Source organism: Odontesthes bonariensis, chromosome 3, assembly GCF_027942865.1.
Source record: "Odontesthes bonariensis isolate fOdoBon6 chromosome 3, fOdoBon6.hap1, whole genome shotgun sequence".
In the NCBI taxonomy this organism is placed as follows: Eukaryota; Metazoa; Chordata; class Actinopteri; order Atheriniformes; family Atherinopsidae; genus Odontesthes; species Odontesthes bonariensis.
In genome coordinates this window covers 33874414-33935361 of record NC_134508.1, presented here as the reverse complement: position 1 = coordinate 33935361, position 60948 = coordinate 33874414, and the positions used below count along the sequence as shown (strand labels likewise).

The following is a 60948-nucleotide window of genomic DNA, read 5'->3' as shown; positions in this document are numbered from 1 at the left end:
GACTCACACTCCATTTCAATAGGTGGCGGTAATGCTTCCAAAAGTTGTTTGCCAACCGCCAACAAAATAGAAGAAGAAGAAGAAGGGCGAGGTGAGACCATAGACATCATATATGATCTCCATGGTAAGAAAAGAGCTGCTGGAGCCACCGGAGCTTTTACTTACTCACTGGCTCATTAACGTCCTTGTGATAAGTGGTAAGCCCTCAAAGCAAACTAATGTAATATTTTTATCACTTAAGTAGTTGATCAATGGCTCCATAGATGAGTCTCACATACATAGTCAACAAGTAATTCATCTAATCTGCAGAAAAAACGTTTATTTGTTTTTTGGACAACATTAAAAAGTAATACAGTTGTTTATTATTTGATGTCACAGATCAGAGCAACCCCACGTAAGATCCAGTGGTCTGGTGACTGGACAGTAGGTAGCACCACTGCTGTGATGTAATTGAGGTCTGTGCGCCTTGGTTTCTTGTAGATGGGGCAGGCGTACAGCTTCGGATCCACAGGAGCATTGGATTTGATGGCAAACATGTGGATGACAGGCATGGGTGTGAAGAGTACTTTGGGTGAGGACTCGATGAGAGTGATGTTCTTTCTGTTCCAACCAGCCCCTTCCAGGAACAAACCATAGACATAAACCCCTTCCTGTAGAGGAAAGGCATTCAATAACAAAATAGCACACGGTTAAATTCCTTTCACATTTCCAGTGAGCAGAAAACACCCACTCACCGTTGGCGAGGCTGTGATCTCCTCCATTGACTTCTTCAGGACCTTGTTGTTCAGTGTGACTGTGTCCAGAGCCCAGCCTTTGTTCGCCCTGGTTACTTCTTGTCTCATGGCTGTTAAAAAACCTGCAAACATTCAAGTAAACATTAGGTCTAATAACGTGTAACTTTAGCTGCTGGAAGTCTTTAAGACGTGTCAGCTCCATCATGCTCAAAACTTCAAGGTCTTAACCAGTAATGCAGCCAACTCAGTGTTTGACATTGTAAAAGGCCTCATTCCATCAAAACCACAAACTCACCCTGAGGGTTAAAGAAACCCGTCATCCAAAACGCTTTGGGCCTTCCTTGAAACACCCAACTGTAGAACTGTTTGTTTCTCTGGATAAGCTCGGTGTACCAAAAGCCCAGAGTGGAAGACTCCCAGGAGATCTTCCTCCACAGGCTGGGCACACGAGCGTCAAAAATATTGTCCAGAGCATCACGAAGGTTCTAGGAACAAAGTACATACCAGGAGTTCGAAAGCATTTTAAAGCCTCCTGAAAATCTAATCTAACTCTAACAGACAATCGTTGATGAAAAAACTGAGTAACAAACATACAGAGAAGTGCGTATCTTAAGAAGCAAATATGAAGCGATGTGCTGAGGAATCAGAAATCTTACATCACTCATTATTATTGTGCCATCAATGGCCAGCTTCAGGTCAGTCAGACTCGAGCGCACCACAGAGATGATCCTTTGCATTCGATCCACTTCCTGACGTAGGAAGATGTTCATTGGGTTAAGAGCTCCCATTGTCAACAGTCTGGCTCTGACCTGAACCCATCAAAGTTACAGAGTTTAGATTAAGAGAACGTGTACATTGGCCTGTAAAAAGCCTAATGATCCTACCAACTGACCTCATGTGGAATGTAATTAGCGGGCAGTTTGTCCAACATGTCCTCTGCCATTTTGTGGACGATGGACTCCCGAGTCTCTCCAGATCCCCCTCCACTTTCCTTGGGCTGAATATTTGTGATTGTGTCTAACACCTCAGCAGATGTGTTTGTCTGGTATCTGGTCAACATTCATTATAGAAGAGAAATGCAATAACCTCAAGAAAACCTAAGTATAGTAAATACAACAAGACCGCTTTTAAAGCTGCAGTCGGCAGGTTTTCAAAATTCCGAGTCTAAAGTCGGAAAATTCAAACTGATACACTCTCAGGTCCCTCCCCCAACCTCTAACAAGCTCCGAATCGCCCCCCAAACCCCTCCCCCTCTGTGGACGAGGTTGTGCACGTGAGTTCACACCAGTGTGAGCGCACACAAGCTGGGGCAGACTCACGCTCAGCAGCGTGTGCACAAGCTGTGATGGACAGGTAGGATTCCTCCGCCCTAACTTGATTGGTTAAAAACAGCCGGGAGCGCTCGGTTTTTGCAAGCATGATTACAGGCTTCAGAGGGAGCTACAGATTTCGTTATTTTTCCTAAACAGCCTATTTAATATTCTCCTTCCAGAATCCCATGACAGTTCAAGCTAATATGACTAAAAAAAAGTTGCCGGCCGCAGCTTTAATGCCTCATCATGACGACACTCTCCTTACGTGATATCAGCATTAGCGTGCAGCCCCAGTGCTTGGGGTGAATCCTCAGTGGGTAAACTCTGAATGTTATCCATGTACTCTTCTATTGTCTTACACACCGCAATTTTGTAGCCCGTGTAAAAGCAAAATGTTGGGTCAAACATCTTCTTACTGAACCACACCTGTAATTAAGAACATTGAGCTTCACGTGTCGTATCAAATGTAATACAATGCAACATAAAACACCGGGAGTTGTAACACACGAATCAACAAAAAAACTGGGATTATTACACGAGCAAAACACTTCAACAGGCGTTTGTCATAGTCATCTGTGACCCTTCCTCCATATTGCACCTCAGCGAGCATGTATCGCAAGGTTATCCATGACACATCCTGTGGGGGGGGACACAAAGTAGTGAGTGAGGGAGGGAGGATGACATACAAATATTAAACCAGGGCTGCAAAACGCTCACCTTCTTGGGGCCGCAATCATCCAAGTGTCTTTCAACAAATTCAACACTTGCAGAGAAATCGGCCGAATTGAACTCGTAAGGTATGTTCCAACCTAAGGGTCCAAATTTACGTCGTTCCTTACAAAGCCAAAAAAAAAGAAAAGGTTACCATGTAAAATCAGAAAATCCCTGTGTTATTATGACGAACAGCCTTCCTTCTACTGGAGGAAAAAAGTCACAGACACGAGTTGATTTGTGCTACACTGGAAAATACAAACCACTCAAACTTCAAAAGGCTATAAAATAAACTAAAGCCAACACATTCTCAATATGGTAATGAGGTGGAAAATTTGCCTAATGCATTATTAAAATGGCACAAATGATTTCATTATCAATTATGAAATTAATAAGAAAAAAAAGGCTACCAAATTAAGTAGTGCCATTGTCAAGGTTACGGTACTTCTAAATATGGTTAGTTCACTCTGTTTCTCATATAACCTGTGCCAGGAGCAAAGCATGTATTCTTTTTTAATATTTCCTTTAAATAAAGTTCCACTATGACACGCGTGAACTTAGAATGCGCAGTACCTGCACAGCAGTGTGTAAAAAGGCCACACCGTACAGCAAAGGCTTCCACATGGGCAGGTTGCTGACTTCCAACTGGTTCTGTGAAATTCCTGCAAATGTTCGTTTCAAACCAGCACGTATTCCCTGGGGGGGGTCGTTGGTGAACTTGATGGAAGACTTAAAAGGTAAAGAGTGAGAGACAGTCTGTGCGTGTACAAAAACTTTTAACACCTTCCTTTTTATGACGATGTTGTCAAGTCTCACCTGTAGGAGTGTGATGGAGAACAGATCGTGTGGCTCTGTGGTGATCCACACCCTGAACGTGTCATGCATGCTCTCTGTAACTGTGATAGTTTCTAGCAGCTCATCCATAAACTGCAACCCCAGGTGACAGTTCTGCAGAAGGACCCAACCTCCCTGTACACATCCAGACACAAAAGCCACGAATCAGGTAAAACAGTCAGCCATTGCTGTTCTAAGCCCTGGCTGCAATGCTATTTATAAACTCTGATTTCCATTACAAATCCCACTCAGACATGGTCAATTCTGTGTGTATGGCCATTTGCAAACCACAACTGGCAATATTAACACTATCTAAAACATCAGATGAAAAATGACATCATTAGCTTTTCGATGCTATATCGATTTTACGTCTAAATGTTCCCCTTGCTCAGTATTCATTTATTTATCTTTTTAATGGCGGTCAAACTGTTAGCTGGTCTCAGAGTTCACAGGTTCCCTCCAGACCCTGAATTGAGGGGTTCTTGGTCAAAGAACTGGTACCAATCCTGGAACTGCCTCAGTTGGAAAGGCTTAACTCATGCATTATACTTCTTCAGTAACTTCTAAAAGCACCTCTGTCATTGATGTCTTGACCAGCTTCCTTGCATGCACCTCTTGTCCTTGTCCCATAGATATTGCTCTGCATTCTGTAAACCGAAACAGTGGGAGTATTTACATAGACATGAACATATAGAGTGCATTTAAATAGTGCTTTCCCCCCTGGTCTAATCCACCACTCAGGACTTTGCAGTACAAGCCACAGGCCTTTAACTATACTGTACATACAAAACATAATTATCTTTCTAACACAACATAACACACACACTTACACAAGGATGAAACATTACGGGGAATTAAGGGCCACGGATCAAACCACAGACCTTTCAATTAGTGGAATTTTAACAGCCACAATCAAATGAATTTATGCTCAGGAAAACAAATACATGAGCTGGATTGCCCAGTGAACACCCAAGGTGCCACTGCAAAGAGCACACAGCAACCAACATCCAGGATACAGTTGGTTACCACGGTCACAGGGACATCAATCACAAAATTTGGGTTTCATACCATTCTAACTGAATCAAAAGTAGATAGCGTCGCAAGTTGGGAACTGGTCTGAATGTAAACACAATCAGACGTCAGGAGATTTTGGCATTACATCTTCAGCAGAAAATAAAAAAGTTCAGTAAAATAAAATAAAAAATGGGGCAGGACAGGGCAAACTCACCGAGATTAAGTTTCTTGGCAAGTGCTTCGATTTGTTCGGTGGGATCTGAGCCCATAGAAAGGAAGCAAATGAGGGGGGTGCGAGGATCACTTTCCTGCCAGGTGCTGTGAAGGTTCAAGAGGACAGGCTCAACGAATCTCATGCCCAAAGAGTCTCCCACATACTTTCTGGCCTGAGACAAGGTGCGATCAGGGCACCAAGACCTGTGAGAAAAAAAGCTTGTGAGGTGATTGCATTTTATAATATGGTGTATTCAAACATGTAATCAACATTCAAGTAGGAGGACCCAACCTTATCAGCAAAAGCTTATGGAAAACATCAAGAGAGTTGTATCCATCTGGAGTGACGCCTTCCTCTGGGGCATCAAGATTGAGCCATGCTTTCCAGTTTTTCCCATTTTGGGACACCTACAAACCATGTCAATACCAAAACTGATGCCACTACAAGCAGATGAAGAATTCAGATGTCCAGATCATTCGTGGATCTATGGCTTACCTGGTTTATAATGTTAGTGAACTGTGGCAGCTTGCTGAGTTCTACCAAGTTCAGCCACACCATATCCAGGATCCAGCTGAATGGCTTTGATGGACAGGTCTTCAGGTCAAGAGCTGCGCCACCTATTGTTTCATCAATTATGTTCAGAGATGTCAAGTCCAAAAGGCAATTCAACTTTTCCTGGGAATGATGCACACCTTACCTTTAATAAGAATCTGAAATTTGTTGTGTTGTATTCTGTTATTCTGTAAGTCAATCTTGAGGGCCAGCAGGAGTGTGAAGATGAACTTGTGGTTTTCATAAAGGCTTCTGACTGTGTATCGGAAAACCTCAAACGTCAGATATTCAATAATATTTGCAATCCGCTTCTGAGTTTTGGAGGCCTTCTCAGACCTGCAAAAGCGCATTAATTAAAAACAAAAAATCAGCATAAAAAAACGAGGGAGACAAAGACACAGAGAACAAAGCATATTTGAAGAATACGACCACACCACAGCGTGGTTAAAGAAACATCTTTGTCAACCTATTGTTCTTTCCAGACAAATTTGTTGGTCATTAGAGGAAGTAATGGTTGGAATAGTTTCCGAGCTTTAATCTCAAACATCTTATGATAAGACTGTGCAGACATACTTCTTAAATCACGATAAAGCCATACCTTGCGAGTGACAGATCAAAGATTTTGAGGAACTGACCCAAGGAGGTCTGGTACATGATATTGACCATGCTCATCTCCGTGATGAGGAAGTACAATGTGCTTCCTCGAGAGGCAACTGGATGGTATTCTTCTTGAGCGACATTGATCTTTACTTCTGCTTCAGCTGCAACACTGAGCTTTGCACTAACTTCCGCAGCAGTTTGCTTAGTCGTGGTCAGAATGCCAATCATGGAGTCATCATCAACCAAAGAACCTTTAACCAGACAAACAGACACACTTTCACTTTAGGAAAAAGAACAGGTATGACTGGAGAAACTGGCATTAGTCTACAACAGTAACTATAGGACCTTTAGTGCTGCTGAGTTTGTACAGCAAATTGTCTTCCAACTCCTGCATCTTTCTTTTATTAGCAGTTACATCCTCAATTAGTTTCAATCTTTCTGCTTCTAGCTCCTGTTGAGATGAGTGGAAAAAAACCAAGAGCCAGTCAATATCATATTCTTACACTGGAAAAACAGTTATCTAAAACAATCACAGATAAAGTTATATTTTTAAACCAAATGGGGAAAGCAAGCTGCGTTTCTGGAACAAATGGCACACTCACGTATTTTTCTTTGAGGATGACTCGGCCGAGCAGCTGGTTCTCCAGGCCCTTCATGTTTACAGTGAAATCAATAATGGATGTTTTTGCGCTGACCTCTGGAGTGTATGCTGGATTAGGCAGTTTGGTAGTTATATAGAGCTGGAACCCATCCATTACGTTTACCTCTTTGTCTCCTACTTTGACCTATAAAAAAACATTGAAGACAATTTTAAGAGTGTACACATTTTAAAGTTGTATTGGTAAATTTGAATGGACATGAAGGTTAAAAATACCTTGAAACTGGTCCCAGATTTGATAAAGTTTTTCTCGAGCACGTTGTCCAGGGCAGGGTCGAGCTCCTCAAATATATCCTCAATGAGCATTGGGCGTCCCATGGAAATACAATCTTCCAAATGTGTGCGAAAGAATTTGTGGTTGAGGGACGTGACCTGAACATGAAATCAGTTTACTTCTACGACATGCTTTACTTAAGCGTGTAATTAGGGTAAAAATGACACAAGTGAAAATCATTTGGCTATATACTTGAAGTTCGTTGGCCTCTTCCTTTTTCTTAATCCAAGCTTTTCCCTGAGTCTGTGGATCGATGAGGAGGGGATATCTTGTTGCTTTTGTGACGATGATGCCATTCTGAACTGACAAGTCATCTCCCGGGAGTCCCTGAAGGTTCCACTCACTTATCTTAAATATTAAAAATGATAGTCAATGGTTCAAATGATTTTTTTTTACTTTTCACAGGACTAGTATCAAATAAAAATAGGCTGGCATTGTTCTCACATTGGGAGCATCCACCAGGGCAGAAATGATGTTGAGATTTTCTGTAAAAGGGATTTTGTGCTTCCGGAGCTCCGCCTCCCAGATGTCCTTCAACAACATATCACGGAAACTCTGGTTGAATGGACCGCAGTACGACAAGAAGCCGGTGAGCTGGAGTACGTCACCCACAAGTCTGAAAACAAAGGTAGAAGCAGCTGGACTCATATAAAAGCCATTATCAAAACCTTTTAAATCTGTCCTTGAAGAACCAATCCTTAATTCTAGTAATGAACCTCTTTAAAGACTAACCCCCCTTGGAATATAACATTTTGATATTCAATTGCATTTCCTTTGTAACCTGCCTGTTTATTTGTGACTTAAATTCTTTGCGTTGCTCGATCCAGCGAGCTTTCTCTCCACTAAGTCCGTCAATAAGTGCAGATGCAGCCTGCATTTTATTCCTACACATCTCAGCATCATCCACCAATTCCTGAAAGACAAGACGCCTGTGTCAGCTACAATCTCTAGATTTAAGTCAACGCAGTCGTGACATTTTTCAAAAGGGTGCGTCACACCTGTTTCTCTTTCATTGCAGCGTCGCATTTGGCCTTGACTTTGTCAAACTCTGCTTGCTTTTCAGCCAGCTGAGTCTCTGCCGCGCACAGCTCGTTATTAGCCACAGTTAGACGGTTCTCTTGAATGGCAAGGTTGGCCTGGAAACAAACAATGCAGTTATACTGTAGCATAAAAAGGCTTTGGGCTAAAAATGAGGTTTAATCACCTATTTACCTAAAATGGATTCAAACAGGCTGAGAATAGAGAGTTTTAAATGGCATTATTGGAGAAGAATAGCCGCCTACGACAAATCTAAAATGAAAAAGAAAAAAAAAAAAAACAGTCGCCAACATGATGAACTTTAACTTTACCTTGAGTGGCAACACTTCTTTGTTGATGGCAAAGAATGAGGCCATAGCACGAGTCCATGCGAGCAGACCAGCTACACTACCACACACTTTCTTGGCATTTTCCATGGTGTAATCCTCCATGTCAAAGTAAGGCTGCAGTAGTTCCACAGTTTCCTCGTTAATGCTGTCCTTTGGGAACTGCTGGAGGCTTGTCAAGAAACCAGAGCCACTCATAAGCTGAAAAGGACAAAACAAATGAATTCATGCAAATGCCATTTGTGAGGAAGAACACGCCGCTCAGTTTTGCACTCAGAGCAGAATTATCCAGCTGCCATCTTTTCATCCCCATCCAACTTCAACTTTAAATCGTGCTGCATTCGCTTTAACCCAAAAGCCAGATGTCAAGACTAATTTGTTCTTGCTTTTTGTTTAGTTAAGTTTACTTAAGAAATCAATTTGATAATAATCCAACTTCTTACAGGCCTTCTTTCATTTCATGAGCTTTCAGGCTACCTACTGTACCTTCTCACATATTAATGCACTTTAAGGGTTTTTAGGTGTGAATTGTGTCCAAATTTACATTTGCATGGAAGCATCAAAGCTGTAGAACAAATCTCAAAAAAGGCACACCCTGCAGAAGAGAGGAGCAGAGTTGAGTCCGCTGGCTCACTCCACCTCCTAAAACTAATACTGAAAAAAAGGCCTGCAAATGTGGGCTTGAAAAGAGCTGCTGTGTTATATCTCTGTAGTATTTCAACCAAACATGACACATTTAAGACCTCAGGGCACAATGTGTCTCCTTTAATATATGAGTGGAATTCATATATTTATCATTTGCAACAACTGAATTTTTAGAAAAAGGAAATTTGTTACCTTCAGTGCTTCTGACCATGATGGTTGAAGACAGCTTCGTTCTGGATCACATGTAACAGGGTCTAACTTTTTGTTAAATAAAATCAGACAGCAGTCCATGATCCTCATGACCAGGTGTGGAGGCTTGGCCAATTTTCTCACTGTGGCAATGTCAGCTGGCTTGATGGTCTGTGGAGTTTTTAAGTATATCATGTAACATATCGTAGAATGCACGGTGTAAATATCTTCAAATAAGTCAGAGATATCTCACATTCAGTGCAGCTGTAGCTTCTTCTAAAGCTGGCCTGGCAGCCTCCAGCTTTTCCTCAGCTATAGCTTTCTCATACTCTATTCCATCCACAATTTTCTGGGCTCTGTCCTTCACAACTTGGACCTCATTCTTCACAATGGTTGCAGCTTTAGCACTGACTGTCACCTCTGCCAGCACCTTGGTGAATGCAAAAATAAACATCTCATGCCTTCAAATGCATCATACGCGTGCGTCCATGGTGTTGACCTTTCAAACAGCTTTTCAGAAATGACAAAACCTCTGTCAGCTATTCACATCAAACCAGAAGCTAATTTCCACAATGAACCTATGAATAAACTGATTCTGCTACCTCACTATGTACAGAACTCAAATTGTTCTTAATTTTATGGTTTTACATTACTGTGGAAGTACTGATTGGAGGAAAGTTGCTCATAAACATCCATCCATCATCAATCTTATCTGCAGGTCACAGGAGCTTGGACGTATCTGATTTACCTTGTCAGCTTTGGCAGATGCAATAGCGAGCTCTTTTTCCTTTACTTCAAGATCTTTTGATAATTGAGCCACCGACTTACTGGCCTCCATCAGTTTGTCCAACCCTGGAAATCAGTAACATCTGGTGTAATCTTTTACAGGAGTAGACCATACAAAATCCTCCATAAAGTACACAATCTTTATAAAGACACAACTGCCTTCCTGTTCAAATTCCTTACCAACATTCATGCGCTCTGCCAAAGTGTTGATATAGTTGTGCTTTTCGGCATAAAATGTTTTGTAACCATTTATAAAAGAAAGGTAAGATTTAGGGGTGACGTGAGCTCGTCTTCGAAACCTGAGAGATGAACAACATACAGCGTTAGGACTGTGTTTGATAGCGTATGTTTCTGAACAAATTGGATTTGTGTAAATGTGATACCTTTCAAAGTAACTTTCACATGTTTCAGATACTTTGTGATGATAAGTTCCCATGGTGGTCATCAATGAAGTCTTCACATCAGCTGGACAAACCATGTGAAACTTAGATAAGAAATAGGTGGACACAGCAACCAGAGCCTCATTGGGCCAAGGGGTGAACCAGTCCATTGTGCAGCCGGAAATCAAGCCCGGAAACTTCAGACATCTGGAGCGAAACTTCTGCCCCACCTTTAAACAAGAGTAGAGTAAAACTCCAATGAAAAGGTTCATTTATGGAGGTAGTTATGGGTGTAAGTGTATATATAATGTCACTGTTGAGCATCTAAACATGCTGTGAATAAAAAGAGATTTGGAATAAAAGTAGCAAAAGTTTGGGCGGTTGCTTTTGGGTATAAACAGAAAATATACAAAGTTTCAACTTACCGGTGAGAAGCACAGAACAACGTGTAAATTCTTCCTAAACCGAGATATAAAGTAGTCATAAAGATTGTCAAAAGTTGGTGGAATTCGAGGAAACTCCTTTTTCATAACTGGGATCAGGTTCTGGGTGATCTCTTGCATCTCATCTTTTGCAAAAAGATTGGAGACCTGAAACGATTACAACATGGTCAGGACCAGCGAAGCTTTTCCTTTGAGACGTTACATTCTGCCCCACCTCTTTGTTTCAGTCATACAGGACCAATTCCAGTCCGTTTCAATTAGACTGAAGATTCCAGTGTTCAGTTACACAATCAGCAGATATTCAGATACGCCTTTATACCTTTATGAGATCTCACCTCTCCAGAAGAGAGAATATTGTTGAGGTACTCGAGGAAAGCCTCATCCTTGATTTCGTTGTCTGTAAAGACGAAGGTGATGCCTTTGCCCTCAGCCCCCGCTGTGTTATACAACAGTTTCAGGTCATCCATGAAATTACTCATGTTGTATGTTCTAAGTAAGGAAAAATAAACACCACATAATTGGAAAGAAGGCCCAGCATTTCACTTTCAGTGCAAATGCAACTACAAACAGCTCGTGGCTTCATAGGACACTCATTCTTGTATTTTAAAGGTAGGGTAGGAGATCCTGGATTTTGGGTCCAGCGAAGCTGCATTTTGAAAATACACAGGTAAAAAGTCCCAACCCTTTTCTTCACTTTCCCCCCGAAGGCACGCCTCTAGAGTACATGAACGCGCACGAGCAAGAAGGTGCACGAGCGCTGTTCTGACAGCAAGCATCGATTGTTGCCGTATTTAGTATTTAGTATTTAGTTTATGCTAACTATACGTTTAATAATGCTAGGTGCTAGCCAAGCTGGCTCTAGTTTAGCTTCCTGCCAAGCTTCTAGACGTATAATTCGTTCACGGAGCAGGGTACGCGCACAGGGGGGGGGGGGGGGGGGGAAGCAGATTGCAGGTGATAGACGGCATCAGAATCCAATCATTGTGAACGGTCCGTTCACAATGATTGCATACTGTTTTTCCTAGATTGTACGTTCTAGAGGCCACTAAAAAATTTCATATTTGTGTCAAAACTTTTAATTAATTGGTTGCAATGGGGGTGTGAAGAGTATTTCAAGCAATATGTAAAAAAATGTTCCAGAAAAAGATCCCCTACCCCGCCTTTAATAGGTACGTTTATCGAATTGAACTTTTTATTTGTTTCCTACTTTTAAGGATAAAATTAATTGCAGTTAATTAGAGCTGATCTTAGTACTGTATTCATGTGCTTGACCAATCACCCGAGACCCTGGAAGAACGTCTATAGTAGGAGCTCACAGTTTATAGAACTCCTTCTGTGGCGTCTTTAATTTCTACTTTGGAGCGGGAGCTTTCCCAGCATAACGGAGACATGAAGGTGACGTGATAGGTCCAGATGAGGTAAGTGTACAGTGACTGGTTGAAGGTATGAACACACCACTGGAACCACTACTATCAAAGGGAAGTAAAAAAAACTAAAACAAACAAACCTATTTAAAACATTGCCTATAAGCAATATATAATAAGAAATTATTGTATTATTATTATTTTTTTGAAACAGAGGAATGGACTTAAAGTGACACCTAGGGCCGACTGAGACAGGTTTGCAGGTTATATCACTTGAATGCAAGCAGAAAAAAAGCCCCTGATGGTTCATTGTCCTTTGGGGAGCGCCTCTAACCCTCAGAGAGCCCCAAGAACAGTTTGATCAGTGTGATTAAAGTCCCTACAAACAGAGCTCTCACAACTATGACTCATCTCACTTGGTTAATGTGATCTGGAAGATGCTGTATCCAGCTATGTATGAGGCCAGGCGCGTCAGACTCTGTTTTCCTGATCCTCCCACTCCCACAAGCAGGGCATTTCCATTGTCAGTGCGAATGATTCGTGAGACCTAAAGAGGAGCAAATCTAAAAAGAATCAGTATTATATCTAGCCTAGTCTACAAGAAATGCATCAGCTATACTCGCTTCAGGTGTCACCTTGACAAGATGAGTCATTGCGTCTTTGAAGAAAACCAGATCCAGGGTGGAGCCCCTTACTACCTCATTGTGCTGAGCTTGATACATCACAAGCTTATCTGACAAGAACTGAAAATCTGGCACCTGAAACAAGTTGTTCATACAGATTATGGTGACAGTTTCCTCCATCAACTTACTACCATGAAACTATCAAGCGCTGATGTACGAATTCAGATTTCACACCAGTTCATAGATCTTAGGGGCATCAAAACAGGCATCATCGTCTTCCTCTCCAGTTGGCTCAGGTGCATCTCGGAGGAAGTCCACAAAATACGGCTCAGAATGAAGCTCTTGAACGAGGTTTGGGTCAACGTGCTCTTGGATGACACGACATACAGCCTTCTCAAACCAATCTCTGTCCTCAGAGCAAATAAACCTGCAACAAAGCAAAGTCTTAGAGTAATGCTTTCTTCCAACTTTTTGTTTTTTAACTTAAAAAAGGATTTTACCTGTCTGCTATCACCCTTGTACATTCACACTTGAAAAGAGCCAATAGGGTGGAGATGTCACCACACTCCTCTGCCTTAACGTTTAACATTCCCTGCCAGATCCTGGACAAGTCCCTCAAATTGAAAATGTAGTGGAACTTTGATGGTGTTGGAAGCATTTTGACCTTCAATGTGGTGTCATAAAACAAGTTAACAAACTTATCAATACCATATACCTATAATCAATTCCTATTATAAACTTCTCATCATATTCCAGGTAAGTACCTTTGTCCACTGCCAAACGATCCTCCCAGCAGACACTAGACATTTAACCATTGCTGATATGCTTGGCTGGAATGCCCTGCATTCATGGAAATATCCAGAGCCAATCACACCTGCACAAAAAGAACATGAAGAAACCGTTAACTGTAAAATGAAAACTACAGTAATGGAAGCAGAACAAATGGGATTATTTTAGACCAACCTACCAAAGATCTTATCAATGGAGGTGTTGGCTGGCAGAGTGCAGTTGAAGACTGTAAAGTGTCTCTTCAGTCTTTGTGGGATGTCATTTCTACCCCCACCAGGGTGGATCATGGCAGCCAGAATCTGTGCATCCTCAATCGTGGTGAAATCTCCTGGTTTATCCAGATTGTACATGCCAGTCATTTCCATCATCTGGCGGACTATCTCATTTGTGATCTGGTTGGATAGCCACATAAAGTAACTCATCAGATTAAAGCGACAGATAGACAGACAGATGTTCATTAAAAAAAAAAAAGAAAGCAACACCTGATCTCCCCATTCGTTGACAATAGGCATATTTATGTCATCGATGAAGATGGTCATCCTGCGTCCTCCTGGGGGTCCATAGGTGCTGCCAATCCTTTTCTCAATGTAACTTTCCACTGATCGCTGTGTACGAAGAAAGTTTTTGCAAACATGAACCAATGTAGGACTGTAAAAATTCAAGCACAAAAAGCATTTTAAAATATCTTTTACCTGATACATCAAGGGCTCTGTGGCAGATGAGAAGTTCAGTGATTTGAACAGATCCGTCTCAGGATCGTATTTCTTTGCATAGCCTTTGATCATCACTGTCTTCGCTGTCCCTTGTTCACCAATAAGCAGTACGGCCTGTACATATAAAACATTTAGAGTTTAGACAAAAAGTAACATATTTTTAAGTATAAACATTATCTAAATATTCTTTTAAAAACCACAAGATCACCTTGTGTTGTTTGGCAATAGTCTCCAGCAAGAAAGAGGTTCTTGTGTTATCCACATTTGGAACAAGAATGGAGGTGTAGTCAGGCACATGGTCAGTTGGATAGACATATTCCTCCACAAGATTGTTCCAGTGACACCATTCACCTAAAACAAAAGTCGCCATTCTTTTTAGTCACATATAAACCCATTCTCATCCCATCGTTGTCAAAGCTGGCGATGTGCTGAACGTATGCACAATGGGTCCTTTCATGTCTGTGCTGTGGCGCACCACTCGAGGCAGTATCAGACATCTAAAGCAAATATTTCTAATACATCTTATTTCACAACAATTAACAACGTATAACTGATACTAAAGATTACTCTCAGGTGGGTATATGCAGTGCGAAGGGGTCTTAACAAAATCTCCGAATCTGATGCCTCTGGAATGAGACCAGATTCTGTAAACCCTGTTGAGGGTAGCAGGAGGCTGAAGCCTTTAACAGCTGCTATTGGTTAAGAAGGCAGGGACGCTAGAGCGTCCAACACAAGACTAATACAGAGACGGACAATCAGACACTCGCAACTACAGTGTAAGCCATGCAGATACAGGGAGGGCACACAAACCCCGCAATAATACCCTTTTTGCTGTGAAGTGCTAACTTAACCACCATGCCACCACATTCAAATGCTTGTTCACTTTAAACTATACAAAAAAAAACATCAAATTGATGCTCTTTTACGTGTCAAATAACTGTACCGTTTGTGTTGACCATGTACTCAAATATAGTCTCTCCCGGCTTGGTTTGAGGCACATCAATTTCGCTTTCATGACCTCTCATGAAGACCTCCAGCTTGTCTCTGTCCTCTAATTCTAAAAGAGCTCCCAGACTCCACATCAGGCAAAAGACAAAGAGGCGCTCAAGGTGCTTGCTTCCAGCAAAGCCCTCTGTCTCCTTGGTTGGGAGGAGGCCCTCCAGCAGATTGACGGACTGAAGAAGGAACATAGTCAAACAATTCAGGCTTCGAGGCATCATCTGATTCTGTTTTTATTCTCAGTCTTTTTTTTTTTTTAAATACACACCTGTATTATGTAGTTACACTCCAAAAGCTCCATTTTGGGTTTAAGGTTTTGCCTCATATACATGTAAACATCCTCAAATGTCTTTTCATATAAACCGATGATGCTCTCTGCCTCTCTAGCAGGGCGCTTCTTGGCCCATCCCTGCAATACAAAAGCCAAGTTCTATCTAAGCACTGCTTACAAAGCATTGTTCTTTTTCAGGAAAAAAAAAGTCTTCAACACTTAGATATCACAAAAGTACCTGGAGGATGGGTAGCCAGCTGAGAGCTGAGGAGCTTATAAAAACCATTCCCACACGGGACACAGTAGCAGGGGAGGCATTATCCATGTTGTGCACCTCAAACACCAACTTGCAGGATGGTGACATGACGATGCGGTCACCATTAGCCAGGGTCAGTGTTTTGTTATCATCCAGGACTGAGTTGAGGTTCTCGATCCATATTGCATCAACGGGACCATCCAGCACAATCCAGATGACTTCCCCTGAAGAGTAAACCCGTCGAAGCAATTAAATGTTTGAGTTCTCCGGCAGCCTCTGGCACTTTGTCAGTCACTAATGAGCCGCTGTCCCACTACTGGATCAAAAGTGGGCGAGCCAGTGTGTGCCAAGGACAACAGCATCTCCACTGTCATTCCCAGAACTTAAAAGGGGCCTGTTTTGGGGTCCCGTAGGAACAGGAGCCTGGGATTTGCCCCAGCTGCTACCCTCGGACCAGACAAGGCTAAGTGTAGTTCCGTATGCGGTGGTGTCAATCTGAAAGGTGGGATTACATGTCAGGGACGAGGTGCTTACGACCAAGGCACCATTTTGTTTTGTTGTGTTTTGGTTACAACGCACTGTGCAGTAAACCATACTGGCTGTCTCATGTGACGTCTCATATTTTAGCTCTAAATATGCATGAACTGGCATCTATAGCTTAAGAAAAGTGCTCAGCTTCTGAGCTGACATTTTCATTGTCTTGTTGAAGCTGGGCAGTAATATCGTGCAGATGCAGTATTTAGCATCACATTAAAATTGCAACAACCTTTATATTGTGTTATACTGAATGTAATATGATAAAAATGTCTAAAGTACAATACTATGTATTGCTTAGATATTATTTAATACAATACCGTTTTCATTTGGACAGTTTTATATTTTTTCTTAGGATCTCATCTGTATTAATCACAAGCACTTTCTTAGCTTAGATGTTGACAAAATGTTGGAATTACCCTTCTTAGCTTTGAGTGACCTCCGCCACAGTGTGGAAAAGATTCCATCAGTCCAATCATTAGTTGCTGCATCCAGACGACCAAACATCTGCGGAGCAGTGATTGCTTTGGGGTTCATGCGCATCTCTCTGTGTGGGGTTCCACATTCACTCAGTGATCTCATAAGAACGTTGATAACCGAGGTCTTCCCGGCCCCACTTGGGCCTAAAGTCATCAGCCCATGGCGCACTCGAGAAGACTCATAAAGCTGACCCAGACAGCAACAGTGATATACCAGTAAGAAAAGTACTTTCCAAAAGCTAACTTTATAATAATTATGCTAAACAACAATTTTAAGGCACCTGAACAAGCTTGAGGTTCCACGGTGGGTGGTTAACGAGACCGGCAAGCTCAACTTGATTAGCAACAGCAGCTTGAAGTTCAGTATATGTGCTGTTGTCCTGCTGGATACCAGGGAACAGGTCATTGATAAGACTAAGGAAGAGGGGCTCATCCTCATCCACCTGAAACACACAGATGGATTTTTTTATTCACAGCACTGTATCCAGTGTACAGAGTATACTTTCACACCCACAATTCAATACAATTCAATATATCACAGCTGTTGGTAAGAACTAAGTTTGTGTGATACCAGTTTGGACAGATTCATGTCACGAAGCACTCTCATGACAGTGCTGGACTCAGTGTCATCAGGTCGAGCTCTTTTACACGCCCCAAGTGTTCTCAACACAGACAGGATGTTCCTTAGTCCAAAGTCATAGTGGACCTGTCAAATAGCAGAGGTTATATGTCAGTAGTTCAATAACCAAACAAAATAGGACTTATGAAATGCTAACAAGATTCTCACCTGTTTTGTGAGTTGCTCCTCACAAAGTTTGTAAAGAACAAAGAATTTCTGTGCTAAGTTAACATTCTCATTGAATCCACAACTGGCTAGTTTGACTCTCATTATAATCTGTCGGAGACAAAAGTGTAGAGGGATGTGTTAGGACCACAGCAAAAAGAAAAACGTTTCTCTCCACAGAAAGAAGCCTTGACCCACCTGCCTGTCTGGCACCATCATGGACACTGTCCTGAACTGCACTTTTAGATTTTCAGGAAGTTCCTGACGGCCTGCATATCCTGGATTCTAGATACAGAGGCATGACATATCTTTGTATATACTGTATATCTAATGTTTTCCATCTAGTTTCAAGGAGTTTCTTTTAATAGGACTGTGTGTTTCCATGTCTTACCATGGTGATAAACACGCCGAACTCTGGATTCAAGTTCACGCAGTCTCCGTCCGTAAAAATGAAAGTGCTTCTGTGTTTCTTTCGTGATGTCAGAACAATTGAGATCTGCTGAGCAGCAACGGAAAGCACTGGCAGGTCGATTCTGTTGAACTCATCGAAGCAGCCCCAGGACCCTGACTGTGCAAGGCCTGGAAAATAAAAACACAATAGGACATCACATAAATGAAACTGTACACCACTGCTCGATGACTTGTTTCATTGCCTAATGTACCTTTATATATCCTGCCGAGTCCTCTGAAGTCCATTTGGTCCGAGCAGTTGAAGACCACAACGTACTTGCCAAGGCAACGACCCATGTCTTTGGTGGTTTCAGTCTTACCGGTGCCGGCTGGCCCAGCAGGAGCTCCTCCCATACTCATGCCCAGAGCCTGGGCCAGTGTGATATAACACCTTTGTAGAAAAAAAAAACTGTTCTTGAATGCAACATAGGAATTAAAACCTACAAGCAAAGTTGACTTATTACAGCAAGTTGCTTATAAAAATCAATTTTCTCTTTTCTTGCCTGTCAGTCAGAGGGGTGATGACCAGCCGATCAGTACAGCCTAAGAACTCGTTCTGATAGATGAAGTCGACATTAGTTATGGATACAATGACTTTGTCCAGATCCTCCTTGAAGTAAAATCTGCTCTGCTTCAGCCATTCAAAGTCGCTGATACATTTCACACGCTTCTTTACCTGCAAACAAAGCGGAGCTTAACTCAAGTGTTTTACAGAAAGAAAAGAACAGACATTTACTGAAGAAAAAAACCTTACCAGGTCATTAAAAATGTCACTCTGGTGCACATGAATTGTGACAAGTGTTTCATATTTGACTCTGTCGAATTTGCTCAGGTCACAGGTGGTTTGTTTAATGAGCATGCTGAGTAGGTTGTGAAACCTCTTTTTCGTAAGAGGCATGATCTCCTTCTTATCGGCAGCGATTCTTAGGGCCTCTTCAGAATCTCTTGTCCAAAGCATCTGGATTCCTAACAAGCCCACCTTAAAACAGACAAGGCAGAATAAAATGAATCTTGGGAACTCTATGAATATAGAAATCAATTATGATACCATCGTATCTCTCAAAACTACGGAAGCCCAGAGCGGACGTGGTACGTATAAACTTTTTTTTTGATGGTTTTCTCCAGATAACGAGATAATTATCTCGTTATCTGGAGAAAACGATTATTGTTTTCTGGAAATGATCGAAAACCATCAAACAAAAGTTTATACGTACCACGTCCGCTCTGGGCTTCCGTACAAAACTCCAAAGATATTCACACTTGTTATTTAAAAAACTTTTTTCCACAAAGGAGGAAAGTTGTGTCATAGATTTAGTACAAGACTGAAGCTGTGGAGAAAATCTATAACAAAAGCAAATATCACACAGTACAACCTGCTGGAGGTGCAAGCCATGGCGACCTGATAGATACTGGCTTGCATTAGAAATCAACCTGCTAAATGTATTTCCAAGCGGCCACAATGTTGTCTACTCACCTGTGCTTGATATTTGTCAAGGAAAGTGAGAAGGTCAAAGTCTTCATCGTTTATCTCTAGATCTGAAGCTCTGATGATGGAGTGTAAGGAGGCTTGCTGTTGCAGCAACAGCTCTCCAAGCCAGAGCTCCACAGCTCCCTGCGCCATGACACATTTGTCCAGCTGAAAGCAGAAATACACGTTTATCAAACTGCAATTATCAAAGATTTCTAAAAACCGAAGAATTGATACACCCAAGCAATGTTACAGATTAAACTACCAAAGATTAGAAATCTTTTTTTTTTTTTTTCCATTTACACGAACTGTAAAAGGGATTTACAGCCCCAATTTCAATATAGTCGGGACACTCTGTTGAAATTAGGTCAAAGAAAACATAAAATGTTGAAAGTGAGACATTTTACTGTTTAATGAAATATTTTGAACTTGATGGTAGCAAAATGTCTCAAATAAGTTGGGAAGGGATCTGCAATAGGCTGGAAAAGCAAGTGCTACTAAAAGGAAACAGCTGGAGGAACGTGTAGCAGCTGGATATGACTGGGTATTGGAAAAGCCCCTTAAAGTAGCAGGGAGCAGGGGCTCAGCAACCTGCAAAAAAACTATGTCAACAAATGTTGGAGCAATTTCAGAACACTGTTCCTCAAAGTAACACAATATTTCATTGTCTACTGCAGTGTTTTTCAAACCTGGTCCTCGGGGACCACTGCCCCGCATGTTTTAGAGGTTTCCTGCTCCAACACACCTGATTGAAATGATCAGCTCGTTATCAGGCAACTGCAGAGCTTGTACTGGTCTACAGTACAAAATATCATTCAAAGATTGATAGAATCTATCTATGTAGAATCTCTGTCGTCGTTGGGCCCTCAGGCAGCTCTGTATTACAAACTTTTTACAATAATTTTGTCATGGAAATCACTACATGTGCTCAGGAACACTTCCAGAAACCACTGTCTGTGAGAACAGCTTGCCTTGCCATGCACAAATGCAAGTAAGAAGCTCTATCATGCAAAGAAGAAACCTATGTGAATGCCATCCAGAAACGCTGCCATCTTCTCTGGACCATGGTTCATTTAGAGTGAACTGAGGAAAAGTGTAGAATTGTTTTGTCATTAGACAAATCAAAATTTAAAATTCTTTTTAGAAATCACAGACGCTGCGTCCTCCGGACAAAGAAGGAGTGGGACCATCCATGAGATTTGTAAATCACTGCATTCCGTTTTTAATTATACATTAAACAGTGGTCAAACCTTTTAGGAATTGGGGCTGTACAATGGAATATTTTTACATGTTGAGAAAACCAAAATGAATCAGTTAAACTCTTTAAAAGCACACGACATACCGGTAATTTCTCCCCTTCCTGTGAGAGAACGGCCAAAATCTTGTTATATTTCGTTGGATGAAACTCTGCTTCGTTGACATTGTCAAACACTCCAAGGAGATGAGACTGAAACACAATTGTATCAAAATTGACTTTTGTCAAGTGATAAAATGTCAACTTGAAAGTTATCCAAGTAAAACTTAAAGAGGTCATAGTGATTATTTGAATTTTCATTTTAAGACATCATGCAAACATTCAGATGTATGGCTGTAATTTATATTAATTACTTAACTGAATATATAAATAAATGAATTTAAAAATGATATATATCTATATATAGGTATATGTATATCCATATATTCATAGTGACAACAATGTTCAAACTCATTCTAACCTGAATTGTATGAGAGTCGCTGGCTTGTCCAAGGATTTCCAAAAGAGATGGATCGGATACAAAGAAGAATCTTGGAAAAAGGAGCCTCTTCTTCTCAAGGTAACTGTTAAATTAGAAATACGTAACATCAACACCCACTGCACTGGTATAACAACAATCTATTTAATTCTGCACATCTTATTTTTTGAGTCAATCTAAAGTATTTGGACTAATGTTGTTCGTAAAGAATTACCCCGCAAGAGATTTCTGACAGAGCTCTAGCTGTTTCTGAAGCTCGGGTAGGTGATGCCCTAACATTGGGTCACCCACACAGCAGTCCACCACTTTTGGCACCTTCTGAGCACGCTGCATGACCTTAATCCAGGACTTGTCGATATCTTGAAAGCGTTTTGCCTCCTGTAATAGAAAAAAAAAGGGCGGTTTGAATTTTACTTAAGGAAGCATTCTAAGGTGTAGTTTTCCTCAGGATAGAAAGCATGAACTGCACCTGTGGGAGGTCTTTGGCGATGTCACCCCCAACAAACACAGCTTCCAAGTAGATCCACAAGTTTTGCACAATAACCCACTGTTCAATGACTTCCGATGATGTTGAAAGATTGGAGAGCCAATCCTGGATCTCTGTTTTGTAGTATGCACTGTACCTGTACGAAGCAGATAAGGACACAAGCTACTTAAAACTTTAAAGGTGTTGTAAAATGCTGTTGGTAAATGTCAAATCTGTTAAGAACAAGATAAGTTTATTTCTACTTCTTCCTCTTTAACTAAGTGCGTACATTCACTTTAGTTTAACAGACTTTCATTATATTGTTCCGGAGTTCAAGGCTCCTTAGGAACTGATTTAATCAGTGGAATGTAAATCTGAAGCTGTTGTTAACTTGTATTACCTGTTGCTTAGCAGTGAGCCCAGTACCATCAAGCTATCCTCCAGGATGGTAAGAATCTCTGCTGTCTCTGCCCCCTTCAGCATTAGTTCTCCTCTATCCTTGAATGTCATCAAACTAAGGGTCTGACCAGACCACAAGTCTTTTACCTGTGACAATTTGGCCTCAATATCCTTCTCTTTTACAGCAGATATGGAGATGTCCTATGAATGAAGAAAGCCAGGCTAAGGAGGTTAGACACATACAAAAAGAAGAAATATTGTTGCTAGAACTGTGGAATTAAATGTATTCAAACTTCCAGCGAACCTCAATATCATCCTTGTACTTCAGCAAAGGGGCTTCCATGATGTTCTTCAGCATAAAGGTTTTGGACTCCACCTCAAATTGGTGTCCAGTTAAGTCTCCAATCCGGTCCCAGTGTCTCCGCATCATGGATTTGTTTGCCATCAATTCCAGCAGCGGGCACGACTCATTGAAATCATCAATGGTCCTCTTTAGGTCAAGGAAGGCTTGCCAGTCCTTTAGTGCTTTGGGCAGCTTCCGGCACCTACAAATAGAGATGATAAACAATATATCTATCACAGGAATACAAAAGAAATCAAAAATACAATGCTGGCACAAAGCAGGTTGTAATGGCTCAGAAATACTCCACCTATTCTGAAATTCCACAAGTTCTGCATTGATCTTTTCAATGTCCACGTCTGTCCACAGGATTTTATAGTACCCACTGATCTTACTCATCACTGTATCATACAGGCCGTAGAGTTTCCGAAGCAGCTCAAGCTCTTTTCTAAAAAAAAAAAAGGAAAAATCCTTAAAAGATATTACAATCTTTGTTAGTTAATATTAATGGAATTTTCATTGATGGCTCTGATAGAAAGCTTTGTCAGGATAGTAACAAACTTCTTCTGGTGTAGAAAGTTATTCTCCGTAACAGGTAAGCCGAGAAGTTGCTCCCCAGAAGTATATGTGGTGAAATTTCTCCACAGTTCATCAAATCTAGCCTGAGTAAAAAGAACATTTTTTGGCAATAAAATTAGATTCAGCAAACGAGAAGAAAACTGCCATGTTTATAAAACCAAAACCAAAATTCAAATTAAATGTAATTTCACATTTTTGTACTGCTGTTTCATGTAGTTTGTAGTCTTTTGATTTGAATTTCTTTTCAATTTGTCTTTATAAGTCTCTATCAAAATAGATAATCTTCCACTCAAAATAAAGCTAAAGGCTTTTCTTCTTCTTCCTCACATGTTTTAAGCGTAAAACATTAACTGGAATATAGAACGGTGAGAGTGAGCAGTAATGGTACCTGAAAGGCTTGCAGCTGCCTGCTGGCTACTTGTGGAGGAATTCCTTCAACCATTGGGCCTTCCTGAAATGCAGGATCATATGAGCTGATAAGAACGTCTACATTTTTCCAAACACCCATAGAAACAAGGTCATTCACAGATTACTTACAGAGTCGTATTCTTCCTTAAAAGAGTAAACATCCTTCTCGAAAACAGCAACACATTCCACAAGGTTTCGTTTGAACTTGGGCTGCATGCAAACCAGCTCATCTTGCACTGATCTCTGAGAAAATCCGAGTTCAAAATTCATTATCGAAGCTTTGTTACAGAGGAACACATCATGAAAAAAATCATTTAAAGAAAAAAGCCTGAATGTCTTGATAGTACTAACAGCTTTAGACTGAAGTTGTGTGAAGAGATGCCTCAGATTGTACACTCCTTCTGCTTCTCTTTTGGTCACTTCTGCTTCATTTTTGGTCAATATTTCAAAGGCTTCCTGTAAACAACATTATTTCATGTTTCTTATCAGTCTGCAATGTTTGCAACTGTAAAGGTCAAAGAGGGAGCTCTGCTTAAGGTACTGTATATGTCTAAAAAAATGAATGACCGTCCTAGTCATACCTCAATAGAAATTAATGTCATATCAGTCTGAATTTCAGCATCTCGAAGCTTTGACAGGGTGCCCATGGCATGACGCACATCTTCCAGATTAGAAACAGAATGCGATACTTGTACAAGGTATTTGTTGATGTGTAAACTGATGTTAATCATTTTCTTCTTGTAATCCTCCTTCAAGTATCTGCAGATCAGTTTCTTCCAGGCTTTGGTCTCAGCCATCAATGCCTTCTTTAATAAACCTAAAAAAAGGAAAGAGAAAGAATTTCCCATGTAAAGCTTGAATCACTCCTTTAAAACACCAAATTAAAAAAAAAAACTAGCAAAGGCTAACATGTGACGGTACAACCAATATCATGGGTTTTCCAATCAGCATTTACCCTGAAAAAGATTGTACACCCTCCTTCAGTTTTAAGGTTTAACAGATCATAATGGATAAATCCTCTGATCCTTACCAGGCCGTAGATACAGTGCCTTGTGAAAGTATTCGGCCCCCTTGAACATTTCAACCTTTTGCCACATTTCAGGCTTCAAACATAAAGATATAACATTTTATTTTTTTGTGAAGAATCAACAACAAGTGGGACACAATCGTGAAGTGGAATGAAATTTATTGGATGTGTCAAACTTTTTTAACAAATAAATAACTGAAAAGTGGGGCGTGCAATATTATTCGGCCCCTTTACTTTCAGTGCAGCAAACTCAGGCCACAGTTACACATAGCCGGGTATTTAGAGAAACGAATATTTCCCCCCCTCCGTTTTCAATAATAACATCGTGCACACAACATCGTTTTCAAAAAACTTGTCATTTACATCAACCCGCATAAAAGCGCGAATAAAGCCATGCAAGCCAATCAAAATCCTCAGAATCGAGGACTTTCCTCATGTGAAGGAGGAGGTAACGCGAGCAAATATCACAACAAAACTGAAGGCAATAAGAGGGAAATATAGACAGTCAGTGGATACTGGACGCAGGAGAGCCACGGAAAAGTGATGCTCCTCTATTTTGAACTGTGCGAGCAGGTTTGGGGTGGCAAATGCAATAAGGCCAGAATCGTTTGCACAAACGTAAAAATTAGTAGAACTTTAACATCATCCATGATAATCCTGATCAGTAGCCAAACAAACTGTAAACATAAGGCGCTCGCATGACGTTAAGCATTTTCTGGCGCATAATGTGACGTTTAAGAACCTAGAACGCCGTTTCTCCCAGTTGACACGGCAACACATAACCGGCGTTATCAGACATCTCCACTTTGGCCGGAGGTTTTAGAAATAATCGTTTTCTGTGATAAAAACGGGGTTTTGGTGTAAATGAGAGGCCAAACCGCAGGAAAATATCTGCGTCTTCCTATTGTGTAAACGGGGCCTCTCTCCAGAAGTTCAGTGAGGATCTCTGAATGATCCAATGTTGTCCCAAATGACTGATGATGATAAACAGAATCCACCTGTGTGTAATCAAGTCTCCGTAGAAATGCAGCTGCTCTGTGATAGTCTCAGGGTTCTGTTCAAAGCGCAGAGAGCATCATGAACAACAAGGAACACACCAGGCAGGTCCGAGATACTGTTGTGGAGAAGTTTAAAGCCGGATTTGGATACAAAAAGTAGGGATGGCCGGTGAAGCCTCATGAAGCTTCCACAGAGTTCATCTGATTGTGCCAGGAAATGAACCAAAGTTTCGGGGCTTTGAAACCACACAGAACAGTGGAATCTGGTGGTGCACCGCAAGTATCATCTGCTTCAACCAGCCTCATTGTCCTTGTTATACTTTAATATGTACAAAATAAAAAGCGTAAAAGAAAGAAAATTGTGATTTTATATGACAAGTGCTTGTGTTACATTGAAAGTGGCTAGTAGTTCTACTAGAACTACTAGCCACCGTACCTTGAAACCTTTATCTTCCACAATAGAAAATGGTTGCACATCCATAACAATCATATCCACCCACACAGAATCAAGCTTTTGCTTCCTTGACACTACAAAAATAAAATTCTGCATATCAAGAAAATAAACGCAGGGCAAACTTGTAAAATGCTGGGTTCAAACTCATAACCTTTGGATGCAAAAGCCACTAAGCTAATCACTGAGCTATCAGTTAAGTGACTGCGTCAACCCACCATCTACATGATGTCTAGTTAAAGACATCATCCATAGCTAAGAATAATAGTACACTTTAGTTGTTTTAAATAATTCAGAAACACTTTGCGTAATTAACACACCTTTCTGTCAGAACACAGACAGAGAGGCGTTTGGTACACGGGACACAGCTGTGTAATAATGGCCGCAAGCGCTTTGTTTGTGATATGTGCTAAATAAACAAGTCCAAAATGAATGTATTGTCCTACATAACTTAGATTCTTAAATGTGCTGCCCCCTTATTTTAAGAAGAGAACTATATTAGCATGCATACCCATAATAATAATAAAGCTTATATTTACACTTGAAAAACAAAAACTAGCAAACATCTTACATCACACAATAGTATATTGTACAATAGTAGGGGTGGGCGGTATGGCCTAAAATGTATACCCCGGTAAAATTTGAGCCACTGACGGTATACGGTATATACCGCGGTATGGTACTTTTGTATATAAATTACAACAGAACAGTTTCTCAGTGGTTACCATAGCACCAAATAAACACTTTCAATCAGGATTTTTGCAGCAATATTAAATTAAATTTATTGTGCAAAACAGAAAACACAGGAAATATAAAAAATATATACGTTATATTTATATTTAAAAAACAAGAAAAGGTACATTTCCTCGAATAAACTCTGTGAGAGAAAAGCCGCTGCCTCTTGGATAACGGAACTTTCATAGGCGCCTTCCACTTATTCAACATGCTCAAATATGCGTCATGTTTCAGACACCCCATTTGTGCATGTTAAACTGCTTGTTAATACGATGAGTGTTTTATTACTTTCCATGTCTTCCAAAAGAGAAAATAATCAGGATTTTGAGGATGTTACCGTTACACACCAGCTGAGACGCAGGGTAGCAAAACATTATGGGCGTGAAAACGAAACTTAGAAAATCGGCTCGGCGCATGCGCAAAACCACAAAGTAGCAAATCTCGACAAGTAGGAGAAATCGACAGAACACCGGCTTTGACTCGTTTCATATTCCGGAGCATGGTTACCCCGCAGGTGGTAAAACAAATTACTCGTGTTACCTTGTCTTGCAATTACTGTCGCACGGCATATCCAAGCGGATGTTCAAAACTTTGCATTACTGCCATCTACAGGACTCATGAGCTATTGCGGTATAAGGTATGGCAAAAAAATCTCTACCATTGGTGAAAAATACCGCATAAGGTATGATACCGTGCATACCGCCTACCCCTATACAATAGTATCACCTTATTAGGAGAAACCAAGGTGAAGTGATCCCAAGCCACAAAACGTTTCTTGCCAGAAGCCATGGAAAAGAGCAATGAATTGAATTCAATTCTGACAGGGCAACAGAACTGGTTGGGAAACCAGTTTGGGATTCATTCTCCTTTTATAGAGAATAGCGCGCCCAAGTGTTCAAACGATGAGAGACCTCTGAACCGTGGTTCCACCAAACAATGCATTCGGCGCTTCGGACGTCATCAATCACGTGATTAGCGCCATTTCATACACGCCCCGGAACATTGTGCCGAACCACTTTGCTTCACGAAGATGAAACGAGCGCCGAAGCGTCCGTGTCAAACGAGCCATCCCTAACAAAAAGATTTCCCAAGCTTCCCAAGGAGCACTGTGCAAGCAATCATACTGAAATGAAAGGAGTATCAGACCACTGCAAATCTACCAAGACCCGGCCGTCCCTCCAAACTTTCATCTGGAACAAGGAGAAGACTGATCAGAGATGCAGCCAAGAGGCCCATGATCACTCTGGATGAACTGCAGAGATCTACAGCTGAGGTGGGAGAGTCTGTCCATAGGACAACAATCACACGTACACTGCACAAATCTGGCCTTTATGGAAGAGTGGTAAGAAGAAAGCCATTTCACAAAGATATCCATAAAAAGTGTTGTTTAAAGTTTGCCACAAGCCACCTGGGAGACACACCAAACATGTGGAAGAAGGTGCTCTGGTCAGATGAAACCAAAATCCAACTGTTTGGCCACAATGCAAAACGATATGTTTGGCGTAAAAGCAACACAGCTCATCACCCTGAACACACCATCCCCACTGTCAAACATGGTGGTGGCAGCATCATGGTTTGGGCCGGCTTTTTGTCAGCAGGGACAGGGAGGATGGTCAAAATTGATGGGAAGATGGATGGGGCCAAATACAGGACCATTCTGGAAGAAAACCTGTTGGAGTTTGCAAGAGACCTGAGACTGGGACGGAGATTTATCTTCCAACAAGACAATGATCCAAAACATAAAGCCAAATCTACAATGGAATGGTTCACAAATAAACGTATCTAGGTGTTGGAATGGCCAAGTCAAAGTCCAGACCTGAATCCAATCGAGAATCTGTGGAAAGAGCTGAAGACTGCTGTTCACAAACGCTCTCCATCCAACCTCACTGAGTTCGAGCTGTTTTGCAAGGAAGAATGGGCAAGAATTTCAGTCTCTCAATGTGCAAAACTGATAGAGACATACCCCAAGCAACTTGCAGCTGTAATTGCAGCTAAAGGCGGTGCAGTTTTTTATTTGTTAAAAACGTTTGACACATTGAAATTAGTTTCATTCCACTTCACGATTGTGTCCCACTTGTTGTTTTCTTCACAAAAAAAATACATTTTCTATCTTTGTGTGAAGCCTGAAATGTGGCAAAAGGTTGAAAAGTTCAAGGGACCGAATACTTTCGCAAGGCAGCATAGAAGTAAAAAAGAAAAAAAAAAACAACAGCTTACCTGTTGAAAGTTCAGTAGACCCAAAAACAATCTCAGGCTTGATAGCATCAATGTCTTGCTCAACTGAGTCGTAGTACTGGATTTCAGATTTAATCTGAATCAGGGATGGATTGCTACCCATAAATTCCTGTAAAAAAAAAAAAATGAAGACAATTAAACCGTTATCATTATAGGGGAAAAAACAGCCAACATGTCTTCTAGGGAAAACAAACCTGGACTTTGAGGTTCCTGTCCACATTCCAAATCACCCTGAAAGGATCGAAATGCTTCAAAACGTCACTTGCTTGTTCCTTCTGGGAGCTGATTGCAGTTTTCAGATCGACCACAACTTTTTTAATGTCCCTGTGTTCAAAAACACTCTGGAAGAAATTGTTGCCTTTTGTGATGAAAATAGGACAAAAAAAAGGGAAAATAAATTAATTTAAACACAGTTTTAACCAAACGTTGATCTTGACAATTTCATGAACAAAACCAATCCTGTTCAAATGATTGTTTTACTTATCAGACACCTGATTGTCAGATGAAAACAGTAAGCTATTTTGACAATGTCTGTTGTGGGATTTCATTTTTAAAGCAGTATTTGTGCAGCCATTGTATTGTTAAAAGTTACATTTTACGCAGGATAACAGCTTTTTGGGGGATTTAGGTTGCTTGTTGACTGCTGATAAGCTGCATCTTTATACGGTCATTTTCTGGTGGAAACTATAGCAATTGACCTTGTTATCCCATGGAAAGTAGTTTTGTTATCCTCAGATAAAAGTAGAATAAACTCATGATCTCGTGATAATGTCGTCACAATAACTAATTGCAGCCAAGGCCCCTCGCTCCTGTTTACACACACAAGTCAGTGCACTTGAAACATCTTCACAGACTTCTGCATGCTCGTGTCTAACAACTTAAAAAATGTATGATATTAAAACTAATATAATACATGAAAGTTTAAATGAAATAATCCTAATTATAACTGATCAAATGACAATTTATGGGAGATCCCCATTTGCGGACTTGTTTTATCAGGTGTCTGCTGTCATGTATGTGCATGCTGACAGTTAGTAACCTTTGTTCTGTGTGTCATCTTGACTGTACTCCTTCTGCCAAGCAACACCCTTGCTAACCTCCAACACACAGTCAACAAGTTGATTTATGGCCTGTTGGATCTCATCTACATTGGGAATCATTACCTGAGGACAAATATCAGACATAGTAGCAACATTGTAGTGCTTGACAAGACAGGCAAAGAATTAAAGATAATGTATTTCCCCTGACCATAAACCATTGTAGCGAATGAAAATCATCCAACCATGAGTAGAAAGAAAAAAATAACTCACCATATTGGGTTTGTCCAGTTGGGCTTCAGACTGAATCAGTGGGACCACCTTCGGCTTAATCTTTGCCCTCTGGTAAGTGCTAAAATACACATTTATTGATTTTACTCTTTCAGAGGTTATTTCCTTTCTTTGTGATACTGTTCTTCTTATTTAAACCCAGAAATACTCACTTGGTGCCACAAATTCTCCTTTTAAGGATCTCCAGGGATAACTTGGTGCTTTTGACAAGTGCATCGAATACCTTTGTACTGAAGAGTTCATAAAGCTTCTTAAACTCCTGAAATGAGGATTTTTTATTTGAGGCATTAATGCCTGTGTTGGCACACAACAGTTTATAGAAAAGACATGTTTTGCAGTTGGTATCCAATCATACCTTTTCGAACTTGATCTGTTTATCTTTCAATGGACCCTCTAAAAGCCTCTTGCTCTCTCTTGAGAAGGTCACACTCCTCCCTGAAATTTATATATATATGTATAAAAAAAGCTGAGATGCTAATTATACGAAAAGAAAAGTCATTTACATTTGTGCTACACACCTTGAACAGGTTCCTCCACAATCTTGGTGCCTTTTGGTTCATAAATAGCACTTAACACATTACCCAACTCCATAACAGCTCCTTTAACATAACTGCATTTGTAATCCAGTGTCTTTGCCCACTCCTTACAACGGTTCTGAAAAACAAAAGAGGAATAGTTGCACTACGAGCGTTTCAATGAAACAGAATTCAGAGTTCATTGGAAAACTCAAAAGTTTACTCAAACCACGACATCGAGCCTTTGCTCTTTGACAAAGTAATGATTGTTTCAAACTCACGTAATGGATGAAAAACACTTTAACTTCCCTTAATGGATATGGAGAATAAAAATAAGATGGTCATGCCTTATTGTGGTCAACCAGCTGCTGCAGCAAAGATGCACGGCCTTCTGGGAGCTCTATCAGAACAGTCTCAGACATGTCTTTGAGGACATCATCAATTTGTATCTTACAAATATCCTGCACCTGAAAAAGAAAGTGGCATCTAGAAGCGTGGCTTTTGTCCAAGAGAGCTGTCACACCAACCCAAACATATCTGAACAATGTGACATTTAACCTGATGTTGATACTTTTCAGTATCAGTAGAATTTTTATTCATCAACAAACCTTTTTTACAAGATTTTGGAGCTCAGACAGAGCAGTTTCAACATTTTGAAAGAACTTGTCCAGGAGGAGGGAAGACCAGGTCAGCAGCACCGAACCGTGTCGAAGTGCAGATTCCACCTGGACATTTTAAGGATGTAGAATTACAATCAAAAGCTCTTCAGGACACGTCTGCTCGAGACATTTCTCAAATCGGCAAAACCCCTTCCCACTGCCTACAGCAGGGTTCACATTCATCAAGTAACAATGTCCCACTAAAGAAGACGGACCACCTGCCGTACACACGGTATGAAAAGCTTACGTTTTTTATTTTTGAAGCCATCAAACTGTTGAAGTCTGCGGGTATGCTCTCACAAGTGGATTCAAAATCTTCCAGAATGGTCTATAAAAAGGCATACAGGTCAAATTCTCTTAAGTTAAACAATCCCGTAAAAAAAATGTAAATCCCGGTTTACCTTTAGTCTGAGGTGATGGGCATTTATTTTGCTTTCCATCTTGATAAGAAGCGAAGCCTGCGTTGGAACCTTATGCCCCATTTTCAACAAACACTTAGCCTCCCGAATGACTTCGGTTATTTTAGGGTCAAAGTTGACGACTAATTTTCCAGTATTTGGGTGGCGAACCAGCAGGGTAATGTTCAAGACTGTTATACGGAACAGAGAAAGCTCGTTTTAACAGTGTGCAATAATGGAATCGACAGGGGCTGTTTTCTGCCATTAGTGTCAAATTATGACATCAGAACAAGAGAACCAACCGTGATCTAGTTTGGAAACTTTCTCCATCCACGTTTCGTGTTGAAGAAGCTCAAAGTCGACCAACATAGCTGCAGTCCCATTGTACATTCTGACCACATCTTGTCCCACGGGACTACATAGGATGTCCGAGTTTTCCTGCAAAGGAAGGGAGATTTGATCGTCGTTAAAATGTCACTGTGAAGTATAACTGTAAAGTTGTTTTGCTGATAGAAACTGTGTCTCACTTTCATGTACAATATCGGCTCCTCTATCTTCTTATAGAGGTGTCTGACCCAACCAATCCTGCCAGCCACTGGTGGCATATTTCTGGATAATGGAATGTCATCCTTCTGATTGTCAAAGACCTGCAATTGAAGTTTACAAAACATACTGAAATCATTAACAGTTTTCTTCCATTTTCAATTCAAAATGTTTCACTCATCTGAAGATTTCTTTCAGCTTAATACGTTTAATAAGGTTTATTGTTTGGTATCTAAGCCCAAGCAAACTGAATACCTTTTTCACAAACTCCACCTCTGAAGCAAAGTGCTGAAGAATAACACCCAAAATGTTGGAAATGTGAGTTGCAAGACAGGGAAGGTTCAGCTTCTGAAAACTATCAAAACAAATTTCATAGATTGCTTATATTTTTTCCTTTTAATGCCACAGTTAGAATAGAGTCTTCATGTCATACTTCCAAATTCTGCAAATTGTACTGACCGCTGTAGCAGGCAAAGAGCTTGCTGAGATGAGATGATGTTTGAGAAGTACGAACACATAAATGCCTGGAGCTGACTCTGTGGAAAAGGACAAGATTGTGGGGATACTCTGAGAATACAACGTCAATATTATTTTCTTTTTTCAGCTTCAAGCTGTGTCGATACAAGCAGTAGATCCTCATTCCTCAGAGATTCTACAATCTTACTAGTCCTTCTTTCTGTTCCTAAACGTGTAATTCTTTTAAGTGTGGCCATGTGTGAATGCAACGGCTGTTTGGAGTAAATGAGTGTTGCTGTGATGTTGCACGTATGAACCTGTTCCCAACTTTCACTAAAGATCTTCATCTGGTTGAGGCTTCCTGAAAAAATGAGCTTGAACCAACATTTGGGTACAAGCTGTAGATTACACTTACCTCAATGTGGCTCATTTGAGCCATGAACTTCACAAAATCAGTTTCAAATTCAGTCGTCCTCGGGGACAACATGTCATACTTCTTCCTTTTCAGATTCATGGACACAGTGTGGAATTGTCTGGCTGATTTCTCAATGCCTTCAATGTTTGACTTTTCAAGAGATTCAAATGTCTTGAACACTGTGATTATTTTCTTGATCTACAAAAGACAATATTCGTCGTCACATTGCAAGGCCTCATGATAGAAGTGGGATGGAGATTTAAGAGAATGAACAAAGACAACACCTTTTCAAGTTGCTTGCAGAAGCTCTCAAACTTGCAAAAAATCTGCATCTCTGAAACCTCAAGGAATGTTTTCCCAGTTTCTTCCATTACTTGTACCTTTTTTTTCTGGAAACAGGTCTGATACTCCTGATATAAGCATGTACAGACCTGCCAAAGATAAAAGAAACATGATGACAGCTACAGTCTACTGATGTCAAAATGTGTAATCTTAAGCCTTGGTAATAATAACCCAAATGTTTAGTAATATCAGCTTCAGTCACCTGCATTTTTCTGATGAGTTTTTCAGCATCTTGATCCCATATAAGACAACTGCCATCGTCAGTAATGTAGGATCTGCATGCTGTGACCATCTGATTTGTGATCTGGAAAAGTGGTCAGTTGTGTGGCTACAGTTTTACAAAGGGAGCTGGATCCTTGCACTGCGTCTTCTCATGAAAGTTACGTTTTCCGGTGACAACTTAAATATTTCAGAAACTGAACACACTTCACTTACTTTGACAAGCAGCGCAGACATCTTTTCGCTTGTATTGTAATATAGTGAAACACGGTAAATCATGTGAATGGCACTGATGACCTTCGGCACATTTTCTGTCATGGAAACCTGAAATCACATTTCAGGATTTAGGAGGGTCAATGAAGATGAATTATCATCTATTTCTACACTTAAGTTTGCCAAACTTCCAAACTTTTTACTAATTCTTTGTTAAAAAAAATGTATATAAGTTGTCTAAATAATGGCTGCCTGGATAGTACAAAACAATGTAATAAGGACATATTAATTCAGTGTTACCAAACACAAACTATTCATTAGAATCAAACTGTTAAATGTACATACGGGGTCACTGTTGTACAGAGGATGTAAGACTTTCTCAAGTGTTGACAAGAATTTGAAATTGTCTTTTGCCTCATTGACACGATATGTTATCCTCGTGTCGAGATCCCGCCACACCTGCACGGGTACAAGACTGCGTTAATAGGAATCCATTGATTGATTTAATAAATCTAGTCATTCACAAATGATCTTAGCATAGGATTTTATCAGAATACATGAAATAATTCAGGACTAGGCTCAGATGTGACACCAACACTTTCCAGTGAAATGAAACAGTGCCTACTCAGCATCATCTTAATGCAGAACGGCTACATACTGTACTGTGTTAACAAATAATCATTTCCAAAAACTATTTTTTTCATACATCTGTGAAGATCACCTACATGCAGTGAACACTGAATCCATGATCATTGCAAGCTATCCAACGTCGATATCTTCTACATTGCAATTTTCAGGCATTTGTCATGATTTATGTATCACAGACTGTTTTTAATTTCTCTTTACATGCAGCAAACCTTAACTACATACACTAAAACTGATACAAAGTGAAAATGTTCAATAGCTTTGGTATTACTCTGTGTACATTGAACACTTGTGTCAGTACCTTCATTATTTTGGAATGGTTGAGATGGAGCACCATCACCACCGCCTTACACTCTGGGCTTTTGATGTGATCGATGATAGAGTTGTACTGTAAAGACATTCGTTTCCAGTGTTCTAACTCACTCAGTGGTCCGGCAGAATCATCCTCTTTCCTCAACAAATCACTCTCCATCAGGACCTGATGACAATGGATACATCACCAACATCACCATTAAGCTTTGCTGTCTGAGCAATCCTATCATATTCCCAATCTTCCATAACTATCTAATCCATCTTGGCCTGATGTCACCATCTCTAACCAATGAGCTTTGTGCCTATCACAGTCATCGCAAATTCATTTTTAGCATTTAACAGCACAAATTAAGGTTGTTGGATCAAATATAAACTCTGAAATCTACCAACCTGCTCGATTTGTTTGCACCATTGCATCAGAATTTCTTCCAGCCGTTGCACCATGTCAAAGTTGGCAGCCGCAGCTTTCATATCATCCAGACAGGCCAGTTTAGACAAGTCAATATCTGTGACTGTTTTCAGATGAACGACGCTCTCATTGCTCCTCTGGATATCTGAAGTATAAATAAGACAAAGTACAAAATCATCAGTACTGGTTACAAACCATCTTTTGGTTACAGTATTGCTTGTTATTGTGTACTTCAACATAAGATGGTTTTAAATCAGTTGAGTAAGATTTGCCCGAGAGATGGAGCTTAAAGTTACAATCTTTCTAAAGAGCCACCCTCCAATAACTTATTCACATTCAGTTGGCAATAAATGTGAAACATTCTTACCATCTAAAGAGTTCAAAAAATGTTTAAAGGAATAGAAGAAGTTCTTTTTAAGTTTTGCTCCATGTCTAGACTTGTCTACAGCTCCCCAGTTCTGTCCTGTAGTAAGGGCTGGAAGCAGTGCATCGTAGGAATCCCTTATTCCTTTCAGGAGGCCATCCCTGGCATCAATCATTGAGAAAAAGATTTCCTGCAAGGCATCAAGAAAAGACAACCCATCACTTAATGAAATCCGAAGCAGAAAACATTTCAACTGTGAGGGAGAAACATGATTTGGTTTGAGATGTTAGGGTTCTCATGAAAATGTGCTCTTGCTTCGAACTACTGACTGACATTACATCAGCTGTGCCAAACTTTGGTACCTGATAATGCATCTGGTTGAGATAGCAGAGTACACAAATATAGAGAGCGTGATTTCTGTAAATCACGTAAAGAACATAAACCACTTCATTTGAAAAAATAACAAGCAATCAGCTCTGTAAATTCATATGAATTGACCCCACAGAGGTTGAAAAAAGAAACGTTCAGATTATAAACCAGCGGCCAAAACGCACAGCAGCTCACACCTCACATCTGGGCAACAGGAAAAACCAGAGCAGACTAAAAATGAATGTAAACGTGTCAGTCCAAGGGAATGAAATCAAACTTCTCAAAGCCAGACTAATATACGCAGATAATGCAGTTGGGAGTCGAATCCATCCTGCATGTATACACTCAACTAGACTTAATATATTCTCAGCGCTTCACAGATCTTATCCAGGAAAAAGGTAGAGAAGAGGAGGGCAACAAAAAAGAAGAATCACAAGGAGATGCATGCATTTGTAAAAACAAGTAGACCGTCCACATCAAAGTCCGCCATCTTTTTACATAAGACGCCCCCTCCCACGCTCAAGACGAGAAACAAGTTTGAAGCCAACACAGCACACCATGTCGGTGAGTCGTTACTCTGTAAACGGTGTTTCCGTAGATCAAAGGCTCCTCAGTAAACAGCCATTTTTTGTACGGTGGGGTGTTTGTCTGTGGAGGTTTTACTGCTCGCGTTAGTTTAACATAGTCATCAAATAACGTTGTGGAGCACATAACATTAGCTAACTGCTAATAATGCATTAAACTCCTAACATAACCTTAGTAAAGTAAAATATGTTTGGTTTTAATCCTTAGGTTAAAAAGACCAACAAATGAATAACTTTAAAGGGGAACTCCGGGGCATTTGAAGCGTGTTTCCATTGCTAGAGTTTGTCAAATAATGATAGTATGACACAGAGAGGTGCGTATCTGCGCTCCCTGTGTGGAGATTGCTCTGTCCGCACAGCATGTCATGCGAGGCTAATACGTGGTGGCTAAGGGGCAAGCGCTAACCCTTCCACGTAAAACAACAACTTGCACACTGCAGAAACGTCACACCTCTTTATAACCCATCCGACAATAAAGTCACAAGCCTTACCATCAAAACCATATGCATGGTTCTCACATTACTGGCATGGGGACGTTACAAAAAAACTTTATAAACAGCATGTAACTCACCGGCTGGTTGTAGGCTCGCGCATGTGAAAGCCCAAAAGAGTCGATGGAGAATAATCCCATATACAAAACAATTATATTCTCTAGAAAAACTGCGTTCAAGTATTTAAAACATTACAACAATACATGCCCAGTAATATTGTTGTAATGTTTTAAATACTTGAACGCAGTTTTTCTAGAGAATATAATTGTTTTGTATATGGGATTATCCTCCATCGACTCTTCTGGGCTTTCACATGCGCGAGCCTACAACCAGCCGGTGAGTTACATGCTGTTTATACAGTTGTTTTGTAACCTCCCCATGCCAGTAATGTGAGAACCATGCATATGGTTTTGATGGTAAGGCTTGTGACTTTATTGTCGGATGGGTTATAAAGAGGTGTGACGTTTCTGCAGTGTGCAAGTTGTTGTTTTACGTGGAAGGGTTAGCGCTTGCCCCTTAGCCACCACGTATTAGCCTCGCATGACATGCTGTGCGGACAGAGCAATCTCCACACAGGGAGCGCAGATACGCACCTCTCTGTGTCATACTATCATTATTTGACAACCTCTAGCAATGGAAACACGCTTCAAATGCCCCGGAGTTCCCCTTTAAGAACATTGTGCATTATCAAAGATCACTTCGCCATCCTAAATGGCTTGTGTATAAACAGTGTTTATTAGTGAATTAACTTTTTTATTAGAGATTCTCTTTGTATGACAATAACTGGACGTGACAGCTGTAACAATGTTATTATTGTGATGTAATACGTTGCTACACACACTGCCATGAGGTGAGCTGCTCAGGGAGGGAACCCGGAGGTTTAAGGAAGATGCTAAGCTAAGACGTAGCTGTGCCATTTTTATCTTTTGTCTTGTTCAATAAAGTTTCCAGAAGCAAGGGTAACACTTTAATCATCAAGTTTGTATAGAGTAGTGATAAAGAATAAGCTGAAACAAAAGCTTTTCTATAAAGTGATTACATCTTTTGATATGACACATAACACAAGAATAAATACTTAACAATTACTGAGACACGCCACCTTTGACCTTACCTCGTGTATGTTTTCTGGGTTCACAGGAATGTCCACTCTGGTCCGTGTGAAGGAGCAGCAGATCCCTGTGAGGCACGTTTTTGCTAAATTGGCTAAAAACAGCCTCATTGCTTTGCCCCCTTTGCTTGGTCCAGGATATACGCGCCCACATTCTGAAATCAAATCCAAATGGTTTTGTAAGAGATGAAAAAACATTCCAGTTCATAATGTTGTGTGGAATATCTGGGTCTTTATCATGCAAGATAATCAATCAAATTTGATTAGAAGACTTTCCCTAAAATTGTATCATCTATCGGTATTTCAGTTTTTCGAAAATAGGACGTTTTTCCTATTTTACTTCAAAAAAAATACTAGTATATAAAACCCGGCATAACAGCTGTCAAACGGAAAAAATTTCAATTAAAATAAGCATGGACAGTCTTTCCAATTGAAGACTTTCCAGATTTCTTCATACCTATTCCTGGGACTTCGGACTCCTGATACACAAACGAAATGGTTTTGCTGCCCCCCGAGGCGAAGAAATGATCAAAAGCGAGCAGCTAGTCAGCAAGAAAAAAGGAAGAACACAAAAACATTATTAATCATTGCATCATATTACGATGCAAGTATAAAACAACCAAAAACAAAACATAACCTTGGAACGAAACGTTTAGAAAGCATCACACCAAACTGAAGAAAAAGCCACAAAAATAACGCGTTATGAATCAATCCCACAAAACCTCAGCTGATCACCTGACTTCTGATTTGTGTTGGTGAGATATTTCTGCTTTTGATAGCATTAGTACCAGTTTGGAGTCACACTGAGGAGGAACTTACTGAAGGAGAATCCAAAACAAATTCCTCCACCTCTGTTGGTGCCAAAGACAGCCGGTCAGCCAGGATGTCAATCATGTACTTGTGTGCAGGGGTGAGCAGCTTTTTCCTCTCTTCTCTTGCCTGCTTATGTTTGGCCTGAAGGAAGACAAGAGTCGTAAATAGTGTAGAAGTGTATTTGCTCTACGTAACTAGAGCTGTATCTCAACGAATAAGCTGAATCAAATGGGCTGCTTTAATTCTAAAAAGAAACAACTGAAACTTACCTGAGACACACACTTGTTTGCTTTTGGATTGGGTGTGTCCATCATAACGATGTCTGGAAGGGAGAATCACCCCTTAAGCCGTAATACTCAACGGTTCCCTTTATTCCCTCTGAGAAAACACTATTAGCCACTAATGTTGTTGATTTATCAACTTTTTCCTGTAATTCAGTAAATAAAATGCATACAGTGACATCAACAGTCTCCTCAGTTCCTAAGCGCTGGATGTGCAACATCTGATCCATGTTTCAAACATTTTTAAAAGTAATTCCTTCAAATTCAAAGGAGCAGGTAATTACAAACAAATGTTTTTATTGTGTTTCTATATTATTTAAACTTACTTTGGTGAGGTTCCTGATCAATTTGAGCATGAATAAACGCTAATTATTTTTCTTTCTAGCTGATAAGGTATGTTAGCTCAACCGTTACGTCTCAGTTTATGTTGTTTGTTCATTCACTTTTTCAAGTTTGATATTCTGCTCTTACCGAAACTTTATCATCCGACGTATTTGTAGCTTCCAATGTTCAGCTTTTCTTCTTGTGTCGTTTCTGAGTTTCTGAATTATTGGACCATGGAAATATTTTTCTCCAGCCGTTGAGAACTGCTACTGATTCCAAACGTTTATTTAACCGTTTTTTTGGTTTTGTTTTTTTTAACTTCCTTTTAAACGTTGAGATGTCACGACCGTTGGCGCGTGGATGACGTAGGACTGTTGGATGAGCTAACGTTTTAATAATTAGCTCTCACACTCTGTTTTTAATGGGTTGCTTAAGAATTACAAGTATATGTCCAAGATTTTTTTTTTTTCCTGAGCCATTACCCAAATTTTGTTCACAGTAAAGTTTTGTTTTGATTGTCAAGAGCTACCACACGCAGTGTGGTGTACAGTAATGGGACAAAAACATTTATTTGAATGTCAGCTGATGAAATTTTTATTGTCACAGTCAAAACAATAAATAGATAAATGTGATGATAAAGAATGAATAAAGGGTTGTTTTAAGTTAAAGTTGTAGACAAGAATGACCTCTAGTATCTGTCATTATGGCTGTGAACCTGAAGAACCCTCTGGCTGAAGTCCTTCCATTGTCAGTGTAAAGCAGGGGTAGGCAATTAGTGGCCCGCCATCAATTATATCTGGCCCGCAAGATGGAATTTTTGAAATATGATTTTTGAAAGATATTTTTCAAACCTCATGTTTTATCGCCTGTTTCATGAGAGATGCCAGGAGATGCAACATTCAGCCTAATAACAGTGTATAGAAGAAAAAAATGTTTTAAATTAAAAAAAATGAAATGCATTTATGTAAATCCACAATAGAAAAACATGGCCATGGCCCGTAATACCATTGTCAGAAAAAAATTGGCCCAGGTCCAAACTTAATTGCCGACCCCTGGTGTAAAGTGTGTGTATTTATTGGACGGGGGGGGGGGGCAACTAGTGCATAGCCTTTGAGGACAAAGAGATACATATTTCTAGGTACCAAACTCGACAAAATGTCTTCCGTCACAATTTGACCTTCTCCTTACACAGGCCTGTGACTGGCCAAGTTTTAAGAGGTATTATCAAATCCCACATAGCCTGTCCCTTATTCTTGAATGGATAGACTCTATGGTTTAGCGCAACTGCTCTGCAGAAAAATCAACAACAACTTTGTAGTCTTGTTTCAAAATAGACATAAGAATCAGCACCCTCAAAGCAGCGTTCCCAGAGCCTTCATACTCTTAAGGCTGTTCAAGGGCACACAGCCTCGTGTCTTTTGGTCATATTCCCATCCACACAACCAGCAACCTCAAACTGAAAGTTATTTTGATGTGAAAAATAATTCTAAAATCAATCTTTAATGAGCTTTCGGTCTTGATAAAAATGATGGTGCACTTGCACTCAGTGTACATTGAAAGATAGCCCATATTAAAGCTTTGTGTGTTGTTTCATTCACTTGAGGATTTACTAAGTTGATTCAGTGTCACAAAAGGTTGTGTGTAACTGTTGTTGGAATCTATGGCCAGGAGGGGGGAGCAGAGAGCAGAAAAGCAAGACTGAGATATACAAGGAACTGACTCTGGAAGACAAGAAGAACATGAAAACAAAAACAAATAAGCATAAAACAAAGACAAACTTAACAAAACCTAACACAGAACTTGCTTGTTTGCTTGGGCACATCTATTCAAATAGTTGAGTCATTCTGCTGAGTGTATTTATACAGTGGCAGTATACAAAAATGAATTTCTAATTTTCAGTGAGTATGACTCTCAGTGACTATTGTGTTGCCTGCAATATGAGGAGAGAGAGCCTACAAATACTGAATAATTCATCATTCTATTACTAACTCGGTCGGCCCCTGAGTTAATTATCTGCTGTTTGATAGCTCCCTCGATACCTTGCTCACAGCATTAGTAGGAACAAAGAATCGTTCCAGTAACACTGTTAATCCATGAAAGACATGTCACGGGCTGACAGCCAGTCACTCTAATGTGTGAGATTAATGTTGAAGCAAAGGTAACATTGAACTCAAACACTGCCCTGCTGATCTGGAACACAGCCTCCAAGCGATGCTTGCACAGAATCATGGGCCAGATGTGATAATATGCTTTTCTTTTCCATAAAGTATCATTTTTCTTCACTAAAGATGCACAGTGTGCAGATCAGTGGAAGCTTTAAAGGTGATTCACTATCACAAATCAATTCAAACCAAGCTATTCACACTCCTGCATGACTTTCTTTCTTTCTTTTGACCAGATATTTTACGGAGAGAAATATCTTAAACAAAAACAACAGACAAGTACATTTTGAATGTCTTTTACCAGATCAGACTAAACAAAAAAATTCTATGTAGCTTTAACTAACACAGAGAATGCAGAACCTTTTCATGTCTAAAACTGTTTGAAATCATATCAAAAACTTGCTTTTTCTCACTTTAGTAAATGTTGAGCACTATGTTTAACACTTTTTTTCATGTCTTATGTAGATCCTGGTTGTAAATAGAACACATTATGTATATCAGGTTTTAAATTGCTCAGATATGAATAGCTTAGAAAGCCTGACATGCAGTTTATAGAAATTTCAGTGTCTGAGGAAGCAAACAGACAATAGGTTACCGAGGTTGAGTTAACAGGTAATCAACATTGTCTAAAATGGCTCTTCTAACTTTGCGCAAATGTTTAAACAGAGCTGTCATAAAGTGATGAAAGACACAGCTTCCCATAACAGTTTAGTTGTCTTTTTATTACTCTGGTTATTCAATAATCAATTGCTTGCGTGCACTGCATGTGTGCTCAGAATTGTTTGGGAATGAAAATATCTGAAAAACGCGCAGGCATGAAGGGCCCTTGTGAAAAACTCTTTGCTGAAGTTCTATGTTTACTGTTGAACCGTGGATTAGATCAGTAACAAAGGGACATTTTAGGAAGTCCCACGTCAAAGCAAACGTTACTAAAGGGTGGGGGCTGTTTTCATTTAGCCATAAAGGATGTTTCACAGGTGTGGTGGTTAGCACCGTTGCCTCACAGCAAGAAGGTTCCAGGTTCAACTCCCAGCTGGGGCCTTTCTGTGTGGAGTTTGCATGTTCTCCCCGTGTAAGCGTGGGTTCTCTCCGGGTACTCCGGCTTCCTCCCACTGTCCAAAAACATGCATGTTAGGTTAATTGGTGTCTCTAAAATTGTCCTTAGGAGTGAGTGTGAGCGTGTATGGTTGTTTGCCTCATTTGTCTCTGTGTGGCACTGTGATGGACTGGCGGCCTGTCCAGGGTGTACCCCGCCTCTCGCCCATTGACCGCTGGGATAGGCTCCAGCCCCCCCGCGACCCGACCGACGGATTCAGCGGTATAGAAAATGGATGGATGGATGTTTCACACTATGTTGAATGTTATTAGTTTAATTTGTCTATATTCATGTCACTACTCGCAATTTGGTATCATGACAAGGTGTGAAATCTTCAAATAAATATAATCCATTTATTGTGTCAACAGACAAATTTTGCTGCTTTTTCTTTATGTGCTACAGCACATGAAAATAACTGTCAACGCATTGTCACAGCCTTGGTGTAATTGTGACATATGGACTGTTGCATCACATATGTAAGGACAATGTGCTCATTGAGAAATTGAGAAATTTCAGTCTTTCCTTGCATTTTCCCCCACTGTTTCATCTCCTTTTTACACATTACAAACTTCTTGGTACTGAAAATGATGTGATTAAGGTTGGGTGTTAAAAATGACTTGACCAAGCTGAGGTTATAAAAACAGGATGACAAGAGCCAAGAGCTCTCCTCACACCACTCCAGTTTTAGTCACTCCTAACATTTGTCATGTTTGTTGGCCTTACAAGGCGAGGAGGGGCCTTGTCTTAGGATTCCTACATTAAAAACATTGCGAGTAAAAGAAATAAAAGTTTGCTTGAACACATGCAGACCCTGTGTTACAAACTGAACTGCTACCTGGAGACAAAGACCAAAATGAACAGGCACCAACACAGGTTTGGGTGAAAATGAACAGAGAGAGTTAGTAAGTAAAGTCACATGACCTGGCCTCAATCAAGGTTGTCAATTGAGAGCACACTCAGATAGTTAAGGCCCTCAACAAGCATCAATCAACACCCCCACTTGTTCTCACATTTACAACAAGAAAAACAAAAACATTGCAAAGAGCAAAATCACATTTTGGTTCGGCAATCACCTAAATAGAAACCTAGAAAAGGCAAGAAGCTTCCCTTTTGTAGCTGGTTTTGTCATTTGGTCAGCAACCATTTGATCTGTTGGGCAATACTCCAAAAACACATCACCATTTTTTACAGTAGATCTTACAAAATGATATTTGATGTCAATGTGTTTGCATCTCTGTCGGCTAAAGGGATTCTTTGCCAATGCAATTGCCCCCTGGTCATCTTCATAAATTACAGGTACATCATAATGAGAGTCAAGATGTTTAAGCATTTGAGACAGGTACAAACATTCTTGTGTAGTGACAGCTAACGCCATGTACTCAGCCTCACATGTTGACAGTGCTACAGTTGGCTGCTTTTTGGTCTTCCAAGAAATCAGAGGACCATTCTTACATAGGCTAACACAATAACCAGATGTACTACGTCGGTCAGTTGCATCTCCTGCCCAATCCGAGTTACCCAGGCTCCGCCCTCGCAGTGACGCAACACCTTCGGCTCTGCTACACTTACTCAGGCAAACTGCTCATTCAGGTGGATTCGAGTTCCCGAAAAAATGGGAACTCCACCCACTTTGTCGGGAAGCAATCGACTTTGAGCAGCGCCAACGGCCCAGGGTAGAGGCGTGTTCAAGGTAGTGACGTGATTGAACTGCCACTCAACCCATGGATTGTACACGGAAGCGCTTCATTCAATATCAACATGGAGCAGCGTCAAGCTTTTGACACTGCTGTAGATGCTGTAAGAAAAGTGTTCGACGGGAGATTCTCGTTAAAAATCGAGCAAAGAACAGCCCTTGAATCATTTCTTGACAGGAAAGACGTTTTCGCCTTGCTCCCTACTGGCTTTGGTAAGAGTTTAATCTACCAGTTAGCCCCGCTGGTAGTTAAATCATACGTCAGAGGAAAGAGTGGTGTAATTGACTTAAGCTTAGGCACAGCCTTTTCTGGCCACAACCAGTAGCAACCCGAGGGAGGCGGGTTGACCAGGCCATTTCGAATCGTATTCGTTATGGTCTTGGTCAGACCAGAATCTCGAAGAGATTTGAAAGTCTATGTTAATCAGGCTAAATCCGAGTCACTATAAGGCTACGGCTACACGAAAACGAAACGAGGTTTTTTTTGAAAACGGGTACGAAAATTCTTGCGACCACACGGAAACGCGCTGCTGTCCAGACGAGAACGATGAAACGATGCAGTACACACGCCGCTGTGTCACGCCACGCTGTGAGACAATAGAGAAGTGTTAAAATTGGCTCCCAGCGTCAACGTGTGACTGACGCAAAAACGTTTTAGCTGTAACAATGGAAACGAAACGAGGCCGTTTTCAAACTTTCCCACTCTGGAACCCGTTTTCAAAAACTATCGTTTTGGGGTAGTGGGAACGCCGGCTCCGTGTGGCCGCGACAGCGAAACGATAAGAAAAAGTATCGTTTACAGTGAAAAACGTTTTCGTGTAGCCGCAGCCTTAAGCTTAGGCACAGCCTTTTCTGGCAACAACCAGTAGCAACCCGAGGGAGGCGGGTTGACCAGGCCATTTCGAATCGTATTCGTTATGGTCTTGGTCAGACCAGAATCTCGAAGAGATTTGAAAGTCTATGTTAATCAGGCTAAATCCGAGTCACTATAAGCCACCAACTGTAACCCATCATCACATTTCCTGTAACACAGCATCTTGTCAATTGTGCCTTTCAGATATTTCAGTACATGTTTTACAGTCGTCCACTGCTCTTCTGTTGGCGCACTGAAATATTGTGAAAGTTTACTTACGACACAACTCAAATCTGGTCTAGTGCATGAACTAAGATAGATTAGGCTACCCACTGCTTCTCTGTATTTCCTGAGGTCACTCATCTTTTCATCGTCATCAACTCATTAAGAATGATCTTAAATTCTAAATGACAAAACAGTAACATACAAACTATCAACACAAAATTAAATGAGCCTTGAAAATTCACTAAACATGAGCCCTTTTAAACAGCCAGTCATGTACTGCCCTAAGGGGTTAAACACATTAACTGGGTGGGTCAAACTATGAGTGCCCCCTATTATTTGGTGAAGAAGGCCTACATTCAATCCCACAGGGTGGATGAAGGCTCTGCCAGCCAGACTCATTCATTTTTTTGGTCAGAGTTCAAACTGGTTAAAATGGGTTTTAACCAGTAAAACTTTAATCAAGTGACATACTTTAGTCAGCCTCCTTCAGATATGTTCTACAACAACTTTTGAAACATCGATACGCGTAACCTGCATGAAGATGTAATGTTGAGATAACCTGTTAAACCCTAAAGTGAGCATCATTTCCTTAGAGAACTCTTTAGTGCTGCTGGGATTATCCCCCCTGCAGATTGTCCATGGGCCTTGTCCGAACAGAGTAAGCAGGGCAGGGCCTTTGTTAGAGCCTTTCAGACAGAGATACCCCTCCCCGATTCCCCCTGATCCCGAGGCGAGATTGGTCGGGTATCCGTAATTGAGTCATCTGACTCGGTCGGACCTTGCCTTCCACAGCTGAGTAAACCAGCACAAAGAGACTCTGGCTACTTTCCAGGTTAAGTGTGCCGCGTGTGTGCACAATTCCAGCACATTAGCCCCATGCTGTTAAGATGCAAAACACTTTTACTTGACCTCTGAGATGCCCGTGGCTTCTTTCTGTTAGCCTCATTCAGACAGAGCTAAGCCCATAAGAGACAAAATGCTGCTAAAGATGAGTTGAACCAAAAAGCATGGAGATTGAGAGACTGGAGAGACTGCAGCACCAGCAGAGGAATGATAGATTCTTCTTCTGATCTATAAATACCACAGTTAAATAGTTCTGGAAAGCTTGCGGACTTCCACCATGTTTCAATCAAAGCAGTCTCTCCGGCATCAATCTCAGGTGTACTCACACAGAAAAAAATTGAATTGAATTGAATTGAATAACTTTACATTAAAGCTGCAGTCTGCAGGATTTGTTGTTGTCATACGTAAAGTCCTACTTTTTGGCATTTTAAGAGTTTATATGATCTATCAGAACGCTTGAAGTTGAAAACGGTGACCTCCGTAGTCGCAAAATGCAAGAAATGCTTATTTTTTAACCGAAAAATAAAAAGTTATTCAACTTTCTGTCCCGCCCCTTCAAAACACATGAGAACTCGTGCACGTAGACGTGCATGCCAGATGCGCCTACACGACTCCTCATTCATCAACTCACCTGTCATTTGCGATCATGGAAGACACAGTAAGTAGACTAGCCCGTAATGAAGTTCAATAGTCCAGGTAAATAAGCGTGGGGACGAGCCTACCTTGTATCGCGCGTGCACAATCGGTGATTGACAGGCAGCAGAGCCCAGCTCGTAAACCTGATTGGTTACCTTTTACCGGTCCGGTCTGCAATTTTGTAAACAAACCTGCTGGCTTTGGAGGGACCTAGCGGGACATATAGGGGACCTAGAGAACTCATTTTTTTTTGTATTGGGGTATTTAATGTACTACTTTCAGAATCCCCGGACAGTTCCAGGCATTATGCTTGAAAAAGAGTTGCAGACTGCAGCTTTAATGCCAGCAGTGATCCCAGCAGTCTTCAGAAGTGCAACACGCTGAAAGAATAACAGGGGAGGCCTGTGGTTGCAAGAAAAGCTTCAAAGTTGCTTGATCTGTACGTTTCCATTTTTTACTAAGACTGAGGTGCCCAATATGATGGATTCTATAAGAGAAACATTATTTTACGTGCACATCTCCTGCAAAACAACTTAGTAAAAGACATTAAAGCAGACATTGTTCCCCGTGATGCATACGAAAGCCATGGGGTTCAACTGGTCGTTCAACTGATTTTACACCTTCAGCGACGTGTTTTTTCACTTTTAATGCAATAAGCAGCATGACTCCACAGCCAAAGTCTTAATGACAATGATTTTGCTTTACTTTTACCTGTGCGGATGATACTCAAACAACAGCTTCCCATCCATCATATGGAAAATAATGTTAAACATCTGCTCTTACTTTTCCTCCAGCAGGTGGCTCTTTGATCAAGTATAAAAATGTGCCGTCAGTCCCTGACAAAAAGAGTCTGCTTATAAGTTCAGATGGATGTGGACTGACATGTTTATAATTTCTAATGAGATTAACACTCTAGACTAAAAGTTGGATCAATGATTCTGACACAACATATCAAACGGGATCTTTTTGCACACGTACCGACGTGATGCTTGTTAACAAAATGAAACACAAGTTGATGTTGCTCAGTGGTGGGGCTTCTCACAACAGCTTTAAACATACCGGGATCTTCAGACACTTTGATTGAATAAAAATGGACATAATATGCAAGTTTCAGCAACGGATCATAATTGAAGGCCTTAAAAAACAACCCATACATGCAGTTATTTTTCACTTTTATGACATAAAAATCCAAAAAAACAGACACATGTCAAAGTTGTAACACAACAAAATAAAGATGCCAAAGGGGATGGGCAGCTTTGCAAAGTAGTTTGTGTTCACATCTGGTGATCATTATGCCAACCAAAGCTTTCACTGCTTTGCTGCACACATAAGAAAATATATGAGAACAAACATTAAGGCTGAAGAAACACACGAGGCAGTTAAGCTGATCGTTATTGTATCCAGTGGATAGTAGGTCAAAAGGAAAGTGAGTATGAAGAGGGTACAGATGAGAGAGCACTGGAGCCACCTCGTATGTAAATGATCACTTCTCAACATAACATGTGGAAAGTGTGCGGCTCTCCTGCTCTTGTGAAATAAACAAATCAGCCTTTTCAGAATGCTGATAAATAGCGCAGAACAATTCATTTGAATAACAGCTTACCACCTGAGATCAGGTGTCAGCTATGAAAAGATGTGAACGTAATTAAAGGGTTTGAAAGGGCTGGCTATTCCATAAGAACAGCTTGTCATGCTTTCAAGTGGACAAGGGCCCCAGCATTTAACCCCAGCAGCTTTGAGGAAAGTCTAAGTGCATCTTCAGCCAGCCTGTTGTTGCTTTTTATTCTTGGAGAAATCACTTGGCCTGATCTGACTCTCCTGAGTGGATATAATGAGGAGGAGGCGTGCATCATCACCAGAAAACAATTACGTAGGTGCTTGGGAACCAAACAGACTGTACGGGCAGAATATTGCATTATCAGCAACAGTAGCTGTGAAGAATAAATGGCGTATAAATAAATTGATCAAATAAAATCACACAAATATGTGGCTTGTGTCTGCAATGGGAAATGGTACAACTGACATTCTGCCCCCGTCAAATGATTCTACATCAGTCCCCCAGCTCAGATGGGGGATGTAAACGTAAAACCCAATGGACATTGTTGCTGAATGTGTCGTGCTCGGGTCTGCTGGACAAACATTTACAAACCAAAACTTCTCAAAAGGAGGCCCTGAAGCTGACATGACCGATCCATTTCACCCGTCTGCACAGCAGCTGGAGGCTCAAAGTCCACCTATTTAGGACCAACTCCTGTGGTCCAGTCAAAAATAATAAACTATATTTTTCATGCTCAACAGAAACTGTGGTCCGTCACATCCTGTAGGATGGTCCAACGGCATTCCTTCCTGTTTCAGAAGTGATGGTGTTTGGTCCCAGTGGCTCTTGCAAATCCCCTCCTGTTGACTTGGGCCCCTTGGTGCAATACAGGAAGCCAACAGTCGCAAACTTGGGTTTTAAGATGGACAGTGATTTTAAATTGGACCGGCAAATTGGTGCAATAGTGAAGTCCAGCTTTTTTTGTATCTTAGTCTCAGTGTATCTGGTCTTAGGTGAAGCCCTTCTTTGCACATACGCACTTTGAAACAGTAATCAACGCCTTTATTACATCTCGGCTAGATTACTGCAATGCACTTTATTCAATTCAATTCAATTCAAAAATACTTTATTTATCCCAGAGGGAAATTAAATGTTGATGTAGCTCAATTAAATCAAAGAGTTATTATAGATGCTGATGGCTGTGGGCAGGAAAGATTTCCTGTAGCGGTCCGTTTTGCATCCAAACTGAAGAAGCCTTTGACTGAAGAGACTCTGTTTTCTGATAACAGTCTCATGGAGAGGATGTTCAGCACTGCATGAAAAGAGGGATTTACGGATGTATGTGGCCCCTTACATGTCCGCATACGTTGAGCCCCTGCATTTGCGGTGGTAAAAGTGAAAACTTGGCCCAAATTGTCGCAAATTGACCTGGCAACTGCTCCCCCATGCCCCCCTCCCCTCCCCTACTTAGGAGAGCCTTTAATATGTAAATGCCAGTGATCAGGTCAGGAGGTGCCACAGTCATTTTCAAGTGTGGTGGGGTGAGGTGAGGTGGGGGGTGGGCAGGCCTGTTTCTACACGTTCACTATCACCTCCAACTCCAGCCAAGTTTGTTGCTGTGTTGTCTTGAAAAAGAAGAGGTGCACGCTGTCTGCTGGTGACAGGTGATGCATATCTGTTTTTTTTTCTCCCAAACACCTCTTTTGTAACCGCTTTTTGTGGGCAAAATTCAAGGATTCAAGGATTCAAAGGTTTATTGTCATGTGTGCAGTTAGAAACGTGTTTCCCTGAACAATGAAATTATTTTCTTTGTTGCACGCACTGGATGTCCAAATGTATAATAATAAAGATAAGATAAAGATAAAATAAGCATGCAACAGCAATATTCTAAAAGGTTTCTTAAATAAAATAGAAATAAAAATATAGAAATCTGGCCTGTATACATAATGTGCAGTAGTGCGCTCAGTGTTTTATTGTGTATGGCTTAATTCGGTGTCACAATGGTCACAATATCGCCGAGGTCTTTTCTTTCTCCTTGCAGAGTCCATTTTTGTGTCAACACTGCAAATTGCCAGCTGTGGTCAGACAACATTAAATAGCAAAAGGACGGGAGGTTGTCTCGCGAGTATTCCGTGTAATGACGTATACGCATATGATTGGTGGAGCTTAACGGCTCGCATAAGCTCTCGTTCAATCACGTATGAGAAACATTGTGTCGTGCAGTGTAAACAAAAAGTTTAAGGAGCAGATCTGGCTGGAAGACTACTTGCTTTCAACTCCCCAGCAACTCTCTGCGGGTCTACAGGTTTGTGTGTTTTTTTTCTACTTGCACATGACCATTTGATTGTTTAATTTTAGTCTTGTTGACACTGTACAGCACTTGGGACAGTTCTCGCTGATTTTAAATGTGCTGTATATTAAACTTACTTACTCACTTGCTTACAGGCAGATCAAATGAAAGTCCTGTTGAATGCTATGACCGAGATTCACTAGGTTGGAGGCAAGATGGCCGTCGAACGGACTGAAGTTACATTCCAGAGAAGTTGAAGAGCGCACCCCCAAGAGAAGGCGGATACAGAATCCGAAAACCGCGGTAAGAGTAGGTTATTGACTGTGGCTTTAGGCTAAACTCAACTTAATTGTGTCCATCACGTGAAAACCAGTGTGAGTTGCTTTATTTAAAAAAATGTATTTCGTGTTTTCAATTTATAGGAAGCAGTTCGCCGCCTGCATAACTCACCGTGGCATTATAATCCAGGTCAAGGGTAAGAATAAGTGAATGTTCTCCCAATATCTAGTTGAGTTGGACCCGATGTTACGTTAATGCAGTTTTTTTTATTAACCATAGGCCTGTTGTTTTTACAGGCTACTGTCACCTCACAATATGGATGTAACGAGTCGCTTGAAGGAGGCGGTGGCAAACAGTCCGAACTTCAGAGAGGCAGACGGGGACACTATCGAGGGTGAGCGGCGCTGGCTTTTACCACGGCTGGCACTGATACTTTTAAGCACTGGTCATTTTATTCATTCCTCTTGTTTGTTTGTTTTTAGCTGCGTGACGGACCTGTGTGCTGTGCTAGAGGCGCGTCTTGAAGCCAACCCGAAATACTCACAGTCTCACCACAGAAGAGTGAAAGAGAGTAAGAACATATACGCTGTCAATATGACTTTTGTTACTTTATAGACAAGTTGTCAATATGCTGTGCATGGATTATTTATTGGTTATTCCAACAGCTCCCAGAAGCCAGCTTCTGATCCAGGATGAGGACGTCTGACAACTCCGCAGACTCTGCAGGGACCGGAGGAATGCGAAGAATGCGGATTCCAAACGGCGGCGTTTAGACTTATTGTGTATATCGTATAGCCTGATAAACCAGCCTAAATGGATTGGATGTCTAATTTAGTCTGGCACCGATCAATGGATACAACGGAACATTGTTGATGAGCACAACCCGTTGTCTTTCAAACCGCGTCTGTGCCTATAGGCCAACGCTCTGACCAATCAGCGCAACTGACTGTGACGTAGTAAGCGCGACAGAAAGCTTTGGTGGGAGGGGACTCTTCCAAAACTGATGCCAAGCACAGATTCTATAATAGGACAGATACGCCACTCACGGTGCATTTCCGGTTTCCAACGAGGCGATTTTGGTTGCAGTTCCACCCTCTTTCCACGTGGGGCGCCCAATTTTGGAGACCAGAATGAATGGAGTCCTATGGAGCTATACGCCCTTTCGTGCCCTTATCTCAAGATATAATTTTTTCTCTAGTAATTCGAATGTTGTTTTCGAAAGAGGGTGTTTAGAAAATACCCATGGCTGAGTTTTAGATTTTTAGAGCCACTCATTTGCTTAAAAAAAGGATTTGAAGTGTATATGACGTCATACATAGCTGGTCGACCAGCTGTCATTAGCACAATGCTAGCGCGTTGTGGACAACAAGAAGCCAACCAGTAAGAAATCAAAGGGATATATGTACTCGTTCAGTTGATTTTTTACTTGAAACCCATGTTGAGCTCTCAGAAACTACATTCAAATCTGAGCGCTCTTGAGGAGACTTAGGTGAAACTGACCATTTGTAGCATCTAGCTCCATTGGGCCCCATTCATTCTGGTCTCCACCGACGCTCCCAGTGGAATTCTGGTGGAACTGCAGCCAAAAAGCCGGTACAATGGGGCTTAATAGAGAGTGGCAAGGCTGTTCGTTATAATGGCTGTGTGCCAAGGCTGAATCAAACGAGCACTGTTCCATTGCCGCCGCCATCTTTCTTGTTGTGCTTTCGCTTGTCTATGTTCGCTTCCACTGCCCAACGTCGCACTGCTCTGTCGTCACTCCCTCAGAACCCTCTGGCCCGCCCGCGTTGATTCAAAACACATCTCTGCGTTGTGATTGGTTTAGTTGCCATCTGCCAGATTCAGGGCAGTATTTTCAAAATGACAAGTGGATCGAGGCCAGACCCAACCGCAGGCAAAACATTTTGCCGTCCAGCAGTTGGCGCTGGTTTTCCAGGCTAGTACAATGGGGCTTAATAGAGAGTGGCAAGGCTGTTCGTTATAATGGCTGTGTGCCAAGGCTGAATCAAACGAGCACTGTTCCATTGCCGCCGCCATCTTTCTTGTTGTGCTTTCGCTTGTCTATGTTCGCTTCCACTGCCCAACGTCGCACTGCTCTGTCGTCACTCCCTCAGAACCCTCTGGCCCGCCCGCGTTGATTCAAAACACATCTCTGCGTTGTGATTGGTTTAGTTGCCATCTGCCAGATTCAGGGCAGTATTTTCAAAATGACAAGTGGATCGAGGCCAGACCCAACCGCAGGCAAAACATTTTGCCGTCCAGCAGTTGGCGCTGGTTTTCCAGGCTATATATCGTAGGCTACAGCAGTGTGTGTATATAGTTTTCAATTCTTTATTATCAACATGGTTCTTATTACAATGTAAGCTATGTACATTGTGTGGTGTGGCAATAAAAGCGCTTTAAAAAAAAAAAGTTTCCTTTTTCATTCTCAATAGAATCACGTCATTCATGCCTGCATTAGCCTAGTCATAGTGCAGCTTATAAGAATGACGTGAATATATGAAGTACACAAACATCCCAGGAATATTAGTAATCATAATCACAATTATTAATCATAATTGCTGAATGATATGCCCATATAAAGTATGCATATATTAACCTTATTGGCCAATGGGCGGACAGCTTTACAGGAGCTTTTTCATGTAATCACGTGCCTTTTTCGTCCAATACCAGCGAGGCCAGTGAGAGGTCCAGGCACTCTCACAGCGGGGTGCTAATCGCTGGGCCATTAGCACCCCGCTGTGAGAGCCCGCCGCGAGTCGGGTTCGTTTCCGACGATTTTGTCGCTCAACAAACTTAAAGTTTGTCTGCCTGCAAGCGCCCAGGTGCGTCCGAAAATTAGGCAAATTCGCGGAAGTTCACTGCCGTCCACAGTGACACAAATCCCTCTCTTCGTGCAGTGCAGGGTTGTCCATAATTCTCTTGATTTTATGCAAAATCCTTCTTTGCATTATTGTCTCCAGAGGTTCCACAGTCGTCCCCAGAACAGAACCAGCCTTCCTTATCAGGTTGTTGAGTCTTTTTAGGTCCCTGGTTCTGATGCTGCTGCCCCAACAGATGATGCAAGAGGAAATGACGCTCTCAACAACAGACTTGTATTCTGAGTTGTACGTGGTACCGATAACAGATTAGATAAATTCACCCAGCAGGTTGACTGTTTTCGATTCCTTCTTTTACGAACTAATAGAACATACAATAGTGTGTGTGTGGTGCTGGTGCTCCTTTTCTATACAGTGTTGTGTGTGTTGGTGAAATATTGCTTTGCTTATCCCTGGCTTGGGTCTGTGGGACCCATTTTCAGGTTTTGCTGAAGGAAAATGGTATGAATACTTTTTTCACAATGAGATTCACTGGCCAGAGCTCAGTGCTACGCCGTGTGCTACCCCACCTCAGCATGCTGATAGCCCAGCTGCTGATACAACCTCCACACCAACAGGGCCTCCAGTCACCTCACGCTATGGTCGGATTACCAGGCCACCTAAAAGACTGGATCTCTGAAGGGAAAGAAAAATATGTATTCTGGTTGTTGCCAAATGTTTATGTTTGTTTATGAAGTTGCTGCTGCCAGTATAAAACCAGTTGTATTATGTTGCCAAATGTTTATGTTGTTGTCGCTGCCGGTATAATGTACAACAGTGATAGGTTTTGGCATGATAAAACAAGTAACTTTCTTGAGTACTCAGTAGGCCTTTGTTTCAGGTCTCAGTTCATATGCCATTGCTTTAATTAAGAAAAGGGAGATGTTGCAGGACATGTGCTGCCACCTAGCCTGGCGACGCCATCCTACGTACTTCCGCCCAAAGATTTTGGCTCCGCACATAGTCTGGCCAAATCCCCCTACCTCGGTTCGCTCAGTGTTTTGCCAATCAGCAAACAGTTGCGAGTGGTGACGCAGAACTCACGCGCGGAGTCCATTGTAGTCCATATAATTGTAGTTCAACCGCAGCGGAAATCAACATGGTGACGGAAGAACGCTAGAAGCTATCCATGAAGTTGTCTCAACTCTGGAGATCATTACACAATTAAAACGAGAGCAAGAGGAATGCCTCGTCAATTTTGTTAGTGGCAAGGATGTCGTAGCTCTCCTTCCAACTGGCTTTGGGAAAAGTTTGATTTATCAAATGGTACCGGTATAATGAAAGCGGATGTGGGAAGCGTGATTCGCGAGCTAGAGCCTCGCGAGAGTAAGCATGAACCTCGGCGCATAACCAACGTCATTTCTAAACATTATCATTGGTTAAGGGAACTCCGTTACTCCAATAAATTTAAGTTGCTGGGTAAGGTCCCGCCCTCCATGGAAACGGATTCCTCTTGGGTTTTCCCAGACTGTTTGACAGAGTCAACAGTCGGCTTTCGCCCAGGCTAGCTGCCACCTGCCTTTATAAATGTGTTGCTGCTGCCATCTGTCTTTGTTATGTGGTACTGCATCGGTGGTTCTCCTGGTGTATGTTTACCCACTGTAACTTGCGCTCTGCTGTTTTACAACATGAATAGTCAAGTATACCAGCACCACTGTGTCCTCGTTCATGAAACAAAGTATGTGTGTGTGTATATATATGTATATATTAGTGGTGGGCATAGATTATTTTTTTTAATCTAGATTAATCTCACTGAAATCTTGAAATTAATCTAGATTAATCTAGATTAAAATGGCTCATTCAGGGGGGACAATCCGCGGCGTTCACGGAAACAGACGTGTAAACTTTGGTTCCTATCCAAACAGTAGTAGTTTAATCCTGAGACTGTTGCAATTGCCGTGTCGAGTGCTTCCATACAATAGTGTAGTAACCCCAAGCATACCTTTCTCACTGCAATTAAGTTTTATTTCGGATTTATTTCGGATTTAATTTCGAATTTAGTTTATTTTCACAGCTGCCTCTGCTATTCCTGCTCTTCTCAGGTGTACCTAATGTAGTTTTACATAATTTGTAAAAGTGATGTATATCTTGTATAACAAATTGTAAATAACAACATGTTTATTCGTGTTCCTGCCCTCTCTTTCCTCATGTTTTTTTCCGCGGGGGTGCTGCATAGCCGCGGGGCCTTTAAGAATTGAACATTCTAAATGTGACGTCACGAGCTACCAAAGCTACCAAAGCAAATTCTCAAGCGAAGCTTCTCCAGCGAGTCAGCAACATTAGGGCAGACCAGTTTATTCACATGCATGGCTCCAGCAGTTTCTCTAGCTACGCCAACTTCTCATATTCAGCACTTGTTGGGAGGGCGAGATGGTGCTGCTGTTGAGATAGCGTTGTGTGCAGTGCGTCTCTGTTGCGCCACACGCGCAGTATCCTCCCTGCGGCCACCATATTAGGAGCGCTGTCTGTTCCAACAGGGCAGATTTTGTCAACTATCCCCCACAGATAAGCGACCTCCATAAAGTGCCTAGCACAGGCTTCTGAAAAGTAGCGTTCTTCTGTTTTAATCACACCTAACGGCAGACAAAGTACATCGGCCCACACCCGAGCTAAAATATCAAGGTAAAAGTCATCACAGTTTGCTTAGGCTACCTATTTTGACCCAGTTCCCAACCCAACTTTGAGAATAGATTAACGGCGATATTTTTTATATATATATACATGTATATATATATATATATATATATATATATATGTATAGTGTGCGTACTGTAAAAAAGCATAAAATCTATCTCTCTTTGTTTCTACATTGTCCTGCTTTTTTGTCCTTCGCCAATCACATCGGTGGTTTTTGACTGCTGGGCGTATAAAAAGAAAAAACACATGAAAGATAATGTTGCTAATATTTTGCTAATGTCTCTTCAGGCTCCCACCAGCTGCAACATCCCACCTGGGCCAGCCACACCCACCACCTCCACTGGGACGTCATACCGCTCGGTATACTTTCATACTCATGTAACCTAGCTGGCTGTTTGTTTGTTTGTTTGTTTTCTGTGTGGTATACTGTTTCCGTTTTGTTTCCAATCATGGTGGCATATTTTACACTAACACGTGACAATATAATAACGTCTTTGGTATTTTGTTTATATTTTAAAACTCCTCAGGGTTCCTGCTCCAGCGCTACCATACCTTTACCAGCAACAGACCTTGCTCAGTAAGTACTCATTCATATTCATGTTCATATTTGTTTGATTTACTTCTCATTTACCTCTCAGTAACCTCTCATCTTTGATGGTCCATGTTATTTAGTTAAACATTCCTTAAATAAACAAACAGTACAATCTATAATTCTCTTCAGTCAGAAAGATGATGAGTGATGTGAATGCTCATCTGTTAGGTCTATAATTTCCTCTTGAATAACCCTTGTTTGTTATAGAAACATGCCAAATGTCATATTCTTTGCTGTGTTCTAGAATGACTAACAAGGAAGACATCAGATTTCCAAAGAGGAGCTTGAACATGTTCTTTCACTGAAAACCACCTTTACAGAAGCGGCATCTATTCTTTCAATCTCGAGGCCAAATTTCTACAAGTTACTGCAAGACTATAACATCCCAACGTCAAAATTTAAGAGCATCAGTGATCAACAATTGGATCTTGAAGTGTCACAAATAAAAACTGAACACCCAAATATTAGAGAAGTGATGCTTATGGGGCATGTCCGCTCCAAAAACATTGTGGTTCAAAGACAACGTGTAAGAGATTCACTGCTAAGGATGGACCCAGTTGGTGTCTTAGCCAGGAGAAGAACAGCAATAGTTCGGCGAGTGTACTCTGTCCCACATCCAAATTTTATATGGCATGTCGACGGAAATCACAAGTTGATTAGGTGGAAATTGGTTGTTCAAGGTGCCATAGACGGCTACAGTAGGATGTTGATGTGTCTTCACTGTTCCAACAATAATCGTGCTGAAACTGTGAGAGACCACTTCACTGCAGCTGTTGGACAGTTTGGCAGACCACTGCACATCAGGACTGATCACAGAGGAGAGAACGCTCAGATTTGGGAGGACATGCATGCAAGCAGGGCTGAAGGCTCTGTCTTAACAGGAAGTTCTGTACACAACCAGAGGATCGAGCGTTTTAACCGAGACTTGAACAAAAACTGCAGCCATATTTATGCACCCATTTTTTATGAACTGGAATCCCTGAGTATCCTAGACATAGATAATGCAACAGACCTATTTTGTCTCCATTAGCTCTTTCTACCCAGAATCAACCGTACTTTGGAGGAATTCTAAGCTGGATTTAACAATCACTCTATCTCATCTGAAGGAGATAGAACACCAGTTCAGCTTTTTAGTCTGGACAATGATTTGCCTCATCTTCACAACCCAGAACTCTCAACAGCAGGGATAGTTTTTTGTTCCTCACCAAACTCTAGAAGAGGATTTTCCCCATTGAATGGCAGGGATTTGCAAGAACTGAATGATGCCATTAACCCTCTTCTACATGACAACAACAATGGCAAAACATTGTTTCAGAGAACACAACAGTTTATTTTGGATAAACTTGTAAATGTGTGATCTCAGCATAACATGGACAACTGGGTAACATTAGCCTCATTGTACTTTCAAAAGTCCACTTTTGTAAAGAGCTTGAGGAGGAGTAGGATGAGGAGAAAGAACACATTCTTCAGTTTGTCACAACATATTCAACATCAGTGAATCTGAATAAACATGGCTTTCAATGGTGAGGAGGGGAATTAAAAAATGTGATCTGAAAAGTACTCCAAATTTCTACTTAAGTACCTTACTTGAGTAAATGTACATAGTTTCATTCCTTCACTACTGTTTGTTGAGTATAAAAAAACTAGTAACTCTAGTTGCTAATTTAACTCGAGTTAAATTCATAACAAGATGAAAAGAATGTGGAGCAAGATGGGAAAACACAAGCTATAGTCTTTATTTTTCAGCTTTCTTATGTAATGCAATTGAAACCACTGCTTTCTAATATGAACAAACTCTATATGCCTCAAATCTCCTCTATGGAATACATTTACACATGGACACCATCAGCCACTGGGCTGTAGTGGAAAGTTTTAGGGTTGTTACCATGCGAGGGGCAGAGGGTACACAGAACAACACAGCAGCCTGATGAACTGATTTCAGTGAATTATTAGTAGATTTACAGTAAAAATTAAAACTAGGACAGCACATTTATGCTAAAGTTGTGCTTGCAACAACAAAGCCTTTACTTGTACTTTAATGGTAGCTGTTAAACATCTCAAAACACAACAATACTTTAGTCCAGTTGTAGACAACATAAATACTAATAGCACCTCATATCCGAAACTAAAGAGTGGAATCCTGACATTTGTTTAAATGGTGCTGAATAAAAATCCATTCATTAATGCCACTAGGAAGCAGTAGTTGAATTCATCATCATCAGTCATTGTTGTTGCATTCACAAAAAGGTGAAGCTCGTTGGCACACGTATGTGCAGTGGGAAGATATCTGTCTTCATCATGAATAAATATTCATTTAGGAGTTGGATGAAAAACCAATGGCTGGGACTTTGCTGCTCCCTGTAGCAAACGCAAAGATGTGACCAGGGCTCAAAGTCTTCAGGAATGCCTCCTCCTCCTCGGTTAGAGTCCTGTCCCCATATGTGTCTCTCAGCTCTTTATCTAAAACAGAGGTCTTCAACAGGGGGTCCGCGGAGGTACTGCAGGGGGGTCGCGAAATCTTTGGTTGATTAGACAATTTTTAACATTTAAAAAAAAAAAAAAATTTTTTTTTTTTTTCAAACAATTTTTTCTCACAAATTTTGTGCACACGTGTGCCATTCACAGATGCTTTGAGGATTCATTGCCCCATCTACATACATGTTTAAAGTTAAAATCTGTGGATTATTTGAATAGCTCAGTGTTGTATGCAAGATGTTTGTTTATAAATGGCAGTGGCACGGCAACCCTGTGCCTTGCACATGTTTAAAATAAAGACATGAATATATTAACCTGTGTATTATTTGAATAGCTTAGTATTGAATGTACAATAACAGAGTAGCTATATTTATAAACGGCACTAGGCCCCGTTAAATATAAAACACAATTGTATGCCATATTAATAGTAGGGGGGTCCCTGCTCCAACTCTCCATCAGTTTGGGGGTCCCTGGCCTGAAAAACGTTGAAGACCCCTGATCTGAAAGCAAAGGGAAACCAGTGTTGACTTGGAGACTCGGAAATACTCAGGTTTAAGAAAGACTGAATCAATGACTAATTGAATAACTAATGGTTTACTGTAGAGGTATTTTGGTGAAAAAGCAATGTTATTCTTACAAGCTATCATAACAACTGTATTCTTGTTACATGGTACATAAACATTAGATAGGCACAGCTTCATGAGTTGTAAAGAATAAAATAAATCTGTACGTTTCCTGGATTTCCTTATTGTATAATATACTGAATTAAAAATACAAACTTACTTTCAAGACATTGGAGAAACTCCCTAAATGTTCCCATCATCAACTCCTCCCTAACTCTTCCGTTGCTCCCCAGTACAGAGTAGCTTGGTTTGTGAATACCAGCTACAAAATCAGCTGCTCGACCTTTGACCTTTCCTGGTATGTCAAGCAGCACATGCAAGCTGGGGTTCTCTCTCAGGAGTGATAAAACCTAGAAGGAAATTCAACACCATAAATGAAAGGCCATAAAAATGAGTAGTTATGGTTAAAGGCGGGGTAGGGGATCTTTTTCTGGAACATTTTTTTACATATTGCTTGAAATACTCTTCACACCCCCATTGCAACCAATTAATTAAAAGTTTTGACACAAATATGAAAAGTTTTAGTGGCCTCTAGAACGTACAATCTAG

At 40.9% G+C, this 60948-nt stretch overlaps 1 long non-coding RNA gene and 1 pseudogene across 1 annotated transcript; one reads left to right on the top strand and one right to left on the bottom strand.

Moving 5' to 3' along the window:
* Positions 1–362: 362 nt before the first annotated feature.
* LOC142376961 (dynein axonemal heavy chain 8-like) lies at positions 363–39306 on the bottom strand (annotated as a pseudogene).
* Positions 39307–50839: 11533 nt separating this feature from the next.
* On the top strand, positions 50840–51602 carry LOC142377486 (uncharacterized). The gene is made up of 4 exons (XR_012769515.1): positions 50840–50950; positions 51091–51238; positions 51358–51410; positions 51511–51602. It is a non-coding gene; the product is annotated as an uncharacterized LOC142377486 (long non-coding RNA).
* The last annotated feature ends 9346 nt before the right edge of the window (positions 51603–60948 follow it).